Source organism: Gymnogyps californianus, unplaced genomic scaffold, assembly GCF_018139145.2.
Source record: "Gymnogyps californianus isolate 813 unplaced genomic scaffold, ASM1813914v2 HiC_scaffold_48, whole genome shotgun sequence".
Lineage (NCBI taxonomy): Eukaryota > Metazoa > Chordata > Aves > Accipitriformes > Cathartidae > Gymnogyps > Gymnogyps californianus.
Genome location: NW_026114378.1, coordinates 292,257 through 364,345, shown reverse-complemented (window position 1 = coordinate 364,345; position 72,089 = coordinate 292,257). Strand labels below are relative to the sequence as shown.

At 43.8% G+C, this 72,089-nt stretch overlaps 2 protein-coding genes across 2 annotated transcripts; one reads left to right on the top strand and one right to left on the bottom strand.

Annotated features, from left to right (window-relative positions):
• Positions 1 to 1,663: 1,663 nt before the first annotated feature.
• Positions 1,664 to 3,168, top strand: LOC127028905 (uncharacterized). Its single transcript, XM_050914554.1, is given in 2 exon segments — positions 1,664 to 2,399; positions 2,402 to 3,168. Coding segments are annotated over 2 exon segments (1,503 nt in total).
• Positions 3,169 to 18,362: 15,194 nt separating this feature from the next.
• On the bottom strand, positions 18,363 to 71,313 carry LOC127028904 (ran-binding protein 3-like). The gene is given in 10 exon segments (XM_050914553.1): positions 18,363 to 18,445; positions 22,588 to 22,774; positions 26,923 to 27,065; positions 28,283 to 28,403; positions 36,475 to 36,605; positions 37,726 to 37,854; positions 38,947 to 39,023; positions 69,630 to 69,733; positions 70,218 to 70,248; positions 71,309 to 71,313. Coding segments are annotated over 10 exon segments (1,011 nt in total).
• Positions 71,314 to 72,089: the final 776 nt, after the last annotated feature.

Below are 72,089 nucleotides of genomic sequence, written 5' to 3'. Positions count from 1 at the left end.
GTTGGCAGCACCTCTGTGATAACATATTTAAGAAAGCAGTGTGAGGAATGAGGGAAAAAAGTGTGAGAAACAATCCTGTGATCAAGAAGGTCAGAGAAGAAGGAGGGGGAGGAGGTGCTCCAGGTGCTGGAGCAGAGATTCCCCTGCAGCCTGCGGAAGAGACCACAGTGGAGCAGATATTCCCCTGCAGCCCGTGGAGAGGACCATGCTGGACCAGATATCCACACAGCAGCCCGTGGAGGACCACATACCAGAGCAGGTGGATATTTCTGGAAGGAACTGCGGCCTGTGGAGAGTCCACACTGGAGCAGATTCTCCTGACAGGAACTGCGGCCTCTGAAGAGGACCCATGCTGGAGTGGGGAAAAAGTGTGAGGAGGGAGGAGCAGCAGAGAGGAACTGTTATGAACTGACCACAACTCCCCATTTCCCATAACCCCCTGCACCACTTGGCAGGGTGGGGGAGGAGGTAGAGGATTTGGGAATGAAGGAGTGAAGAAGGGGGGGGAGGTGTTTTAGTTTTTGTCATTGTTTCTCACTGTCCAAATCTATTTTAATTGGCAATAAATTAAATTAATCTTCCCCAAGTGGAGTCTGTTTTACCCATGACGATAATTGCTAAGTGATCTCCCAGTCCTTATCTTGACCCATGAGCTTTTCTGTCTTATTTTCTCCCCCTGTCCTGTTGAGGAGGGGGAGTGAGAGAGCAGCTGGGTGGGGGTCTGGCAGTCAGCCAATGTCAACCCACCACAACTGTAAGATACACTAGGCAAGAAGGTCCTCATTGATCACAGGCCTGAACTTTCATAGCTGATTGTGAGGGACTGGAAGAGTTAATGTCTGTCAATGTCTCAAACATTGTAGCAACCAAGGTACGGTCTGCATAACAAAGAGGGAGGGCCATCAGCAAGAAGTTGGTTGGCATGGACACAGGGGCATGCCGAGGGTATGCAGTCCCATGTTCTGGCAGACCCAGCCTGGTAACCCACCATATATGGTCAGAGGTCACACAAAGTTTATCTGAGGAGGGGGCTTGTAGCTCCTTGGAAAGTCCCTAAGACCACCACCCCAATAAGCCGCACATGCTCAGTAGGTGAAGAACCCTCTGGAACACTACCATATATGTTGAGAACTGTCTAGAATGAACCCATATAAGTCTTCAAGAGGCGTGACTGTGGACGGAGATTTAGACTATAAAAGACACACCTGCAAAGAGCCACGTGGCACGCGCACCCATCACCGGAGGATTACCACGCTCGTCGTCGACGCCGCGGGATCCAAGGGTGGTGACTATCTCTTTTCTTTTCCCCCTCTTTCTTTCTGTCTTTTCTCTCTTCTTGTGAACGTTTTGCTGCAACCCACGCTGCCCACCGTTACGCCTTCCACAGTTTGGTTTGTTCAAATAAAGCGTTCAAAGTGATCGTTTGGTGTCCTTTTCACCTTAATTTAGCCCGGGGGGATCCCAGAACCTCTACGACCCTCTGGTCTGTCCGGTCTGGGTCGTAACAAATTTGGCGTAGTCGGCAGGATCCCCTCGTTGGTGCTAAAGCAATCACTGGGACTAGGCTTTTACCAAAGCCCCTCTCTGAGAGGAGTCATACACCAGGGGAGACAGTCCTCTGAGGACTAGTACGGGATCTGGTCCCTATAATTGTACACTCATAATGGCCTCCCTGGGAGGACCGATTGTAGATTGCACCCCTCTCCTGGAGAGGTTAGAGGGCTATAGCGCCCGACCTTCTCTCTCTGGTATGACTTGGGCCCACAGTAATTGGCACAATCCACAAGCGGTAGCCGACAGAATTTCCACCTTGGCTAAAGAACGAAAACTGAAACTAGGAAAGGGGAAGGCAGTAGTTTGTGCGGTTTTAGGAGCAGCTCTGGTGGCAGCACAACGGAATAAACACATGGCCCAACACGTGGAAGGGGAGACAATAAAATCCCTTCAAGATCTGGTGGGGGCTCTGCAGGAGCAATTAGGAAATGAGACAAGACATCTCTCTGATCAGCTTACCGCCGAGCGGGTGACTAACCAACGGCTACACACTGCTTTGACGGAAGCTTTGGAGCGGGAGCGAATATTGCGGGAACAATTAGATGAAATCCGCTCCCCAATTGTTGTAGAAAATTCGGATGCCAATTCTGACGAGGGGAAAAATCCAAAATCGTTATACCCTCTTAAAGACCTAGACCGTATAAAAGAAATATTTTCCCTCGGGGAGGGAGCTGTAATGCGACCTTTGATTAAAACTGAGACTGTGGATGGTGGTCAAGGAGGACCCCAACAAGTTACCACTCGTATCATTCCCTATTCTCCCACTGATTTGGGTAAAATTCAGGAGAAATATTCCTGGGGCCCCCGAGAAACTGAAACTGAGTATGTGTGGAGAGTGTCTCTTACCGGGGGGACCGTATCTTGCTGAGTGAGGACGAGGCGAGAGGATATTGGGGTCCGGGAGTTTTTCTAACCACAAATGACAATAGAGAACCCTGGTCCCTGACCCAAAGAGTGGCATACTGGGCGGGTGGATTGGATCCCATGGAAAGGGGAGACCCCTTCTCGATTGAAACGCCTACGGCGGGGCACGTTTTAGAGAGTGTACAGAAAACTGCGTGCCTCCAGTTGATGCATGACCGGTTATTGGTTCCGCAACAGCCCTCTCCCATGCAATATGTGGCAGACCCCGACAGGTTGCATCCCCTTATAAGAGGATTACCTGATGCTTTGAAATTATATGCGGTGCAACTACAAGATCGGTTGAGGGCGCCTCGACCCCAGAGAAGGGGAGCCCCCCCGGAGACGACATGGGGAGAGGTGGCACAAGAATTGATTAATTACGGGAGACGGATGGGATTTACCGGCCAGGGAGAGACAAAATCCAAGGCGGACCTTAGGAGGGTGGAAGGCAATGGGCGAATAAAAGCTGCACCCCCGAGGCCGACGCGGCCCCCTGATAGTAAAAGATATGTCTTATGGACAGAAGGCATCTCAAAGGGGATCCCCAGGGAGGTGATGGATGGGTTACCCACCCCCAATCTGGAAAGTTTGGTGAAAAGCTGGGACAAAATAAAGGAATCCCCATCTCCCTCAAACCCCAAGGATTTTGTCCTCCCATCCCGGGAACCTGAAACAATAATCCCATCCGCCCCCCCCAGGAGACTGCATTGATCGATCTGAGCGTCCCGGAGTCGGGAAACCCCCTCCGCCGTCCCCAGTCGGTGAGCCGGGGGATGGCCGGTGGATCTATTTAAGGAGGCTCACAGAAAACGACAAAGGGGACTTGTTAATTACCTTTCCCCTGGGTCCCTTTAAAACTCCAGTCACCTTTTTAGTAGATACCGGAGCCCAGATGTCGGCTCTCCGGGAGGACGTGGCTAACCGCTACGGGATAGTGGCGGATAAAAAGCGAATTTGGGTTACTGATGTGTTTGGAAATTCCAGACCTCAACCGACTGCTCGAGTAAAATGCTGGTTGCCTGGGGACGAATCCCCGATAGAGGTTTTGATGATATTGGGGAGGTTGCCGACGAACATCTTGGGACTTGATTTGCTCCGAGGGCGTGCTTGGGTGGACTCGAAGGGAAAAGAGTGGGTGTTTGGTTTACCGACAGTCACGGTGCGACTGCTACAATCCGCGCCGGAATTACCCCCCTCTAAGGTTGTGAATGTTAAACCCTATCCTCTCCCTCTAGGAGCTAGAGAAGGGATTGCTCCTGTGATTTCAGACCTGAAAGAAAAGGGAATAATTATCCCTGTACATTCCCCCTATAATTCTCCCGTTTGGCCTGTCCGCAAGCCAGACGGCAGATGGCGGCTAACAGTCGATTATCGGCACCTAAACGCCAATACAGGCCCCTTAACCGCCGCGGTGCCAAACATAGCAGAACTAATCGCAACCATCCAGGAACAAGCACACCCGATTTTGGCAACCATTGATGTAAAAGATATGTTCTTTATGGTTCCCCTGCAGGACTCAGACAGAGAGCGTTTTGCTTTCACATGGGAAGGTGTACAATACACATTCACTCGCCTTCCCCAGGGCTATTGTCATTCACCGACTATTGCCCATTATGCTTTAGCACAGGAACTTGCCCAAATTACCCCCAGGGAAGGAGTCAAAATATATCAGTATATTGATGATGTGCTAATCGGTGGCCCTGATGTTTCCGTGGTAGGACGGACTCAGGAAGACATAATTACCCATTTTGGAAAATTTAGGACTCCAGATTCCAACAGGGAAAATACAACTCCCGTCCCCTGAAGTGAAATTTCTAGGCATCTGGTGGAGGGGAGGAACAGTGTGCATTCCCTCAGAGACCTTAACTACCCTCCAGCAAGTGAAAGCGCCTGGTAACAAAAGGGAGCTTCAACACGCTTTAGGCCTACTGGTATTCTGGAGAAAACATATTCCGGACTTTTCTATTATAGCTCGACCTTTATATGACCTGACGAGGAAAAGGACCTCTTGGGAGTGGACCCCTGTCCATGAGGAAGCCTTAAAACTATTGATCTTTGAGGCTGGGGTATACCAGGCTTTAGGGCCAATACACCCGACTGATCCACTCCATATTGAGTGGGGCTTTGCCATCCACGGCCTATCAATACACATGTGGCAGCGTGGACCTGAAGGACCAACTCGCCCTGTCGGGTTCTACTCGAGAAGCTTCAAAGATGCTGAAAAACGATATTCAATTTGGGAGAAGGGTCTTTTTGTAGTTAATCTAGCCCTACAGGAGGCTGAAAAAATCATAAAGCAACAACCGATTATTTTGAGAGGGCCCTTTAAGGTCCTGAAGCCAGTGCTGGCTGGGACCCCACCCCGGCAGGGGTTGCACAGCGAGAAACAGTCAGGAAATGGTATGCGCAGTTAGATCACTATTGTCATGCACGAAGGGTAGAAGAAGGGGCACTTAAGGTACTCCAAATACAGGAGCCACCTGATGGCCAATCCAACCAGGATACCCCTCCTTCCCTTATAAAACCAGCTCCTCCATTTGAACCTCATTTGAAAAATGTGTGCTTTACTGATGCGTCCTCAAAAAGGGAGGGAAAGGTGTGGAAATATCAGGCAGTAGCCTTACATGTTGATTCGGGGGAGCGGATTATAACGGAAGGGGAGGGAAGTGCTCAGGTGGGAGAGTTGGTGGCAGTGTGGAGTGTGATTAAAAGAGAAGCTGAGAACAAAGAATTGTCTTTTATTTACATGGATTCATACGCTGTATTCAAAGGATGTACCGAGTGGCTCCCCTTCTGGGAACAAAATCAATGGGAGGTTAATCGCATACCCGTGTGGCAGAGGGAAAAGTGGGAGGAAATATTAGAGGTTGCTAAACAGGGGACTTTCTTGGTGGGATGGGTAGCTGCACACCAGAGGGGGGATCACCCAGCCCATATTTGGAACAATCAGGTAGATTCGCTGACACGTTTAGCTCCAATGGCAGTGGAAGCCGAAGAAGAAGAGTGGGAGCGCCTGCTGGAGTGGTTACACGTGAGACGCGGTCATTCAGGAGTTAAAGATCTTTTCAGGGAGGCTGGTAGCAGAGGCTGGCCAGTAACTCGGGAACTGTGTAACACGATCACTTCTGCTTGCAGTCAGTGCCACACCCGATTAGAGCGGCATCCCTTGCAAGGACCCCCTCTCCACTTACGGGACGGAAAGGGCCTCTGGGAAACTTGGCAAGTAGATTACATAGGTCCTTTCAAAAAATCAGAGGGAAAACAGTATATTTTGGTTGGGGTAGAAGTCGTCTCGGGTCTTGCTCAAGCCGAAGCAGTGGCACGAGCTACCGGGGAAAATACGGTAAAAGTGTTAAAGCGATGGTTCAGTTACCTACCCAAACCTAAATCTATCCAATCTGACAATGGCAGCCACTTTACTGCCGGGGTGGTCCAAGAATGGGCAAAGGATGAAGGAGTTCAATGGACATTCCATACCCCCTACTATCCCCAGGCTAACGGGATAGTAGAAAGAACGAATGGGCTATTAAAACATGCTCTCAAGCTGCACAGTGCTGGGTGGCCTGCACGGCTCCCGGACGCCGTAGCAAAGGTTAACAACAGGTGGGGAAAGAACGGATGGCCCAAACTCACTGCTTTCTGTCCGAAACCCCCCTCTTCGCTGCTGGGAAAAAGGGAAGACGAAGTCCCAGAAAAACCCCTCCATTGTCCGGGACAGCCAGTTTTGGTTGATCTGCCAACTGTAGGGGAAGTACCCCTCACTAAAAACCTCACTGAATCTTTACACATGGGTGGCTACTGACGCCCACGGGAAAGACCATCGCATTCACACTCGGTGGATAATCCCATCTTTCTAATCCTTGCATTTTCTGGTGTATATGTATTACAGGTTGACAGAAGCCCATCGTGGGACTTAGGGTTTCAGTTGTTCAGCGGGTCATTCTTTGCATTGTTTGCCTGATCCTGTTAGGCCCGTTGCTGTTCTTTATTAGGGAATAGATGGTGTGGGGAAAGTTTATATTCTTACTTTGTGAATGTATAATCTTGTCTCAATCAACGGGGAATCTGAATAACCAACCCAACCTGGCATGGGAATTGATTACTGGTTTCGTCCGAATCTGGAATCGAACAGACCAAGGGTTTTGCGTGGACCTCCCTACGTCCGCGACAGAGGGTCTCAAATTTGCCATTATTTGGTTAAATCTCTCACGAGTGTTAAATTCAAAATTAGAAATGTTAAACCAAAAGTGTATTCAGAATACTCTCTGGAAGGGACAATGTTTGTGGGGAATTGACTACACACCTCCTCCAGGGTGGGAAGCTGACTACATACACTCTCCAGTAGCCTATAGGTTTCCAGTTAACACGACCTGGAGGGATATGTGGAAGGCTACATGCTGGAAGCAACAGCTCTGTATGGGAACTATGAGTGCTACCCTTGCAGCCCGAGAGGGTTGGACAGCATGTCCCCAGGAAGTGCACCTCCCTTGCATGTCTGTACTGAATTCAAAGTGGTGTCCCCGGGAGGAGGGGATCCCTTGTAATCTGGTACGTTGGTGGGACCCTCCCCCTCACGGTGAACCCCTACAACATGAATATAATGTTCCGTTATCCCCAGGTTGGTGTATTCAAATTCCTCGCAGATGGGGTGGCTATGCCCACCAGAATCGTTCTCATTATGAATATGCTTGGTCCCTTAAGCATGCTTTACTTGATCCAGACAATATAATTGATGTGCGGGAAATAGATCCCCTACCCTATAAGAACACCCCCTTAATGACCTGTTCACGGACCATTGATTGTGAATCGTTAACATGGGACCCTATAGAAACATGGTATGTCTCAGTGTGGTGGGTTGACCCTGGCTAAATGCCAGGTGCCCACCAAAGCAGCTCTATCACTCCCCTCCTCAGCTGGACAGGGGAGAGAAAATAAAACGAAAGGCTCGTGGGTCGAGATAAGGACAGGGAGATCACTCACCAATTACCGTCACAGGCAAAACAGACTCGACTTGGGGAAAAATTAGTTTAATTTATTGTTAGTCAAATTAGAGCAGGATCATGAGAAATAAAACCAAATCTTAAAACACCTTCCCCCCACCCCTCCCTTCTTCCTGGGCTTGACTTTACTCCTTATTTTCTCTACCTCCTCCCCCCCCGAGCAGCGCAGGGGGAACGGGGAATGGGGGTTTGGGTCAGTTCATCACACGTTGTTTCTGCTGCTCCTTCCTCCTCAGGGGGAGGACTCCTCACACTCTTCCCCTGCTCCAGCGTGGGGTCCCTCCCACGGGAGACAGTCCTTCACGAACTTCTCCAATGTGAGTCCTTCCCACGGGCTACAGTTCTTCACGAACTGCTCCAGCATGGGTCCCATCCACAGGGTGCAGTCCTTCAGGAACAGACTGCTCCAGCATGGATCCCCCACAGGGTCACAAGTCCTGCCAGCAAACCTGCTTCAGCATGGGCTCCTCTCGCCACGGGTCCGCAGGTCCTGCCAGGAGCCTGCTCCAGCGTGGGCTTCCCACGGGGTCACAGCATCCTTCGGGCATCCACCTGCTCCAGCATGGGGTCCTCCACAGGCTGCAGGTGGATATCTGCTCCACCGTTCACCTCCACGGGCTGCAGGGTGACAGCCTGCCTCACCATGGTCTTCACCACGGGCTGCAGGGGAATCTCTCTCTGCTCTGGCGCCTGGAGCACCTCCTCCCCCTCCTTCTTCCCTGACCTTGGTGTCTGCAGAGTTGTTTCTCTCACATCTTCTCACTCTGCTCTCTCCGGCTGCAACTGCAACTCCCCTGTAACTTTTTTTCCCTTTCTTAAATATGTTATCCCAGAGGCACTACCACTGTTACTGATTGGCTTGGCCTTGGGCAGTGGCGGGTCCGTCTTGGAATCCGCTGGCATTAACTTTATTGGACATAGGGGAAGCTTCTAGCAGCTTCTCACAGAAGCCACCCCTGTAGTCCCCCGCTACCAAAACCTTGCCACGCAAACCCAATACACTCAGAATTGCAAACTTTCATTCGGGATATGTGTACTTGTTGGGATTTTCCGGTACCAGGATTTAAACCTAGAGACCCCAGGTGTAAAGGGCCCATTACCAGTCGAAAAACTGCATTAAAATGTGGAGTCACACTTACCCACGAAACCAAGTGGAACCTTGTGTGGAAAGGAGGAATCGGAGTAACTAAATCCTATGACCCATTAACGTGCTCCACTACTAGATATCCATCCCCTCAGGGCACCTTTTGGGCATGTTCGAATGGGAAAATGTACTCACACCTGCATGTACACGAAATGGCAGGTTTACGCTGTACCATCGGCGTTCCAACAATGTGCCCTTCTAAAGTGTTCAATTTCTCAGTGCCCCATCATAACAGAAGGCGCCGGGAAAGTGATGGACCCGAGACGCGACCTGAGTGGGCAGTGCATGGAGTTCAGGTGCCTGATTATTACACATGGGGCATGACAACATCTCTGATGTTGGAGAATATATTTACCCCATATGTGACCCTTAAAAGGCACCAATTCGTTTTAGAAAATCTGACCTGGCAAGTACACGTCCTAAGCAATTGGACCCGTTATGCTTTCGGGGAAACAAATTTACAGGTTCAACAAGTGTCTAAAATGGCTTTGCAAAACAGATTAGCTTTAGATATGTTATTGTTAAAGGAGCAAGGTGTATGTGGAATGTTAAATCTCACCGATGGAGAATGCTGTCTCACCATACACAATGCAACTACCACCATAGAAGAAGCGCGAGAGAAGATGAGAGAGGTAACAGAGAAAACCGGAGAACTTTTTCAAGCGATGCAGCCCAAGGATCAGTTTAACGGCTGGGATCCGAAAACTTGGCTCACCTCTCTTGCAGGCTCTCTGGGACTTACAGGTTGGGGAAAATGGCTTGTAAACATTGGTCTCATGATACTGTGTGGATTTTTATTTTTGATAATGGGCCTTGCAATAGGCAGATGTATGATCTCTCGCTTACTCGCCCCCATTACATCTATTCATCATGTACGGATCACAACGGTCGAAGAAGACCTTAGGGAAAGTAACTTTTGAATATTGTTATAACGTTAGGGCTGTGGGTTCCTGTTTCACCTATTCTTGTTACTCTTACTTTGTGTTTCCTCTTTTCTGCTGTCTGTGAAGTCGCCACCCTGGATGAGGATTGTATGGACAATGTTTGAGCCACGGGGTGGTGTGAAGGACTGGAAGCTGTCAATGTCTCAAACATTGTAGATAAGTAAAACCCTGAGTTTCAAACAGTGTCGGGAAGATAAGTAAATCGCTTGCAAGTGTTGAGACATTCTTTGGTTATCTAAAGAATGTGGGGGCCCGCTTGCAGATGTTGAGTATCTAAAGACATGTGGGGGTAGGGGCAGCCAGGACTTCGGCCTTCATCCCGGCAACCCCCAGGAGGCAGATTACAACCACCTAGCAACTGCCGGCGCAGGACCAGCCGACACGGAAGCAGGGACTAGAGACTGTATAAAAAAGGGAACCCTTCTCCATTTTGGCGCGCGCCCATCACTGGAGGATTGCCACGCTCGTCGCCGACATCGCGGGATCCAAGGGTGGTGACTATCTCTTTTCTTTCCCCCCCCCTCTTTCTTTTCTTTTTTCCTTATTCCTCTCTTTTCTCTCTTCTTGTGAACGTTTTGCTGCAACCCACGCTGCCCACCGTTATGCCTTCCGCAGTTTGGATTGTTTGAATAAAGCGTTCAAAGTGATCGTTTGGTGTCGTTTCACCTTAATTTAGCCCGGGGGAATCCCAGAACCTCTATGGCCCTCTGGTCTGTCCGGTCCGGGTCGTAACAGGGATCTCAACAGCTAACTGTATTGGAGGCTGAAATAAGCCTAACTGGGAATGAGTGGCAGAAACACCCCATTGTGACTGGCCCAGAGGCCCCATGCATCCTTGGCATAGATTATCTCAGGAGAGGGTATTTTAAAGACCCAAAGGGGTATCGGTGGGCCTTTGGTATAGCTGCCTTGGAGACAGAGGGAATTGAACAGTTGTCCACCTTGCCCGGTCTCTCTGAGGACCCTTTGGTTGTGGGGTTGCTGAGGGTTGAAGAACAACAGGTGCCGATCGCTACCACAAGGGTGCACCGGTGGCAATATCGCACCAACCGAGACTCCCTGATTCCCATCCATAAGCTGATTCATCGACTGGAGAGCCAAGGAGTGATCAGCAGGACTCGCTCACCCTTTAACAGCCCCATATGGCCAGTGCGAAAGTCTAATGGAGAATGGAGACTAACAGTGGACTATCGTGGCCTGAATGAAGTCACGCCGCTGCTGAGTGCTGCTGTGCCAGACATGCTAGAACTTCAATATGAACTGGAGTCAAAGGCAGCCAAGTGGTACGCCACAAGTGATATTGCTAATGCATTTTTCTCAATCCCTTTGGCAGCAGAGTGCCGGCCACAGTTTGCTTTCACTTGGAGGGGCGTCCAGTACACTTGGAATCGACTGCCCCAGGGGTGGAAACACAGCCCCACCATTTGCCATGGACTAATCCAAAATGCACTGGAAAAAGGTGGAGCTCCAGAACACCTGCAGTACATTGATGACATCATCGTATGGGGCAGCACAGCAGAAGAAGTTTTTGAGAAAGGGGAGAAAATAATCCAAATTCTTCTGAAAGCCGGTTTTGCCATAAAACAGAGTAAGGTGAAGGGACCTGCACAGGAGATTCAGTTTTTAGGAATAAAATGGCAAGACGGATGTCGTCATATCCCAATGGATGTGATCAACAAAATAGCAGCTATGTTTCCACCAACTAATAAAAAGGAAACGCAAGCTTTCTTAGGTGTTGTAGGTTTTTGGAGAATGCATATTCCAAATTATAGTATGATTGTAAGCCCTCTCTATCAAGTGACCTGGAAGAAGAACGATTTTAAATGGGGCCCTGAACAACAACAAGCCTTTGAACAGATCAAACGGGAGATAGTTCATGCAGTAGCCCTTGGGCCAGTCCGGGCAGGACCAGATGTTAAAAATGTGCTCTACACCGCAGCCGGGGAGAGTGGCCCTACCTGGAGTCTCTGGCAGAAATCACCACCAGGGGAGACCCGAGGTCGACCTCTAGGGTTTTGGAGTCGGGGATATCGAGGATCTGAGGCCCGCTATACTCCAACTGAAAAGGAGATATTAGCAGCATATGAAGGAGTTTGAGCTGCTTCAGAAGTGGTTGGTACTGAAACACAGCTCCTCTTAGCACCCCGACTGCCAGTGCTAGGCTGGATGTTCAAAGGGAAGGTCCCTTCTACACATCATGCAACTGATGCTACATGGAGTAAGTGGGTTGCACTGATCACACAACGAAGTCGAATAGGAAACCCCAGTCGCCCAGGAATTCTGGAAGTGATCACAGACTGGCCAGAAGGCAAAGATTTTGGAATATCACCAGAGGAGGAGGTAACGCGTGCTGAAGAGGCCCCACTGTATAATAAACTGCCAGAAAAGGAGAGGCAATATGCCCTGTTCACTGATGGGTCCTGTCGCATTGTGGGAAAGCATCGGAGGTGGAAGGCGGCTGTATGGAGTCCTGTACGACAAGTTGCAGAAACTGCAGAAGGAGAAGGTGAATCGAGTCAGTTTGCAGAGGTGAAAGCCATCCAGCTGGCTTTAGACATTGCTAAACGAGAAAAATGGCCAATACTTTATCTCTGTACTGACTCATGGATGGTGGCAAATGCTCTGTGGGGGTGGTTGCAGCAATGGAAGCAGAGTAACTGGCAACGCAGAGGTAAACCCATCTGGGCTGCTGCATTGTGGCAAGATATTGCTGCCCGGCTAGAGAACCTGGTTGTGAAAGTACGTCATGTAGATGCCCACGTACCCAAGAGCCGGGCCACTGAAGAACATCAAAACAATCAACAGGTAGACAAGGCTGCTAGGATTGAAGTAGCTCAGGTAGATCTGGATTGGCAACATAAGGGTGAATTATTTATGGCTCGGTGGGCCCATGACACCTCAGGTCATCAGGGAAGAGATGCAACATATAGATGGGCTCGTGATCGAGGGGTGGACTTGACCATGGACACTATCACACAGGTTATCCATGAATGTGAAACATGCGCTGCAATTAAGCAAGCCAAGCGGTTAAAGCCTCTTTGGTATGGGGGACGATGGCTGAAATATAAATATGGGGAGGCCTGGCAAATTGACTATATCACACTCCCACAGACCCGTCAAGGCAAGCGCCATGTGCTTACAATGGTGGAAGCAACCACCAGATGGCTGGAAACATATCCCGTGCCCCATGCCACTGCCCGGAACACTATCCTGGGCCTTGAGAAGCAAATCTTATGGCGACACGGTACTCCAGAAAGAATTGAGTCAGACAATGGGACTCATTTCTGGAACAATCTCATAGACACCTGGGCCAAAGAGCACGGCATTGAGTGGGTGTATCACATCCCCTATCATGCACCAGCCTCTGGGAAAATCGAGCGATATAATGGGTTGTTAAAGACTACATTGAAAGCAATGGGTGGTGGGACCTTTAAACATTGGGATACACATTTAGCAAAGGCCACCTGGTTAGTCAACACTAGAGGATCTGCCAATCGAGCTGGCCCTGCCCAATCAGAACTTTTACGTACTGTAGAAGGGGATAAGGTCCCTGTAGTGCACATAAAAAATATGCTAGGGAAAACAGTTTGGGTTACTCCTGCCTCAGGCAAAGGCAAACCCATTCGTGGGATTGCTTTTGCTCAAGGGCCTGGGTGCACTTGGTGGGTGATGCGGAAGGACGGGGAAGTCCGATGTGTGCCTCAAGGGGATTTGATTTTAGGTGAGAATAGCCAGTGAATTAAATTGTATTTTGTTAATTGCTATATAACCCTTCCACTGTATGTCATCATTACTATAGTTGTTATATGCTATATCAACAGTATTACAGTAAGAATTATCTAGATTAATAAAGAATGAACTTTGCTAAAACCAAGTGAAGTGCAGTAGTGATGGAACCAGGACTGACTGCAGCATGCAACAATCCAACACTACACACCATCCTCCTGCTGCGCCCAATGTCATCTGCCCGCTGCACTGCACCAAAGCCGGATCCTGCTCTGCTGACTGAGCGGACTTTGCACCATCCCTCCTGCCCAGACAGACTGTTATGACAGATGGAGCCCAAAGTCATGGACTGAATGAACTCAACGAACATTTTAAATGGACATTTTAAAGGCTTATAGATTAAGGGAATGATATCTGTGTGTATATGTATCAAAAGACAGGAAAAGTGGTGGTGATTAATTGAAAATGCATTGGAAAGTGTGGGACCTGGACATGATGTAGATGGTATAGAATAAGGGGTGGATACTGTCCTGGTTTCGGCTAGGACAGAGTTAATTTTCTTCCTAGTAGCTGGTATAGTGCTGTGTTTTGGATTTAGTAGGAAAAGAATGTTGATAACACACTGATGTTTTTAGTTGTTGCTAAGTAGTGTTTATACTAAGTCAAGGATTTTTCAGCTTCTCATGCCCAGCCAGCAAGAAGGCTGGAGGGGCACAAGAAGCTGGGAGGGGACACCGCCAGGACAGCTGACCCAAACTGGCCAAAGAGCTATTCCATGCCATATGACATCATGCCCAGTATATAAACTGGGGGAGCTGGCTGGGAGGGGCGGATCGCGGCTCGGGAAGTAACTGGGCATCGGTCGGTGAGTGGTGAGCAATTGCATTGTGCACCACTTGCTTTGTATAGTCTAATTCTTTTAGTATTACTATTGTCATATTATTATTATCATTATCATTGTTTTTCATTCCTTTCTGTCCTATTAAACTGTCTTTATCTCAACTCACGAGGTTTTTTTCCTGATTCTCTCCCCCATCCCAGGGGTGGGGGGCAGTGAGCGAGCGGCTGCGTGGTGCTTAGCTGCTGGCTGGGGTTAAACCACAACAAAATTACAAAGTTTAAGTCCTGTGTCTGCAAAAGTTCTGTTGCACCTGCTCTGGAACACTCCATTTGCCAAGGATTTTACAGCTGTAGTAGAATTTAGAGGTAGTAGGATTTAGAAGGATATCATGACACTCAGATGCTTAAATCCTATTTCATGGAAGGCTTTGATTATCAGGACAGACTTTGAAATCAAACTCTGCATTCAGTGCATAACCAGCTGAACTCCAGGGCAAAGTTATCACCATGACCTGTTACTAATTACATAAGGCTGTTGTGTTTTACAACTGCTGAAGTTTTTATAACATGGAGCTTTGTTCCTGAGTATGAGTTGCAGCAATGAAATATGAAGGTCAGTGATGCAAATATTGTTGTGGTCAGGAGTGAGGCTGATAGAAAAGGACACAATGTACAGCTAGTCGTGGAAAGAACATTTTTGTTATCAGCAGACTGAAAAGTCAAAGAGAATCCCAGTGCTTCACTATTTGAGACAGATGCTCTGTTGTGAAGCACTTCCCTTTTCCTAAAGGCAAAAATCCAGTCCCACTTAAGCTTACTGTCATCCAGATGCTAAATCAATATCAGACAAGTGCTAATTTTGTCAGGCTATTTAAGATTCAGCGTAATCCAGGTACTAGTTCAGCTTCATCTGGATGCTAATCTTGACGGGGTACTGAGAATTCAGGAAGAAGCTGGAATTCTTCCAACTTCATACATACGTTCAGATGGGAAGACTAAATTGTAATTTGACTCTTCAGGTGTGATGCAGCTTTTAAGGTTGAGAAATCATTACAACTATCTATCTTAATTAAAAGGACTTCAGATATTTCAGAACATTTTTTCAGCTCTGAGGATGACAAGAAAATAATATTTGGTAACCAACAATATACAAGGCAGCAGAGAGTTGCAGCAGAATGACTACAGACATATTTTCTTTATCTGTTGACAGAATGAATAGAAAGCACAGAGCATTAGTGTCTGTACTGTGCATAGGCTTGTGAAGGATCCAGTAAATCTTAATTCACAGATGGCATTAGAGAGAATTGATTTTTCTAATTCCTCATGAGAATGGTTAGGTAGTAGGCAGTAGTTTGTGGAATCACTTTTATAGAATGATTGGATCTTTGGCACTGTTTGGATTATTGCACATATTAGGATGTGTAACATTCATCTCATTACAAGGAATGATGCTGTTTAGGGATAGTTACAGCTAATAATAAAGCAGAAGTAATCTCAGATAATATCTGACACATTTTTATGCAGATATCCAGTTATACTATGTGTGCATTTATTTGTGTATATCAAATGGACAATTAACAGTGCAAGTGCTTGTTTTGTGCAAGTGAAAAGGTGTTCATGAGTGCAAGAAGATGCACTTTTAAATTTTAAAGCTCAGATGCCCCCTGGAACTTCTGGCTTACAGTTCTTCATGGTGAATTCTCCTGGTGCTCATGGGTATAAAAGCAGATCTTGGTTCTTTGCCCTTTAACAAAATTCTACAACCAGTCTACATCTCCACATATTTTCAAAACAAAAAAAGACTTGTTTAGTTATGAAGGATGGTTTCTATAGGCCTTGGTCATGCTAACCTGTCACTTACAATTCTGCTTGTATGTACTTACAAACAGGATGCTGAATGTTATCACGCAATTTTAAATAAATGTTTTCAGTGAAGCCCAATTTAAAGCTTTCCAAATGTATCTTTTAAATAACAGACAAAAAGTAACAAATATCTCTTCAGGTATATTATTCATTCATGGTTATGTGATTTTATCCATCAATATGATGAATAAACATTGATTCCCTATAAAATTCCTTACTTTAATAATGCATCTAAATATATTTAATTGTAAAATCTGAAGCCATGTAACACTTCTTGAATATTGAAAGCCATCATGTCATTCCCATGTCAGTGCAAAGCAGGCCGACTGGAATCCTAAAAAGTGCATCTCAAGTTCTTTCCCAATATATTAAACTTAAGCTGTTCCTAAAATTAATCTTTGCTTAAAAGTCATAAAGCAAAATGCATCTGATTTCCTCCCTCCAGGGACTGATGAACCAGCTTAGACATTTTGGGTAGATGAGTTCCCAGCCATGCTGTTGTAATCCCTGGTAGGTATCATGAGCAGACTACGGGCTGCCTGTGGTTCCATCTAGAATGATCTGAAACAGAATTTTAAAAAATCTTGTTCATTTGAGTGTATTCATGTTTTGAAAGAAACCAGCATTTCATAATACCAAAGCAGTAGGTTAAAGTCTGGATATGATCAGTTCCTGGTTTAGGTAAATATCTAACTAGATAACTGTGCTGGTTTTGGCTGGGATAGAGTTAATTTTCTTCACAATAGCTAGTATGAGGCTATGTTTTGGATTTGTGCTGGAAACAGTGTTGATAATATAGAGATGTTTTCATTATTGCTGAGCAGTGCTTACACAGAATCAAGGCCTTTTCTGCTTCTCACACCACCCCGCCAGCGAGGAGGCTAGGGGTGCACAAGAAGTTGGGAGGGGACACAGCCAGGACAGCTGACCCCAACTGACCAAAGGGACATTCCATACCATATGATGTCATGCTCAGCAATAAAAGCTGTGGGGAAGAAGGAGGAAGGGGGGGACGTTTGGAGTGATGGCGTTTTGTCTTCCCAAGTAACCGTTAAGCGTGATGGAGCCCTGCTTTCCTGGAGATGGCTGAACACCTGCCTGCCCATGGGAAGTGGTGAATGAATTCCTTGTTTTGCTTTGCTTGCGTGCACAGCTTTTGCTTTATCTATTAAACTATCTTTATCTCAACCCACGAGTTTTCTCACTTTTACCCTTCTGATTCTCTCCCCCATCCCACCGGGGGGAGTGAACGAGCAGCTGTGTGGTGCTTAGTTGCCGGCTGGGGTTAAACCACGACAATAACACAGGATTATTCACAAATATTTGAGTGTGTGAATAGTGAATGAAGCCTGTGACTCTCTATGTCAATAAAGACAAGCACATAAGCACTAAGGATTCAGATGTCTAGATCGGACAATGTGTCTGGGATGCAAATCATCTTGCTCTATAAGGGGAACACTGTCTTAAGTAATTTGATGTTTTTAACACTTCATAATAGATACTCAGTAAACTGTGAGAAATCCAACATATCTTCAAATAACTCATTGGTCATGATAAAGTACCCAGGGGTGTTTTTGGTGGGTAATTTCTATGACTAGGACTAAGCTGCAAAAAGTAGATATAGCAGACTAATGTCAGATACATAATATATCACTATCTCAGTATCTGCTTAAAAATTGCTGCTACCATCTGGCCACTGCTAAACACTTACTAAAAGTTTTAAACCTCTTACGGGTGAATTGAAAGGCCTTGCATTTGTCAGAATATTAAATCTGATTTCCACCCTTCTCTTTACTGACATGTCAGCTTTTAAAGCCAATCAGAGAGTCGTCTTTTCTACTCTGCTTTAGATGTTACTGATATCCGCTGCAAAGAATACAGAAACTTGGACTCCAACAAAGAAGTTAATTCTTAACTTTTTCTCAGTTTTAATCATTATCAAGTATATGTGTGTGTTAGATTTATGATTTGCAATCTTAACTTTAACACTTGGTAAGAATTTAACTTAAATTGACAAGAAGTGTCAAACAGATAGCAGTTTTTCAGGAGTTCCTATGGTGTTGCTGATCAGTAGTTCCTTTAAGAACTTTAAAAGTATTTTACATAAAAATAAAAAAAGCTTTCATAACATTTTAAATCTTGATAAACACTAGCAGATGACAGTCCTAATGAGGCCAACATGGGAGGTACATGTATAGTGGACTAGAAAACATCTCTAAAATAAAACAAAGGTTGCACTTCTGTGATATGATACTGTCCAGCTCTCAACACCAGTAATCTCCAAAATCCATGCAATTCTTGGTGGACCCACATGGGACACACTATGTCTCCACACACTATGGTTTTCTCTTAAGGTCTATGGCTATGTATGGAGAGACTTCTTGGGACTTACCTAGTCCCAGACTCCAGCATCTTTGAATTCACCCTAATAGCTTCTAAAAGAAAATTCCATGCCAGGAAAGAGAGGACACCTGAAAAGAGAGGATCCCTCAATCAGAATGAAGTTAGGAGAAGATTTAAGAGAGTTATTGGTGAGGTGCAATATAAGAAATAATGCATAAAGCATTTCTTTGCCTAGTGACACTGACATCCTTGTCCCTCACATACACTTTTCCAGCCTCTCTGTTCCCCCTCAGGGGTACAAATAAACAAATTCCTGCAAAATCAGAAAAGGGAAAAGGATGGAAATCATAGGAATCATCCTACCTATAGCCCCATGCTATACTAATACTACTACTGACATTTCATACTCCCCTGTGAAAGAAATGCCTTATGCCTCTCAAAGAATAACAGTTCTTTCTAAATACTAATGGGGTTACAACACTTTAAGGACCTTCTGCTATTTCTGATGACCATGATGGGAACATCACCTGTTTCTAAATGTAAACAAAACACATTCTTTTGGAGCAAGGACAGAATCTCCTTAATGGCTATGAAGAAAACATGGAAAAATCTCTTAGAAGTGTCAGAAGGCAAGGAGTAACATTTTCAGAGACATCTTAGCAAGCTTAGGTGTTGGGGCTCTAAATAACAGATCCATGTTCTGGCAGGATGATTTTTTGAGCCTGACATAGGTACCTTGTTTGTTTGTGCCGCCAGTGGAAAGAGGTAGGCACCCTGCAAGAGTTGCACAGTGTCTAAGTTAGAGAACTGTCTATCCAATAACTTTATGTGGAATTTATGCATATTAGCAGAGCAACTCAGTACTCCCATGTGCTGAATTTGTAACTGCCTGTAGTCAAGGTGCTTAAAAAACAGCCATCACAAGACTATGTCTGCACAGATACCTGACACAGGTATGCCAACATACAGGAAAATCCAAATAGATGGTTGAGATCTATTAGCAAAGGAGGAGGAGGTAATGGCAACAGTTTGCACATTATGTTACTCATTGCAGAACACACCCTGGACACAAGTGTATTGGGTGCTAGGTCCTCTTTATCTACAGGGGTCAGGTACAACTTGTTGCCTACCAGGAGACCATTCTCCCATACTAGGCTATTCTATATGCCTGGCTAAGGGGAATTCTCCATTCTGTCTGTTGAAGCAGATCCACCACACAGCAAAGAATGTAAGGTTTACAAGTCCAAGGAGAGGAAAAACAAAAGGGGAGAGTCACGCAACCATCTGAGGCCAGTGGCATTTCCCTCAGAAGGGAACACTCTAGTTCCAATCATTCACACATTGTCATATCAGCATTTTTCATTATTTTATTTGTTAAATTATTTAGTGAGAAAATTTTTCATATGTGTAATAAAGAATTCTGCTGATCTTTCCTCAGCTAGATATTACAAAGACAACTGGAGGCAAACATAGTTACAATACTTAGCAGAGAAATGAATTAGCAATGAAAGAAATGGAAGAAGAGATTTGCTTGATTTGGTCAGCCTAGAAGTTTGCTGTCTAGTCTAAATTCATCTCCTCAGCTCACTTTGTAGTCAGTGGGAAAAGATAAATACTTCCCAGAGAGTTATTGATCCCATCCACTCTCAAAATCTGTTTAAAGATGAATTTTTCTGTTTCTCTCCACTTAGATTTACAGAGCAATTTGTTGGTGAAAATATCCAAGCTGTAACTGGTGAAATATGATCTGATAAAAATATCAGATACAGTAACTTATTCTTTATGGACTTTATGAAATTAATATCTCTACTTGAAAGTAAAGAAATTCAATTAAGAATTTAAAAAATATTGGAATAGATGTCTATACTGAATCTGTAAAATGGTAGAAATACATCTACTACCTTATACAGTGTCCTTATACAGTGTTAACATCCTGTGGATGTTATAGTGAATAATTCTGTGTAAAAAATTCTTACAAAAATGTCTTGCAAACATATAGAATCACTTTAATGTTCATTAATGCTTCACTTATGTATATCATATTTGCTTTCTTCTTCAGTCTCTAGCACTAAAGACAATTCTGGTTTATTTTTTCATGTCTTTTACAGTGTCATGAAATATATAGCATAATCTAGGGAACTGTGTTAGTTCAGTTTAACAAGAAGGAAATTGCCTATATTAAGAAAAGGAAGAACTATCATTGCTTTTTCTGAGACAAAACAGGTAGAATGGAATGAAATAAAATGCAGGCATACTTTCTAATTGCATTTCTTGTAATGAAACAGTCACTGAGAACTTATGCTTCTTAACATTTATAGTAGTCTTAAGGAGAGGTAATCTCTGAAACTGAGTTACATCAATAAAAATAAAATGACTTATTCACACATACTTCAATGAAAATGAAAGCATGAAAATGAAAGATTTAAACAAATGCTCTTAAGTATGCAGGATCTGATCTCTTGCATCCAAATGGATGTGTCTATGCTGATATTTAAAACTGACCTCATCCTGTTCAAAACCCATGAGGTATTTTTTTCTTCCTGTTTTGAAAATGGGAGTTCCAGGGACAGGCACGTGTAAGATGTGAATGTCTGCATGTAAAGTGGGACTTGGATACCAGTAACTGAAATCTATGCAAAATTAAAACCTCATGGCTCTGAGAATAATAGAAGAGATTAAGATAAGCAGGAAATGCTAGAAGTCATCCAAAAAGCACTTGAAAGGGATTGTTAGAACTGCTGTCAGTAACTATTTGGACATAAATGAAAGACAGAAGCTTAAACTAAAAGGTCAAGAAAAAACAGCACCTGACACTCATATCTCAGAATCTGTTTACTGTCTGCCATCTGAATATTTGTATCAAAAGTCTCTGCAAATCAAAATAAATATTTAACTTGTAAATCTGTGCTCCTACACTGCTTTGACATTCCCTTTCCCCTCATTTTTTTCCCTAAAAGAACAAAGAGTTCTTATCATCAATAATTCTGGAAAGGAATCAAGCTCCATCCAGAGTTTTCAAGTTACCAGAAACTCTTTGTAAAGTCAATAGAGACTATTTAGGAATTACAGAGGGAATGTTTGATTATCTGGTAGCAATCCATGGAGTTCTCAGAGTTAACAATTTTCCCATTTCCTAAACAGAAAAAAGGTATTTGTGAGAAAATGTTATATAAGAGCATCATGCTTTGTTTAGAGCACTGAATGCTACTGAAATGTAGTTAAACAACAAATGATAATGGGAACAAGCACTGTAAACTTCAATCTATTTGCCAAGAGGAAAAAAGACTCGTTCCCTTATAAGCAAACAGTCACTCATAGCTGTTACTCGTACATGACTTGATTCTTGTTGAATAGTTGTTAAAAGGAAGAGTTTATAATATAAGGACAGTATGTTACTCAGTTGAAGAGGGAAACTAATGCTATGGGCAACAATTCAAACATGCCTGCTATAGTCCTTCTATTAGAAAATCGAATGTAATTGGCAGCTCCTGTACCCACTGTAGCAGTTTGGCACAAGCAAGTGAATTCGCCCCAGAAATGTGACTTGCCTTTTGCTAAGATAGAAGAGCTTTTAAGTCTGACAGCAGTTTCTGCCTTGCTTTCTGCAAATGTGACCCCAGCCTTGTTGTGGGCTGTACTAACAGCTTCTAGAGTAGGATTAAGTCAGCAGCTTGCCCCTTATGTTTTAGTTGCATTCTTCACTTTGAGGAGCTTACATTCTTGTTATTTTGAAGAAAGCTGCCAAAACTGGTGTGTAAATATTGACTTGCAAATTTTCTAGTGAGGTAGTTGTTAGAGCTGATCAAGAATCAGTGTTTTACATGAAGTTAACTACTGCATAATAAGTATCTTAGTAAACACATTAAGTCATTAGTAACTACCTAAGCGCTGATGTGAATGGACTCAACTTTCACTTATTCAAGTAACAACTAGTTTCTCAATACCTCTAGTCATTTCTACTGAAATATACTGAAGAAGCCTTTAGGCAAAGCTTGACAATATTAAAATGTCTTAATCTTCAGCCTTTTGTCAAAAGAGTATTCCACTGCTATAAAGATGTGTAGATACTTGATCTAGCAAAACCTTGCATTTTAACAGTAGTAAGCCAAAATACTAAAAGGAATTACCTTCTTCTACCTGAAAAAGGGTATCTATAACAGAAACTTTGATGAAAGTTATAGTCAGCATGAAAAAAAAAAGTATAATTTTCATTGCTTAAAAGAAAAAACCCTGAAAGAATTACAGCATTCCCAGGAAAATTTCTGCTTACCAGATCCACTGCTGCTCACTTGAGTTATTTTTTCATCATCATTGCTATCACAGTTTAATGGCTGAAAAGCTATTTCTGACTCTGTGTCTACTTGATTAGCATCTGGTTCTTGCTCAGCAAAGCTTCGCAATGCCACAAGGTGGTGATGTATTGCTGCATACAGGTATCCAGCATCTTTTGAGCTTGCCTGCAGAACATAAAATGCATACAGTCAAAACTAACCAAGAAAAATCTCTATTTTTCACAGACAAGCTGACTGAAAAATTCTCAAAAGTAATGAAAGAGCTGTATTTTGTCCTTTTTTATCAAAACAATCCATGTAAGATTCACACTTAATAATTAATTTCAGAAAATAAATTTAAATACAAATAATGTCCAGTTTCTTTAAGTGGTCTGAGTTTTATAATATGTTGCTGTTGATTATTTTCTCTATAGTTACAAGAAACACAAGCTTAAAAATTATTATTTCTCCTGAAGAATGGCTCAGTTTGTACTGAGTACTTGATATTCCAGACAATTCCTGAATATGGTTCTAGAAGTAATAAAGCATTGAAATGTTAATATACGTATTGCATTTTGGCTTACAGAATAAATAAGACTTGTAAAACTTAACTACAAAAAATTATTCATGATTATAAAATTTAAAGATACCATGAACTCTGCTGCTATTGTTGAACAGAAGTCGGGCATCATCAAGAAGGGTATTAAGAACTAGACAGGGCAGCATTTTGCCAGTACATAAAACCTTTGAGCAGCCATGTCCTGAGTACTGTGTTCCATTCTGGTCATCACATCTCAAGGATATAAGAGAATTAAAGAAGGTAAAGAGAAGGGCACCAAAAATTATCAGAGGTGTGGTGCAGCTCCTTATGAAGAACTGAGACACTTCAGACGGAAGAGAAGGAAGAAAGGGGGTATAACTAAGGTTTTCAAAATTATTAAAATGGTGAATAAACTGAATACGGTACGATTGTTCCATCAGACCACACAATAAATGCACTAAGGTACACTTAATGAAAGCAGCAGAGGATCAGCATAAAAGAAATTGCTTTTTCACAGAGTGAGTAATGAACTTCTAGAATTTGCTGCCTCAGGAGATAGTGGGGGCAGACAGTATAAACTAAAAACAACAGGCCAAAAATATAATAATAAAAGACTAAAAAAAGGAATTAGAAAAATTAGAATCATAGAATCATTCAGGTTGGAAAAGACCCTTAAGATCATTGAGTCCAACCATAAACCTAACACTGCCAAGTCCACCACTAAGCCATGTCCCTAAGCACCACATCTACACGTCTTTTAAATACCTCCAGGGATGGTGACTCCACCACTTCCCTGGGCAGCCTGTTCCAATGCTTGACAACCCTTTCGGTGAAGACATTTTTCCTAATATCCAATCTAAACCTCCTCTGGTGCAACTTGAGGCCGTTTCCTCTTGTCCTATCACTTGCTACTTGGGAGAAGAGACCGACACCCACCTCGCTACAACCTCCTTTCAGGTAGTTGTAGAGAGTGATAAGGTCTCCCCTCAGCCTCCTTTTCTCCAGACTAAACAACCCCAGTCCCCTCAGCCGCTCCTCATAAGACTTGTTCTCTAGACCCTTCACCAGCTTCGTTGCTCTTCTTGGGACACACTCCAGCACCTCAATGTCTTTCCTGTAGTGAGGGGCCCAAAACTGAACACAGTACTCGAGGTGCGGCCTCACCAGTGCCGAGTACAGGGGGACGAACACTTCCCTAGTCCTGCTGGCCACTCTATTTCTGATACAAGCCAGGATGCTATTGGCCTTCTTGGCCACCTGGGCACACTGCTGGCTTATATTCAGCTGGCTGTCGACCAACACCCCCAGGTACTTTTCCGCCACTCTTCCCCAAGCCTGTAGCGTTGTATGAGGTCGTTGTGACCCAAGCGCAGGACCCGGCACTTAGCCTTGTTGAATCTCATACAATTGGCCTCGGCCCATCGATCCAGCCTGTCCAGATCCCTCTGTAGAGCCTTTCTACCCTCAAGCAGATCAACACTCTTGCTCAACACTCAAATTCAGGAACAATTATTTCATAAATATATACCAAAGGAAACAAGTAGGGGTGCATGCTCTCACATCCCTAATACAACAATTATGGACGCTGGGGGTCGATGAGGTGAACAGACCATAGAAAGTGGCCATGCTTGCTTGCGCTCCCAAAAAACTGCATTTGTGCACTGTCAGAAGTACCAGTAAGGTATTTATGTTCAAGCAAATCATCTACCAGAGGCTAACTGAATGCATATGGTCTTCTGTAGCCCAATACTCCCCTTCTGTGCATCATGCGGCGTAATTTCTATCTGTATCACTTGGCAATAGGAAGAAATACGTCTGGTTTGGATTGGAATGACAAGTTTCAATGTGCACAGGTGGAAAAGCTATGCAAATTGGGAAGCAGCAGCAGATCAGGGTCTTCTGTGCTACCCGGACTTGCAGCAGCAAACAGTTCTCTCCCTACAGTCAGGCAAAGAAGAAAGCAATTCAGAGTTGTTCAGGTGTCTCAACTGCAAATGCCATTCTCAATGGACAAATCTGAGCTCTCAAGATAACACAGCTTTTCAGGAAATATAGGGTCATAAATATGAAAAAGGCAGGTATTCAGTCTGATCATTTCTAGTAGCTTTCAACTTATTAATTCAAAAGCCAGAGTTCCTCTGTCACTTTAGTCTAATATAAACTCCAGCTTCTGCCAAGAGGGGTGGACTCATCTCCATACACTGACTCCTCATTTCTACACTCTCCATTGTGCCAGTACCACCATTAGGGCGATCACAGGGTGAATAAAAATCAAGCTAAAAAACTAACTTAGCAAAAATGAACAAAAAACCCCAAATCGGTTCTCTGATCTGCCTCACTCATAGCTGTACAAATTCCAATGCCACCAGAAGTGAGGAGGAAGAAATAAGCATGAGGGGAGGGGGCAGGGTCAGCTCTCTGTGCAAACCTAGGTGAGTACCACAGGACCAACTTAATGGAGTCTTGTGGACTGCCTCCTTTGTAGTCGGCATCATATGACTCTTCTCCCTCACTCATGAGAAACCCTTTGGATAATATCCCTGAACCAAATGTATCAGTCATTCACGTGACATGGGAAAAACAAATTTAAATGACAGTTAAAAATATCTGCTGGTGCCTTGGAGGAGTGGGCTCCACTGACTACTAGACCAGCCTGATTTACGTGCCAAGGTTCTGGTGATGCCTGCTGGGTGTCTCACGCATTGACCACGTTGCCTTCCACACTCAAGGGTCTCAGTGTTAGTTTGGCTGGATACCAGCTATAGGGATGGATACCAGCTGCCTTAGTGATGACTGTAGAACCAGCTTCCTGCAACCTTTGCCACACTCATACAGCTGTTATATATCTTGGTTTCCTAATACATGTCTTTTTTTACTGTCCAGAAGTGCCAGGACAGAATTTAAGGAATGTTTACATCTCTATACGCTAGAAAAACTGTGCAGCACATCTGGAAATCTAGGACATTTCTAATTCTCACATGAAGACCAGCTGCATGGCACAGTGACAGTAAGTCAATCACTGTTTGGAAGTGATAGACTTACAGTGCTTGCATATACAGTGCATGGTGTTTTGCTTGTGTATGATGTGTGACACTTCCTGCAAGTGGTGATTTATTTTTCTTGCCCAGGAGGCTGAACCCTTCCCAGAAAGGATCTATTGGAGAAACTGGAGACATCCTTAAACTCATGTGGATGCTCTCACTTCCCAACCCAGGACCTCAATCCCATATGTGCTATTTATTTTCAAATAAGTCCACCATATTTCAATCCTCAACTTATCAGCCCTTGCTAGAGAAAACCAGGATTCCCAAGACTGTTGTCTTACATGAGGTGACATCGCAAAATCTGTGTTCTCTCTCAACTGAGAAACAGAGGTCCTACACTGAATGGATTATTGCAAGCACTGTGTCCAGAACCATGGCAGAAAGCTGATGCCTTGTACTGAAGTAACTTATGAATATGTAACTACCCGTGTAGAAATTCTTACAGTGTTGCTTCTGAAAGAAGCAGTAATTGCTGCATACGACTCTGGAATGATATTCATTCCATCAGTGGTATGTGAACCAGAGTCTGGAAATGTCTGTCCTAAGGCCATATCACATCTTCACACCTTTTTTTGAAATACCAAGGGATAGCACTTCTAACTCATTTCATAATAAAAGCCATTTAACAGCTAAGCTAAGCATAGCCTGACAGAGCATAAAAGGCCATTTGCTAAAACCAAAGCCTCAACATGTCTTCAGAATCCTAGATGACATGGGGATTTGGGTGGAGTTTTTTCTCTCTTGCTTACCTGAATTAGAAATACTTGAACAGAGTGGTCCTCTTGGTCTGTTGCAGTGAAGCACAGGCTCTTTTTGTTTGCTCTTTTTATCACCATTTGATCCCAGAGTCGGGTGTTGAGAATCAGTCTCAAGCTGCCTTGATTTCGCATAACTAAAATAAGGTTTACATGATAAGTCATTGGAACTATCTTCATTTTTACCGCAGCAGTTTTCTCCAACACTTGTATACAACTAATATTTTCATGAATTATCCTTTTTAATTTGGTCTAAAACCTGACATTGTGAGATATTAATTTTTTTAATTATTTTTTTAAAAAAAACCAAAATATATTAGTTTCTTTCAATACATCTGGCATACAAAGCAAATAATCTGCTGAAACTGTGCAATGCAGTACAAAAAAATGACAGCACAGTAAAAACAACATTCCAGAAGTGACTTGAAACAGTGCTCCTGGAAAAGCAGAATCAACAAAGAGCAAACTGTCAGACTGGTGACTGAGCTAAAGATACATTACAGTAGAAACACACAGAACCTAACAACATATGCAAGCGTGAGTGTACAAACTGAGTGAAAAATGCCCAGTGCCTCAGTCCGTAATGCAGCTAACTTTATCAGGTAACGTTAAAAAGACTCTCAGCAACTTGACTTAAATAAAACTAGCTACTCAGTTTTAAATGTTCTGAGATAAACTGATTTTGGCCAGCAATAGTACAAGTTATTTAGTGTTTTCTGTATGTTGTGGTTTAACCCCAGCTGGCAACTAAGCACACCACACAGCCGCTCGCTCACTCCCCCCTCCAGTGGGATGGGGGAGAGAATCAGAAGGGTAAAAGTGAGAAAACTCGTGGGTTGAGATAAAGACTGTTTAATAGGGAAAGCAAAAGCCATGCACACAAGCAAAGCAAAACAAGGAATTCATTCACCACTTCCCATCGGCAGGCAGGTGTTCAGCCATCTCCAGGAAAGCAGGGCTCCATCATGCTTAACGGTTACTTGGGAAGACAAAACGCCATCACTCCAAACGTCCCCCCCTTCCTCCTTCTTCCCCACAGCTTTTATTGCTGAGCATGACATCATATGGTATGGAATGTCCCTTTGGTCAGTTGGGGTCAGCTGTCCTGGCTGTGTCCCCTCCCAACTTCTTGTGCACCCCCAGCCTACTCGCTGGCGGGGTGGTGTGAGAAGCAGAAAAGGCCTTGACTCTGTGTAAGCACTGCTCAGCAATAACTAAAACATCCCTGTATTATCAACCCTGTTTCCAGCACAAATCCAAAACATAGCCCCATACTAGCTACTATGAAGAAAACTAACTCTATCCCAGCCAAAACCAGCACACTGTATGTATTACTTTGTTATTTAATTCTTACTTAGCCTCGATTGCAACATTCCACATTTATTGCTAGAAGTGTCATTAAGCCTCAGGGATCCTCTGCCTCTTTCAATTCAGGTCAAAGAAAGCTTATTAAATACAAAGAGCTTACAGTTGATCTGAAAGAGAAATACATAATGGAAATTGCCAGCCAATGTTAATTTTATTGGTTCTAAAACTTTGTTTATGTTTTAAAACCTTTTGATATAGCTTTAAATACATCTGTATGCACATATACAAAGATAGTTATATAGATATATCACCATTATTACTTGAAATGACTCCCAGATCTGTGCTAAACTTTCTGCTAGTCATAGAAAACATTCAGCATGAATCCCAGTTTACTTTTTCAATTATTTCATCTTCATTAACTCTTAATCTGTGATATCCACTAACACAGCTGAATTTGTTGCAAATGTTCTACAATCTTATTACCTCACTCATTAAAAACATTATGCAGCCCAGGATACCAGAATACCAGTACCACTATGTCCTGGTTTCGGCTGGGACAGAGTTAATTTTCTTCCTAGTAGCTGGTACAGTGCTGTGTTTTGGATTTAATGTGAGAATGATGTTGATAACACTCTGATGTTTTAGTTGTTGCTAAGTAGCGCTTATCTTAAGCCAAGGACTTTTCAGTTTCCCATGCTCTGCCAGCAAGCAGGTGTGCAAGAAGCTGGGAGGGAGCATGGCCAGGACAGCTGACCTGAACTAGCCAAAGGGGTATTCCATACCATGGAACGTCATGCCCAGTATATAAACAGGGGGGAGTTGGCCGGGCGGTGCGGATCGTGGCTGGGGAACTAACTGGGCATCGGTCAGCGAGTGGTGAGCAATTGCATTGTGCATCACTGGTGGTTTTTTTGTTTGTTTGTTTGTTTTTTTCCCTCCCTCCCCCTTCCTTTTTTTGTTATATTCCTTTTCATTACTATTATTATGATTATATTTCATTATTACTATTGTTAGTATTATATTTTACTTTAGTTATTAAACTGTTCTTATCTCAACCCACGAGTTTTACTTTTTTTTCCCCCCTCTTTCCTCCTCCTCACCCCACTGGGAGGGGGAAGGGGGAAGTGGCTGCGTGGTGCTTAGTTGCTGACTGGGGTTAAACCACGACAGCTTTTTGGCGCCCAACGTGGGGCGTAAAGGGTTGAGATAACAACAGATCTGACCAGAGCGTGTTAAAACGAATTTGTTATTTGTTGTATTGTATTAGTTTAGTGGTCGCCGGTCACAATGTTGGTTTATTGGCTCTTAGAGTTGTGGCGTTCGTTCTTAGAGTTGTGTTATGTATCACCTCACTTGCCGTATACAGTCCCTGTGCTGCTGCTTATCCCCCATAAGGTGAGGTGGATTAAGGTTTTCGCTTTGCTTTACTATGTAACACTGGTTTATGGTATGATAAAATTATTGGTCGTGGGACTAATCCGGTATTTGTACTCAGCATTGCCGTGATCTCTGTACTTCAGGAGCTATCTAGCGGAAACTGTTAATAATTACACCCTTTACCTTTTCTCCTCGGAGAGCCAATCTATGGGGGAGACACCTTCCTTCACCTTCCCCTCCTCCTCCAGGCTAATTACAGTAGTGTTTGAGAATTTTGAAAATTTTTAATATCCTTGGAATGTTGAAACTAACATGGTCCTATTGCTAGGAACTAGCTTGTTCCTGAATGTGGTTCAGGCGTTGTTTAGGGTTAAACAACTATTTAGGAGATCTGCCCCAAAGAGATCTGCCCCAAAGCTGCAGAGTTATGAGTGGCAGGGTGTGTGGGGTAGCATGGGTAAATGCCTAGGATGGTGGGCACCTCCAGTGTTTTGGAACTTCACCCTTGAACAAGTGCAGAATCCTGAAAAACTAGTAGAACATTTGGAAAAAGTATGCTGTCACCCCGACAATTCCAGGGAGACACAAATCACTGCAATGTGCTGGGGCCTGGCCCATGCCTACCGAGCCCTGTTTAACATTATTCAAGGGGAAGCGAAGGTCTCTGGATCTGACAACAAGATGACAGCCACTGCAGCCCCTCCAGCCCCGGCGACAGGCACTGCAGCCACTCCGACCCCAGCAACAGGCACTGCAGCCACTCCGACCCCCATGACAGACACTGCAGCCTCTCCGGCCCCGGCAACAGGTACTACGGTTACTGCAACGCCTGTGATGGGCACTGCAGCTGAACCGGAGAACCAACCTGTGCCAGTACCAGTCGCCCCTATACAGAAGAAGAAATATACAAAAAAATCAGTTCGTTTAGCGAAGGATGAAGATGAACCAGGGCCATCACGAGAACAGGAGGAAGAGGCAGAACCAGAAGTAATCACCCGATCTCTATCCCTGAGTGAGCTGCGGGATATGCGAAAAGATTTCAGCCGTCGTCCAGGTGAGCACATTATCACCTGGCTGCTCCAATGCTGGGACAATGGGGCTAGTAGCCTGGAATTAGAGGGTAGGGAAGCCAAGCAGCTGGGATCACTTGCTAGGGAAGGTGGCATTGATAAGGCGATTGGAAAAGGGACACAAGCCCTCAGCCTCTGGAGGCGACTCCTGTCAAGTGTGAAGGAAAGGTATCCCTTCAAGGAAGATGTTATATGTCAACCAGGCAAGTGGACCACCATGGAAAGAGGTATCCAGTACCTGAGGGAATTAGCTGTGCTAGAGATGATTTATTATGACCCGGACAGTTTACAATTACCCAGAGATCCAGATGAAGTTCAATGCACACGACCCATGTGGCGGAAGTTTGTACGGAGCGCACCATCATCGTATGCCAACCCATTGGCAGTACTAACTTGGAAAGACGAAGAGGCACCGACAGTGGATGAAATGGCTCGCCAACTCCGGCAATATGAAGAAAATCTCTCTTCATCCCTACAAGCCTGTGTCTCGGCTGTGGAAAAACTGTCCGAAAAGTCCGAAGAACTGATCGAACTGATCAAAAAGTCCTACTCCCCACCTGTACAGACCAATATCTCAGCTATTAGGAGTGAGCATTCCTCTGCTCAAGAGAGAGAATATAGAAGGTACACACCACGGGGTACCCTGTGGTTTTGCCTGCGTGACCGCGGAGAGGACATGAGGAAGTGGGATAGAAAACCTACCTCGGTCCTAGATGCACGGGTATGTGAATTGAAAGGAAAAACAACCACAAAAGGGGATTCTTCCAGGAAAAATGCCGCTCCGGTTTCCAGACAAAGTAGAAGGCCTTCTGACCCTCTTGAAGGGACCTCTAAGTCATTTTTACAAGAAGTGAGTAACAAATACTCTGACCAGGATTAGAGGGGCCCTGCCTCCAGCCAGGCGGAGGAGAGGGACAACCGGGATTATTGGACTGTGTGGATTCGATGGCCTGGCACATCACACCCACAGGAGTATAAGGCTCTAGTGGATACCGGTGCACAGTGTACTCTAATGCCATCAAGCTATAAAGGGGTAGAACCCATCTGTATCTCTGGTGTGACAGGGGGATCTCAACAGCTAACTGTATTGGAGGCTGAAATAAGCCTAACTGGGAATGAGTGGCAAAAACACCCCATTGTGACTGGCCCAGAGGCCTCATGCATTCTTGGCATAGATTATCTTAGGAGAGGGTATTTCAAGGACCCAAAGGGGTATCGATGGGCCTTTGGTATAGCTGCCTTGGAGACAGAGGGAATTGAACAGTTGTCCACCTTGCCCGGTCTCTCTGAGGACCCTTTGGTTGTGGGGTTGCTGAGGGTTGAAGAACAACAGGTGCCAATCGCTACCACAAGGGTGCACCGGTGGCAATATCGCACCAACCGAGACTCCCTGATTCCCATCCATAAGCTGATTTGTCGACTGGAGAGCCAAGGAGTGATCAGCAGGACTCGCTCACCCTTTAACAGCCCCATTTGGCCAGTGCGAAAGTCTAATTGAGAGTGGAGACTAACAGTAGACTATCGTGGCCTGAATGAAGTCACACTGCCACTACGTGCTGCTGTGCCAGACATGCTAGAACTTCAATATGAACTGGAGTCAAAAGCAGCCAAGTGGTACGCCACAAGTGATATTGCTAATGCATTTTTCTCAATCCCTTTGGCAGCAGAGTGCCGGCCACAGTTTGCTTTCACTTGGAGGGGCGTCCAGTACACCTGGAATCGACTGCCCCAGGGGTGGAAACACAGCCCCACCATTTGCCATGGACTAATCCAAAATGCACTGGAAAAAGGTGAAGCTCCAGAACACCTGCAGTACATTGATGACATCATCGTATGGGGCAGCACAGCAGAAGAAGTTTTTGAGAAAGGGAAGAAAATAATCCAAATTCTTCTGAAAGCCGGTTTTGCCATAAAACAGAGTAAGGTGAAGGGACCTACACAGGAGATTCAGTTTTTAGGAATAAAATGGCAAGATGGACATCGTCATATCCCAATGGATGTGATCAACAAAATAGCAGCTATGTCTCCACCAACTAGTAAACAGGAAACACAAGCTTTCTTAGGTGTTGTAGGTTTTTGGAGAATGCATATTCCAAATTATAGTATGATTGTAAGCCCTCTCTATCAAGTGACCCGGAAGAAGAACGATTTTAAATGGGGCCCTGAGCAACAACAAGCCTTTGAACAGATTAAATGGGAGATAGTTCATGCAGTAGCCCTTGGGCCAGTCCGGGCAGGACCAGATGTTAAAAATGTGCTCTACACCGCAGCCGGGGAGAATGGCCCTACCTGGAGTCTCTGGCAGAAAGCACCTGGGGAGACCCGAGGTCGACCCCTAGGGCTTTGGAGTCGGGGATATCGAGGATCTGAGGCCTGCTATACTCCAACTGAAAAGGAGATATTAGCAGCATATGAAGGAGTTCGAGCTGCTTCAGAAGTGGTTGGTACTGAAACACAGCTCCTGTTGGCACCCCGACTGCCAGTGCTAGGCTGGATGTTCAAAGGGAAGGTCCCTTCTACACATCATGCAACTGATGCTACATGGAGTAAGTGGGTTGCACTGATCACACAATGAAGTCGAATAGGAAACCCCAGTCGCCCAGGAATTCTGGAAGTGATCACGGACTGGCCAGAAGGCAAAGATTTTGGAATATCACCAGAGGAGGAGGTAACGCGTGCTGAAGAGGCCCCACTGTATAATAAACTGCCAGAAAAGGAGAGGCAATATGCCCTGTTCACTGATGGGTCCTGTCGCATTGTAGGAAAGCATCGGAGGTGGAAGGCGGCTGTATGGAGTCCTATACGACAAGTTGCAGAAACTGCAGAAGGAGAAGGTGAATCGAGTCAGTTTGCAGAGGTGAAAGCCATCCAGCTGGCTTTAGACATTGCTGAACGAGAAAAATGGCCAATACTTTATCTCTATACTGACTCATGGATGGTGGCCAATGCTCTGTGGGGGTGGTTGCAGCAATGGAAGCAGAGTAACTGGCAACGCAGAGGTAAACCCATCTGGGCTGCTGCATTGTGGCAAGATATTGCTGCCCGGCTAGAGAACCTGGTTGTGAAAGTACGTCATGTAGATGCCCACGTACCCAAGAGTCGGGCCACTGAAGAACATCAAAACAACCAACAGGTAGACAAGGCTGCTAGGATTGAAGTAGCTCAGGTAGATCTGGATTGGCAGCATAAGGGTGAATTATTCATGGCTTGGTGGGCCCAGGACACCTCAGGCCATCAGGGAAGAGATGCAACATATAGATGGGCTCGCGATCGAGGGGTGGACCTGACCATGGACACTATCGCACAGGTCATCCATGAATGTGAAACATGCGCTGCAATGAAGCAAGCCAAGCAGTTAAAGCCTCTTTGGTATGGAGGACGATGGCTGAAATACAAATATGGAGAGGCCTGGCAGATTGACTATATCACACTCCCACAAACCCGTCAAGGTAAGCGCCATGTGCTTCCAATGGTGGAAGCAACCACCGGATGGCTGGAAACATATCCCGTGCCCCATGCCACTGCCCGGAACACTCTCCTGGGCCTTGAAAAGCAAATCTTATGGCGACACGGTACCCCAGAAAGAATTGAGTCAGACAACGGGACTCATTTCCGGAACAATCTCATAGACACCTGGGCCAAAGAGCACGGCATTGAGTGGGTGTATCACATTCCCTATCACGCACCAGCCTCTGGGAAAATTGAGCGATACAATGGACTGTTAAAGACTACACTGAGCAATGGGTGGTGGGACCTTCAAACATTGGGATACACATTTAGCAAAGGCCACCTGGTTAGTCAACACTAGAGGATCTGCCAATCGAGCTGGCCCTGCCCAATCAGAACTTTTACATACTGTAGAAGGGGATAAAGTTCCTGTAGTGCACATAAAAAATATGCTAGGGAAAACAGTCCAGGTTACTCCCGCCTCAGGCAAAGGCAAACCCATTCGTGGGATTGCTTTTGCTCAAGGGCCTGGGTGCCCTTGGTGGGTGATGCGGAAGGATGGGGAAGTCCGATGTGTGCCTCAAGGGGATTTGATTTTAGGTGAGAACAGCCAATAGATTAAATTGTATGCTATTAATTGCTATATAATCCTGCCACTGTATGTCATCATTATTATAATTGTTATATGCTATATCAATGGTATTACAGTAAGAATTACTTAGATTAATGAAGAATGAACTTTGACAAAACCAAGTGAAGTGCAGTAGTGATGGAACCAGGACTGACTTCAGCATCCAACAATCCGACACCACACACCATCCTCCTGCTGCGCCCAATGTCACCTGCCTGCCACATCACACCGAAGCCCAATCCTGTTCTGCCGACTGAGCGGACTTTGCACCATCCCTCCTGCCCAGACAGACTGTTACAATAGATGGAGCTCAAAGTCATGGACTGAATGAACTCAACAGACATTTGATAGAGATGGCCCATAGACCGCGGGAATGATATCTATACGTATATATTAAAAGACAGGAAAGGTGATGGTGATTAATTGGAAATGTATTGGGAAGTGTGGGATCTGGGCATAACGTAAATGGTATAGAATAAGGGGTGGATATTGTCCTGGTTTCGGCTGGGACAGAGTTAACTTTCTTCTTAGTAGCTGGTACAGTGCTGTGTTTTGGATTTAGTGTGAGAATGATGTTGATAACACTCTGATGTTTTAGCTGTTGCTAAGTAGCGCTTATCTTAAGCCAAGGACTTTTCAGTTTCCCATGCTCTGCCAGCAAGCAGGTGGGCAAGGAGCTGGGAGGGAGCAGAGCCGGGGCAGCTGACCTGAACTAGCCAAAGGGGTATTCCATACCATGGAACGTCATGCCCAGTATATAAACAGGGGGGAGTTGGCCGGGCAGCACAGATCGCGGCTCGGGAACTAACTGGGCATCGGTCGGCGGGTGGTGAGCAATTGCATTGTGCATCACTGGTGGTTTTTTTTGTTTGTTTGGTTGGTTTTTTCCCTCCCCCCCCTTCCTTTTTTTGTTATATTCCTTTTCATTACTATTATTATTATTGTATTTCATTATTACTATTGTTAGTATTATATTTTACTTTAGTTATTAAACTGTTCTTATCTCAACCCATGAGTTTTACTTTTTTTTTCCCCTCTTTCCTCCTCCTCACCCCACTGGGAGGGGAAGGGGGAAGTGGCTGCGTGGTGCTTAGTTGCTGGCTGGGGTTAAACCACGACACACTACTAAGAGAGTACTACTCCAAAGAGAGTAAAACTTCCATGTTCTGACAAGACAGAAGATTTAATCAATGATAAAATTATGTAACTTTCAATTTTAAGATTTTTTTAAATCATGTACATCATTGCTATTTTCTGACAAAATAACAGTTTGGAGATGAAGAATAGCAAGATACAGCCTGCTGGGCCAGAAAACTAATTAGTATTTTAGATGAATTATAAAACTAATTACTTTGATAACAGATTGCTTTTTTCCCAAAAAAAGTTTTGTCATAAAAAAATCTTTACTCAAATCACTTCAGTTTTGAAGTTTTAGTTACTGCTGGTATACTGTGTAGATGCTTATAAAATACAACTGTAGAATTGAGTTTTGAAGCAGTCACTTACTAAAAGGTACTATTAAATGAACAAATATAATATGAAAAAGAAAATATCAGCCTACAGAAAAATGAGTTAGCAGAGGCATATCTTAAAAAAAGTGAGCATTTAAAATATAAACTGAAGCGATGTTCAGATTGCTGCAATCTGTAATAGATCTAGATGTTCTTTTCAACAACAAAACTGCTCATCATCAAGGCTTTATGAAATACACACCTGTAATACATTGTGTTCTGATTCTTCTCCAGTTATAACTTCAACTTTATCTAACAGAATTTTCTCCACTGGCTTGGAAATATAAGCAGCTGCTGATTCGATTAGTGTTGCATTCCTCAACAAAGCTGTTTCTGTAGGAAAAAAAAAATAAAGGAAATCCTTTCTGTACAGGGAATATTTTTAGGACAACAAAACTCGCACATAGGATGGCCTGTGACTTCAGTTATCCCTGTGGTGTCTGATATAATTTAGTGTTATTAATAAGTTTTTGGCCAAAGCAGTAAATAGAGGAGAAAAAAAGGCTGGAATACTGCAAAATGTCTCACCTGTTTAGGCTCATTTTGAATTGAACAGGGCGCTCTGCAGTTGCAGAAGTTTGCCCCAAGGGACAACTTGCAGGAACAAGTTCTAAATAATTAGAAGTTGATTTTCCAAATGAAACTGGTCTGTCATATTGCTGTGCAGATTAATAAATAATGAAAGACATATGTCTCAATATTCAGAATAGTAATACATATTACAATGATATAATTCATAATAAAATGAATATTTGACAGGAACATGAAAGGACAAGATTTGAAAGGAACATATGTTACAAAATTATGTATATTTGTGTAATCTATAGACATTTTCCATAGGCTTTGATTTTTTTTTTTTACTTGTAAGAATGTTCATACAAAGTAAGAGGATCCAATACATCCATTAGTAGAGAGGGGCGCAAAATTTGGCAAGAGGGCTCAAGATAGGGGCCTATTTGGGATTCCCTCACAGCCTAGGTTTACGTGGCTTGCCTAGTAGAAAAGCTCACACCAGAGTCACAAACAACCCCTGAAATCTGTCTGTATAGAAGTTTCAGTCCTACAATTAGGGTACAAATAAGGCAAAGTCATTTATAAGAGCAGTCACAAAACACAAACAGCAGACAGCTTAAAATTGTAGTTCAAAAATGCAATCTGAAAGATATTCAACAAGTTCACTGCACTTTTTCAAATAATAAACATATCTGTAAAACTCTATCCTTTCCTGAGTAACTTAGATCATTCATTCTGAAGTTAGTCTAGTTCAAACATCATAAACCAAATTGTAGCTGTTTTCTGAACACAGATTTTGACACATACTGCAAGTGTACTAGTGACCGGATAACTTGAGAATAGATGAAAATTATTGAGCACCACTCATTTGACATCCTCTAAGACATAGTGAAACATATAATAATAAAGGTAACTGTACTTGTTTGCTAAGTATGCTTACTTGTTTGTGGACTAACATGAAAAGATTCTATGTACATGGATGTTATTTCTCCTTTGCATGAATCAGCTTCATTATATGACTTGGGATGCTTTTCAGGGCTCTAGAAAAAAACAGGGGAAATAAGAAATCCTATTTAAATAAAATGGCTATGTTACTTCATATCAAACAGAACGTTGAATCATTTAATGCATGCTAGGGTGAAGATTAGGAATTGTAATATATTAAGAGTAAAAACTGACCCAGATGATAAAATTTCAGTCTCTGGTGGAAGTAATTTTATTATCATAAAATGAGTACATAATTCTTCCACCAAGAAGAATGGCCTGTTTGTAAGGATGCTGGACTAGGATTTAAATCCACTGAAGGACTTAGATGTTTAAGTACCAGTTGCTTAAACTGATTTCCAGTTTAAGCACTTAAGCCGCAGAAGAATAGTTTAAAACTCCCAGAGACCACAACCTCAGAGGAATTAAAAATGTCCATGACCTTCAGTTTTTGCAGATAAAGTTTCCTAGGCATGTCTAAATAAATGTTTCTGACTTCAGACAATGCTCAGTGGCTCAACTCCTACCTTATAACTAAATGCTGTTCACAAGCCATAATCCAGGCCTATGGTTGCCAAGCTTTTTCACTGGCATATATGCATACTGTTTTCATTCTACTTCTACTAGAAACTGAATTTCATTTCCATTTTAAGTGGTGCAGTCCTCAGCTTGGGAACCACCTTCTTGTCTAAGTTTCCTTCAGGACTTGATCTGTTAAGCTGTCTCACAGCATGCACAATATATTTTAACATGGACAGTATCTAGGATGAGTGTTCAATTTTCCCCTCATACTAATTTCTCCCATCTCTTAACAGCTATGATGGAAACTATTAGAGTGGTGAGGACCACATTCTTTTATCTCCTATTGTGGCTGTTCCACTTTACATGGAATATATAAACAACCCTTTTTCAGGTCAAAAAATGAGCAAAAGAGAAGAAATGCATACTGCTATGGGTTAGTAATTAGAGTACTTATCTAGGATGGGGAGGATAGGGATGCCTACCCCTCCTACAGCAAATATTTAGATATTTTCTCCTCAACAGTCATTGGAATCATATTTATTCACATCTTTAAAAGAACAGGAGGAACTAAAAAGAATCAATCTCTGAAGAAAATTATACTCATAAGTACATTCATCTTGATAAGTCTGCCAGCATTTACAGATTTTACCAAAACTCTCAACCATGTTTTCTCCAAACACAAAATCAGAATTGCTGCTGCTTTGTACACTTCTCTCTTCAAGCAACTGACTTCTGTGGGAACAAAATAACATAAGAAAGTGCTTTAGAACTATTTAGAACTTTGTAAAGAATATAAATAAATTAATGCATTTACTTTACCACACCTTACATTAAAGACAAACAAACAATGACCACTTAAGCAATCAGACAAAATCTTTAAGAGAATCTCAGAATATTTTCTACATAACATTTCACAAAAGGAATGGAGAATATTAAACTGTATTTCATTAATATTATCAAGGATGTTCCTTAAAAGCAAAGGACAACAAGCAAAACAACATGCCGCCGCCTCCTCCTCAGGGAAGTGTCTTACTCCAGAAACTTTAATGAGTTACATTTGTTTCCCTGTTTCCTTTTGCTCCACCAAAAGAGTACCAGCAATTAACAATTATCCCTTCATGTTGGTGCAGCTCTGGTACCCTTGTCCTGGTTTCGGCTAGGATAGAGTTAATTTTCTTCCTAGTAGCTGGTATAGTGCTGTGTTTTGGATTTAGTAGGAAAAGAATGTTGATAACACACTGATGTTTTTAGTTGTTGCTAAGTAGTGTTTATACTAAGTCAAGGATTTTTCAGCTTCTAGTGCCCAGCCAGCAAGAAGGCTGGAGGGGCACAAGAAGCTGGGAGGGGACACCGCCAGGACAGCTGACCCAAACTGGCCAAAGGGATATTCCATACCATATGACATCATGCCCAGTATATAAACTGGGGGAGCTGGCTGGGAGGGGCGGATCGCTGCTCGGGAACTAACTGGGCATCGGTCGGTGAGTGGTGAGCAATTGCATTGTGCATCACTTGCTTTGTATAGTCTAATTCTTTTAGTATTACTATTGTCATTATTATCATTATCATTATTTTTCCTTCCTTTCTGTCCTATTAAACTGTCTTTATCTCAACCCACGAGGTGTTTTTTTTTTTTTTTTTTTCGATTCTCTCTCCCATCCCAGCGGGTGGGAGGGGAGTGAGCAAGCGGCTGTGTGGTGCTTAGTTGCTGGCTGGGGTTAAACCACGACACCCTTCAGAATAACGTACTCCCCAATGCCTTACAGGCACTCCTTGGTCATCCACCTAACATCTTGGAAAGAAAGAGAGGCAGTGTATTCTAATGCACACACTTTCAATTCACATAATACTGCAAAAATGTAAAGGTATGATAGCAGATGGCTTATGGTGAGGTATAACTAAAACAGGAAAGAAAGATCTTCTTTACATTTTTCAATGACCTGTTCTATAGATATACTTAAAATGTGAAGAAAACAAAATACTTGCAATCCTTTGGTACTGGCCAACTATAGTTTGGGGATACAGATTTAGGAGAAAACTTGTCATTCTTCTCTTCTGTACCTTTTTCCTTCTTAGTGTCTCAGGTTTTCTGCGTAAAAAACATTAATTTTTTTTTGCATTGCCACCCTGAGTTTAGCTACTCTCAGTTAGCTTCTTACCTCTCAGGAGGTTTTAAGAGATGTTGGGGAATTTTTATGGTACCCCTCAAGGCAAATTAAACACACGCTTGTGCTTAAATATAAAAGAAAAATTTAATGAACAATGCATTGGGCAGAGTCCTACCGCAGTAAGAGGTTCTACAAGGAGTCTGCAGATGCATCACAAGCAGATTCTTTACATACACTTACATCAGCACCAATCCTGAGAGCAGTTGCATAGGGCACCTCAGCCCGGCCTGTGAGTCCATCCCCCAGCCCAGCTCTGCTGCCCAAAGGTGGCCCCGAGCTCTCGAATTCCAGGATGGCTACAGGACAATGCTGAGGCTGTTTCTTATCACCAAAGGAAACTTCACTCCCTTGCAATGAGTCCTTCTGTCTCTGGCATTCCTGCTTCCAGCCAATTTAACCCCTTCTTGCAGTTGGGCCTTCTTGCCCTCCGTGCCAGATCATTCCTTGGTCACAAATTACCACTGCTGAGCAGTTACAATTAGAATTTCCCCTTCATTCCCCCTTTTGTGAGTAATTATTACTCACACACATTCATCATTGCAAGTCTTTCAAATTCTTCCTTATGCTTCTTTCTACCAATTTCCACTTCCAAAAACATTTGCTTTGCCTCACCTAGGTTTATTCCCTTTGCTCTCCATTCGTTTACAGCTTAATTTCAGGCACATTCTGATAAGGAGGCTCTTGTTCTTAAAGAGTATGGTAGAAAGGCCACAGACTCCCTGCTCACGACTCCTGGGAGCCCAGGATCGATCACCGCGTGGGCCGTGATCCACCCATCATCCATTCTTGCCTCTAGATTTCATAATTATTTATAGTCATTAGTCCAAGTGTTGGAGATATGTGAGAAACAAAACCAAAGGATGCTACTTAGTTAACGAGGCACCACCTTGAGAAGAGAAACAAGATGACACCATAAGTCAGCTGGGTAAAGAAATACCAAGATAAGCACAAGGGCAACCAAAGAGCTACTTGAACTGTGAGGGAACTCTCCTAATTAACATACTAGAAAACCCGCCCTCGGGTAGGGAGAGCCCCCTACCAACAGAAGCCCCTTCCTCACAGAACATGCGCAGTAAAAATGGAGGACGCTGCAACTTTAAGTGGAGATGAGACTTGCAAGAACCAATAGGAACGAGGGTAACTCAGCGAAACTGTAAAAATACTGATAACTGTTGCTCGAAAGGTATAAAATGCTTTACCCTGTGTTAACCTGGTGTGCTAGCTTTGTGGAGTTACCACCTAGCACCCATCTCTGCGCAGACATGAAATAAACAAATATCTCGACTCTGTGTGTTAATCGGCTTTTTTGCACACTGGGTGAAAGAATCCTGATTTTTGGGACAACACAAGCACCTCTCCCTTTTCTTCCTTATCCTCTAACATATTCAGCATTATTGTTCTGGCCTCTGCTTGTGTTATGCCTTGTTCTATCCTTTTACATACCAACTGGCTACAACTTAAGATCAACTGAACTAATACATACATAATCACCAAAGTTAATAATCCCAACAAATTATATTTCAGTGTTGTTTTGAGCACTTTTTCTCTAACCATCCTTTCATGTCTTAGAGCCATTCACATCAGTCAAAAAGGTTTCTCTTCAGGTATTTCATGCAGTGTTTGAAGTTTACCTCAATTTTATGTACATCCATTTCTCTTTTCTGATCTTGGTCTGCATCTGTACAGCAAGTAGTGTATACATGTGTTGTGGTTTAACCCCAGTCAGCAACTAAGCACCACGCAGCCGCTTCCCCCTCCCCCCTCCCAGTGGGGTGGGGAGGAGGAAAAAAAAGTAAAACTCGTGGGTTGAGATAAGAACAGTTTAATAACTAAAGTAAAATAAAATACACTAACTAATAATAATAATAGAATAATAATAATTGTGATGAAAAGGAATATAACAACAACAAAAAAGAAATAACACCTGATACATGTAAATGTAAAATTTTCCACTTACTAGAATTGTTGTAACTAAACCAAATTGGATTTTTACTGTTTTGGGGAAGTCAGGAAGGCTCTAAGATAAGAGGCTCCTAAAGAATGTCACTAGGACAGTTCGACCTTAGAGAAAACAGTTGCGCGAAACCATAAAGATAAAGAAATTTTAAAACAAGCGCCTCAACCAAAACAGACTACCCTTGAAGGACATGATATACATGATCCCAGAACTGAGTATGCGCAAAAGCAGAGGTCAGCCAGCGGACACAGTGAGGAAGAGTATATCCTTCATCCAGAGACCCCTGACGACCACCCGGAGACATAAACAGACATGCGCAAGAGACATTTGCATATGATAATGAGTTCCCAGAAATCTGATGAATATGTATGTAGAGCTTGTATATAAGCTATGCAATTAACCTGACTGGACACACACAATAGGAGGAGATATCCCCCGTGTGTCCAGCGCTGCAATAAAGAATACCTGCTTAATAGTCCCTAGACTATTGAGTCTTTGATTTCAGCCTTTCACGGCAACAGTTCTGGCGACCCAGGTAGGACCTGCTCTGCTCGGCTGCAGGACCCGCTGAGAACAGGACTCCCTAGGGTACCCCCGGGATTTCCCGGAGGGACTCCTCGCCTCAATCAGATCACTGCGGGAGCAGACAAGGACCATCTAACATCTAAAGGAGTAAAGGTATTCTTTAAATCTTTTGGTTTTCTGTTTTGCATTTTGGGACCGGTCATTTGGAAGGTTCTCATAAGTCGTAGGAGATGTCCTACGCTGAGCGCCGTATACCAGGCTACTAGTGCCTGAGGGTATACATTTGGTATTTTGGTATGTTGGTACAGGCACGGGTTAAGCTTTGTACTTTTGCAATAACGTACTTTCGGTATTGGTACACTTATGTAACCCGCATAAGTTTTGTACTTTTGGCAATACGGATTTATTGGTACCGAACTCGGATATTGGCTTGTTGATATTGAATTTGAACATACCCGTCAGGCATTGTAAAATTGGCAATTGAGTATGAATGAGCTGAGCTGAGTTAACTCTGATGCGACTGGTGAGTGAATGAGTGACTGAGGTACGGTACGGTTGCAAAGTGAGTGTGAAAAACCTGGAGAACTGTGCATTTCACCATGAAAATGAATGTGGATTTTTTTCTTGTGAATTGTTTTATTTGTGATCAGAATTTGTGGGTAAAATTTGGACGGGATATTAATTGTGACATTTGCGGAACGTGGTCGGAGTGGGACGAAAAGGAGTGACAGGCTAAGGTTTTTAAAATAATCTGTGGGAGAATAACGGAAGTACAGAATCAGTAAGGTAGAATGGGGGACAGCAAAGTGGTGGTATTGTAAGGAAAAGCCCCCTAGGATGCATCCTAGCACATTGGAAAGATATAGGGGGACCACCAAGTGGGAGTGTGAATAAGAAAACATTGATCAAATATTGTAACCAGTGGTGGCCCCTGTATAAACTAGAAGATAATGAAAAATGGCCCTTCAACGGATCTTTGAATTATAATACTATATTATAGTTCATGTTGTTTTTACGGAGAGAAGGAAAATGGGATGAGGTTAGAAGATCGGAAAGGAATAGAAGAACCAATTAATAACTTTTTACAGCATGGACTATTAGTGCAATGTGAATCAGAATATAATAACCCCATATTACCGGTGAAAAAGCCGGACGGAACTTATCGGGTACAGGATTTAAGAGAAGTCAATAAAATTGTTAAGGACCTACACCCTGTGGTAGTCAATCCTTATACTTTACTTACTAAATTACGAGATAATCAAGTATGGTTTACGGTATTAGATTTGAAAGATGCATTCCTCTGTTTGCCTTTAGCCAAAGAAAGTCAAAATTTATTGGCATTTGAATGGGAAAGTCCTACCACTGGTAGGAAAACCCAGTTTACCTGGACAATGTTACCCCAAGGTTTTAAGAATAGTCCAACAATCTTTGGAAATCAATTAGCACGAGAACTTGAAACATGGGATCCTCCCTCTGGAGATGGAATCCTTTTACAGTATGTGGATGACTTATTAATAGCAACTGAAACAAAACCTGACTGTATACAGTGGACTATCAGCTTGTTGAACTTTTTGGGACTAAATGGGTATCGAGTCTCTCAACAGAAAGCTCAAATGGTGCGGCAACGGGTAACCTACCTTGCATACGAACTATCTGGAGGACAAAGAGAATTAGGAACAGAGCGAAAAGAGGCCATCTGCAGGACTCCCCTCCCTCAGACGGTAAAAGAACTCAGGACTTTTCTGGGAATGACAGGTTGGTGCCGGTTATGGATTTATAATTACGGAATAATAGTAAAACCTTTGTATGAGCTTTTGAAAAATAACCCCACTCGATTGATTTGGTCCAAAGAAGCTCAAAATGCATTTGAGACACTTAAGAAAGAACTAATGAAGGCCCCGGCCCTGGGTCTACCTGATGTTACTAAACCCTTCTGGCTGTTCTCCCATGAAAGACGAGGTATAGCTCTGGGAGTCCTAGCTCAACGACTAGGACCCTACAAAAGGGCTGTGGCCTATTTTTCTAAACAGCTCGACGAAGTAAGCAAAGGATGGCCAGGATGTCTGCGAGCTGTGGCGGCTGTGGTCTTGAATATTCAGGCAGCCCGAAAATTTACCTTGGGCCAAAAGATCACAGTGCTGGTTTCACACACAGTATCAGCTGTACTGGAACAGAAAGGGAATCACTGGCTTTCCCCGTCCCGATTTTCTGCAATACCAGGCTATTCTGATTGAACCAAATGAGGTTAATATTGAAGTAACTAATGTTATGAACCCAGCTTCTTTTCTCAGTGGGGAGACTTCTGAACCATTGACACATGATTGCTTAGAAACCATAGAGACTGTGTACTCCAGCAGACCAGATTTGAAAGAAGAACCCCTGGAAGATGCACAGGACTCCTGGTTCACGGATGGAAGCAGCTTCGTCCGACAAGGTATTCGAAAGGCCAGATATGCGGTGACAACAGTAAACAAAGTAATTGAATCTCAATCACTACCTGCTGGAACATCAGCTCAAAAGGCTGAAATTATTGCCCTGACTAGGGCCCTAGAGTTAGCAAAAGGGAAAAAGATAAATATATGGACAGATTCCAAATATACCTTTGGAGTTGTCCACGCTCATGGAATAATTTGGAAGGAACGAGGACTATTAACTGCACAAGGGAGACAGATTAAGTATGCTGAGGAAATCCTTCGCCTATTAGAAGCAGTCCGACTACCAGCCAAAGTTGCCATCATGCACTGCCGAGGACACCTGAAGGGTAACACTGACCAGGAAAAAGGTAATAGGTTGGCCGACTATGAGGCTAAACAGACAGCGGAGAGAATGCAAAAGATTTTAACCTTAATTCCAGATAATAGAAGTAGGAACCTAGATGACCAAGAAAATATTGAATGTTCTAAGGCTGATAAAGAACTGATAGAGGAAATAGGAGGGCAGGTTCCCTCCAGAGGATGGGCCCACTTGAGTGATGGCAGAATTATAATTCCTGCCAAACAAATATGGGGAGTAGTTAAAGAAGAACACAATAGGACACACTGGGGAGCGGACTCCCTGTATAAATTTTAAATCAGAAGTTAATAGGGAAAAATTTGTATACTACAGTCTGGCAGGTGAGCCAGCAATGTGAAATATGTTTAAAAAATAAACCCAATAGAGGTAAACGGGTACAATTAGGAAGTATTGGGAAAGGAAGTGTACCGGGAGACCATTGGCAAATTGATTTCTCTGAACTTCCAAGAAAAGGAGGGTACAGGTATTTATTGGTACTTACAGACACCTTTTCAGGATGGCCAGAAGCGTTTTCTTGTAGAACTAACAAAGCAAGAGAGGTAACTAAGGTATTATTAAATGAAATAATACCTTGATTTGGGGTACCAACAATCATTTCATCAGACAGGGGTACACATTTTTGTGCAGAAGTAGCGCAACAGGTCAGCAAACTATTAGGAATCGATTGGCAATTACATACACCCTACAGACCACAAGCCAGTGGGCAAGTAGAAAAAATGAACCACATGGTAAAACAACAGATAGCGAAAATATGTCAAGAAGCAATAATACTTGGCCTGAGTTTTGGAAAAGACCAGATGGGGGATACTGTGACTACGACAATTCAAGTTATGAGACTGGATCGAGATTTGACCTACAAATACTAGATAATCAGATAGAAGCAGATTTGAATACACTCTGGGACAAAACACAAGTATTCCATGAGATATCTTTGGATGATACTTCTTTGGGGTTTCGAGATTTATGGGATAAATTAACCTCTTGGCTTCCTAATTTAGGATGGTTGAAACAATTATTCATTGGATTGATTACTCTGATGGTTTTAGGAATATTTGTTTGTATATCTCTCAAATGTTTTCTTTGGTGTTGCTGGAATTCAGCTGAGACGTACAGTGATTGGAAAAGAAACAAGGTTAGACATCAAGTGGAAACAGGAAAATATTTCACTCGGACCCTTGAAAAGGATGAGCTATTATAAATCTAGTAAACATGAAATAATTAAGGATGCCTTCGCTAGGTGTCCTGGTTTCGGCTGGGACAGAGTTAACTCTCTTCTTAGTAGCTGGTACAGTGCTGTGTTTTGGATTTAGTGTGAGAATGATGTTGATAACACTCTGATGTTTTAGTTGTTGCTAAGTAGTGCTTATCTTAAGCCAAAGACTTTTCAGTTTCCCGTGCTCTGCCAGCAAGCAGGTGTGCAAGGAGCTGGGAGGGAGCAGAGCCGGGGCAGCTGACCTGAACTAGCCAAAGGGGTATTCCATACCATGGAACATCATGCCCAGTATATAAACAGGGGGGAGTTGGCTGAGCGGCGCGGATCGCGGCTCGGGAACTAACTGGACATCGGTCAGTGGGTGGTGAGCAACTGCATTGTGCATCACTGGTTTTTTCCTTCCCCCCCTTCCTTTTTTTGTTGCATTCCTTTTCATTATTATTATTATTATATTCCATTATTACTATTGTTAGTATTATATTTTACTTTAGTTATTAAACTGTTCTTATCTCAACCAACGAGTTTTACTTTTTTTTTCCTTTGCTTTCCTCCTCCTCACCCCACTGGGAGAGGGGAGGGGGAAACGGCTGCGTGGTGCTGAGTTGCTGACTGGGGTTAAACCACGACAGCTAGGTCTGAAGAAATTTGAGAGTAATACATGACAACTCAATACTATAACTAACTAATTATTGTAACCTGTTGCATGATACAATATATACCACTTTACAGGCATTTTACCGTGGTTTTACATGTAAGTGTAATGATCATTATTAAAACTTTGCTTAAGACATAACGACAAGATACTGTAGTGAGGATTCATAGCTTCCTAGCTACAAATCCTCAAAAGAAAAGGAGGGATTGATACCTGTAAATGTAAAATTTTCCACTTACTAGAATTGTTGTAACTAAACCAAATTGGATTTTTACTGTTTTGGGGAAGTCAGGAAGGCTCTAAGATAAGAGGCTCCTAAATAATGTCACTAGGACAGTTCGACCTTAGAGAAAACAGTTGCGCGAAACCATAAAGATAAAGAAATTTTAAAACAAGTGCCTCAACCAAAACAAACTACCCTTGAAGGACATGATATACATGATCCCAGAACTGAGTATGCACAAAAGCAGAGGTCAGCCAGCGGACACAGTGAGGAAGAGTATATCCTTCATCCAGAGACCCCTGACGACCACCCGGAGACATAAACAGACATGCGCAAGAGACATTTGCATATGATAATGAGTTCCCAGAAATCTGGTGAATATGTATAATGAGTTCCCAGAAATCTGATGAATATGTATGTAGAGCTTGTATATAAGCTATGCAATTAACCTGACCGGACACACACAATAGGAGGAGATATCCCCCGTGTGTCCAGCGCTGCAATAAAGAATACCTACTTAATAGTCCCTAGGCTATTGAGTCTTTGATTTCAGCCTTTCACAGCAACACACCCAAGAAAAGACAAGTGATGCACAATGCAATTGCTCACCACCTGCTGACCAATGCCCGAGCAGCAATCCGCCCCTCCTGGCCAACTCCCCCCACTTTATATACTGGGCATGATGTTCCATGGTATGGAATATCCCTTTGGCTAGTTCGGGTCAGCTGTCCTGGCTATGCTCCCTCCCAGCTTCTTGCACACCTGCTTGCTGGCAGAGCATGGGAAACTGAAAAGTCCTTGGCTTAAGATAAGCGCTACTTAGCAACAATTAAAACATCAGAGTGTTATCAACAGTATTCTCATACTAAATCCAAAACTATACCAGCACTATACCAGCTACTAAGAAGAAAACTCTATCCCAGCCGAAATCAGGACAACATGTACCTTTCTTGAGTGATGAGCACATAATTTAATGCCATTCTGTTTTGCGGGGCTACCAGAGATGCTTGTTTAACCTCTAACTGTAAGGCTGAAATAGTATTACCCATCTCTTTCATTATAGTAGATATATTTACGACAGCCCTTTATAATTCTGATACTGCTAGCCAGGGGAGGAATGTTTGTGCAAACTGGTGGAAGCCAGTTTGTCAAATATTTAAGAAGTGGATTTTGCACAGAGCATTTTATACTTTGTTTGGTACACTGGGGTAAGTTGTGCCTGTCATTCCAGAAGAGATCTGGATGTATTGAAATGTCAAGAAAAAACCAACCAACTCATCCTAATGTACAGATGTTAGTCCAATTAACAAGCAGTATCTTATAGGCCTTAGAGCCACATACCCCTCTGTCCTGGTTTCGGCTGGGACAGAGTTAACTTTCTTTTTAGTAGCTGGTACAGTGCTGTGTTTTGGATTTAGTGTGAGAATGATGTTGATAACACTCTGATGTTTTAGCTGTTGCTAAGTAGCGCTTATCTTAAGCCAAGGACTTTTCAGTTTCCCATGCTCTGCCAGCAAGCAGGTGTGCAAGGAGCTGGGAGGGAGCACAGCCGGGGCAGCTGACCCCAACTAGCCAAAGGGGTATTCCATACCATGGAACGTCATGCCCAGTATATAAACAGGGGGGAGCTGGCCGGGAGGCGCGGATCGCGGTTCGGGAACTAACTGAGCATCGGTCAGCGGGTGGTGAGCAATTGCATTGTGCATCACTGTTTTTTTTTTCTTTCCCCCCCCCTTCTTTTGTTGCATTCCTTTTCATTACTATTATTATTATATTTCATTATTACTATTGTTAGTATTATATTTTACTTTAGTTATTAAACTGTTCTTATCTCAACCCACGAGTTTTACTTTTTTTTCCTTTGCTTTCCTCCTCCTCACCCCACTGGGAGGGGGAGGGGGAAGCGGCTGCGTGGTGCTTAGTTGCTGGCTGGGGTTAAACCACGACAGCCTTTTTGGCGCCCAACGTGGGGCACGAAGGGTTGAGATAATGACGGATCTGATCAGAGTGTGTTAAAACAAACTTGTTATAAGTATTCATTGTATTGGTTTGATAGTTACTGGTTACAATGTGGGTTCGTTTGCTCTCAAAGTTGGTGTTGTGGTTCTTGAAATTGCGTTATGTAATGCCCTACTTGCAGTATATGCTCCCTGTTGTGCTGTTTATCATCTGTGGGAACCGGGCTAGAGTTATCACGTTGTTGTTGTTTGTAACACTGGTTTATGATATGATAGAAGTGCAAGCCGTGAAACTAATCGGGTGTTTGTACTCGGCATTGTTGTCACCTCTGTACTTCGGGAGCTGCCTATGGGAGACTATTAATAATTGTACCTTTCACCTTTTCTCCTCTGGGAACCAATCTGTGGAGGACAGATCTCCGTACTTCGGGTGCTATCTCCTAGAGAATATTAATAACTGCACGTTCTACCTTTTCTCCTCGGGGAGCCAACCTGATGGGGAGACATCTTCCCACATCTTCCTTTTCTTTACCAGGTTAATTGCAATAGCATTGAAGGAGTTTGTAAATTTTGAATATCCTTGGGATGTTGAACTTAGTATGGTCGTACTGCTAGGAATCAGCCTGTTCCTGAATGTGATTCAGATCTTGTTTAGGGTTAAACAACTATTTAAAAATACCACCCAGAGATCAGCTCCCATGACTGCAGCTACTTCAACTCTGGTGACAGGCACTACGGCTACTCAAACTCTGGCGACAGCTACTGCAGCTACTCTAATCCCTATGACAAGCGCTGTGGCTACTCAAACCCCAGCAACAGGCACTGTGGCTACTCAAACTCTGGCGACAGCTACTGCAGCTACTCTAATCCCTATGACAAGCACTGTGGCTATTCAAACCCCAGCAACAGGCACTGTGGCAACTCAAACCTTGGCGATGGATGATGCAGCTGAACTAGAGGATCAACCGGTGCCAATATCAATCGCCCCTATACAGAAGAGGAAATATACAAAAAAATCAGCTCGCTTAGCGAAGGATGAAGGTGAAGCAGGGCCATCACGAGAACAGGAGGAAGAGGCAGAACCAGAGATAATCACCCAGTCACTATCCCCGAGTGAGCTGCGAGATATGCGAAAAGACTTCAGCCATCATCCAGGCGAGCACATTATCACCTGGCTGCTCCAATGCTGGGATAATGGGGCAAGTAGCTTGGAATTAGAGGGTAAGGAAGCCAAGCAATTGGGATCCCTTTCTAGGGAAGGTGGCATTGACAAGGCGATTGGGAAAAAGCCACAAGCCCTCAGCCTCTGGAGGCGACTTCTATCGGGCGTGAGGGAAAGGTATCCCTTCAAGGAAGATGTTGTATGTCAGCCAGGCAAGTGGACCACCATGGAGAGAGGTATCCAGTACCTGAGGGAATTAGCCGTGCAGGAGATGGTTTATTATGACCCAGACGATGGGCAGTTACCCACAGATCCAGATGAAGTCCAATGTTCACGACCCATGTGGCGGAAGTTTGTACGAAGTACACCATCATCGTATGCCAGTGCATTGGCAGTAGTGGACTGGAAAGACGAGGAGGGACCAACAGTAGATGAATTGGCTCGCCGACTTCGGCAATACGAAGAAAGTCTCACTTCCTCCCTCGTCGCGGCTGTGGAGAAACTGCCAGACACGCTAGCCGAGAAATGGTCCCAAGAGTTCCAGCGATTTGAGGATAAGTTTGGCCGCCCACCTGTACGGACCAATACCTCAGCTATTAGGAGAAGGTATTCTTCTGGGCAAGAGAGAAGAGAGAGAAGGTATATACCACGGGGTACCCTGTGGTTTTACCTGCTTGACCACGGAGAGGATATGAGAAAGTGGGATGGAAAACCTACCTCAGTCCTAGATGCACGGGTACGTGAATTGCGAGGAAAAACAACTACAAATGAGGGTTCTTCCAGGAAAATTGCTGCTTCAGCCTCCAGTGAGCACTGCGAGCGGTGTGGCAGAAAGAGTGGAAGGGCTGATCTTACTCCTGACCCTATGAGAAGGAATTCTAATCTGTTTTTACAAAGAGTGAGTGGAGAATCCTATGACCAGGACTAGAGGGGCCCTGCCTCCAGCCAGGTGGAGGAGAGGGACAACCGGGTTTACTGGACTGTGTGGATTCGATGGCCTGGCACATCAGACCCACAGGAGTATAAAGCTCTAGTAGACACCAGTGCACAGTGTACCCTAATGCCATCAAGCTATAAAGGGGTAGAAGCTATTTGTATTTCTGGGGTGACAGGGGGATCTCAACAGCTAACTGTATTGGAGGCTGAAATAAGCCTAACTGGGAATGAGTGGCAAAAACACCCCATTGTGACTGGCCCAGAGGCTCCATGCATCCTTGGCATAGATTATCTCAGGAGAGGGTATTTCAAGGACCCGAAAGGGTACCGGTGGGCCTTTGGTATAGCTGCCTTGGAGACAGAGGGAATTGAACAGTTGTCCACCTTGCCCGGACTCTCTGAGGACCCTTCGGTTGTGGGGTTGCTGAGGGTCGAAGAGCAACAGGTGCCAATTGCTACCACAAGGGTCCACCGGCGGCAATATCGCACCAACCAAGACTCCCTGATTCCCATCCATAGGCTGATTCGTCGACTGGAGAGCCAAGGAGTAATCAGCAGGACTCGCTCACCCTTTAACAGCCCCATATGGCCAGTGCGAAAGTCTAATGGAGAATAGAGACTAACAGTAGACTATCGTGGCCTGAATGAAGTCACACCACCGCTGAGTGCTGCCGTGCCAGACATGCTAGAACTTCAATATGAACTGGAGTCAAAAGCAGCCAAGTGGTACGCCACAAGTGATATTGCCAATGCATTTTTCTCAATCCCTTTGGCAGCAGAGTGCCGGCCACAGTTTGCTTTCACTTGGAGGGGCGTCCAGTACACCTGGAATCGACTGCCCCAGGGGTGGAAACACAGCCCCACCATTTGCCATGGACTAATCCAAAATGCACTGGAAAAAGGTGGAGCTCCAGAACACCTGCAGTACATTGATGACATCATCGTATGGGGCAACACAGCAGAAGAAGTTTTTGAGAAAGGGGAGAAAATAATCCAAATTCTTCTGAAAGCCGGTTTTGCCATAAAACAGAATAAGGTGAAGGGACCCGCACAGGAGATTCAGTTTTTAGGAATAAAATGGCAAGATGGACGTCGTCACATCCCAATGGATGTGATCAACAAAATAGCAGCTATGTCTCCACCAACTAATAAAAAAGAAACGCAAGCTTTCTTAGGTGTTGTAGGTTTTTGGAGAATGCATATTCCAAATTATAGTATGATTGTAAGCCCTCTCTATCAAGTGACCCGGAAGAAGAATGATTTTAAATGGGGCCCTGAGCAACAACAAGCCTTTGAACAGATTAAATGGGAGATAGTTCATGCAGTAGCCCTTGGGCCGGTCCGGGCAGGACCAGATGTTAAAAATGTGCTCTACACTGCAGCCGGGGAGAATGGCCCTACCTGGAGTCTCTGGCAGAAAGCACCACCAGGGGAGACCCGAGGTCGACCTCTAGGGTTTTGGAGTCGGGGATATCGAGGATCTGAGGCCCGCTATACTCCAAATGAAAAGGAGATATTAGCAGCATATGAAGGAGTTTGAGCTGCTTCAGAAGTGGTTGGTACTGAAACACAGCTCCTATTAGCACCCCGACTGCCAGTGCTAGGCTGGATGTTCAAAGGGAAGGTCCCTTGTACACATCATGCAACTGATGCTACATGGAGTAAGTGGATTGCACTGATCACACAACGAAGTCGAGTAGGAAACCCCAGTCGCCCAGGAATTCTGGAAGTGATCACAGACTGGCCAGAAGGCAAAGATTTTGGAATATCACCAGAGGAGGAGGTAACGCGTGCTGAAGAGGCCCCACTGTATAATAAACTGCCAGAAAAGGAGAGGCAATATGCCCTGTTCACTGATGGGTCCTGTCGCATTGTAGGAAAGCATCGGAGGTGGAAGGCGGCTGTATGGAGTCCTATACGACAAGTTGCAGAAACTGCAGAAGGAAAAGGTGAATCAAGTCAGTTTGCAGAGGTGAAAGCCATCCAGCTGGCTTTAGACATTGCTGAACAAGAAAAATGGCCAATACTTTATCTCTATACTGACTCATGGATGGTGGCAAATGCTCTGTGGGGGTGGTTGCAGCAATGGAAGCAGAGTAACTGGCAACGCAGAGGTAAACCCATCTGGGCTGCTGCATTGTGGCAAGATATTGCTGCCCGGCTAGAGAACCTGGTTGTGAAAGTACGTCATGTAGATGCCCACGTACCTAAGAGCCGGGCCACTGAAGAACATCAAAACAATCAACAGGTAGACAAGGCTGCTAGGATTGAAGTAGCTCAGGTGGATCTGGATTGGCAACATAAGGGTGAATTATTTTTAGCTCGGTGGGCCCATGACACCTCAGGCCATCAGGGAAGAGATGCAACATATAGATGGGCTCGTGATCAAGGGGTGGACCTGACCATGGACACTATTGCACAGGTCATCCATGAACGTGAAACATGCGCTGCAATTAAGCAAGCCAAGCAGTTAAAGCCTCTTTGGTATGGAGGACGATGGCTGAAATACAAATATGGAGAGGCCTGGCAGATTGACTATATCACACTCCCACAAACCCGCCAAGGCAAGCGCCATGTGCTTACAATGGTGGAAGCAACCACCGGCTGGCTGGAATCATATCCCGTGCCCCATGCCACTGCCCGGAACACTCTCCTGGGCCTTGAGAAGCAAATCTTATGGCGACACGGTACCCCAGAAAGAATTGAGTCAGACAATGGGACTCATTTCCGGAACAATCTCATAGACACCTGGGCCAAAGAGCACGGCATTGAGTGGGTGTATCACATCCCCTATCATGCACCAGCCTCTGGGAAAATTGAGCGATACAATGGACTGTTAAAGACTACATTGAGAGCAATGGGTGGTGGAACTTTCAAACATTGGGATACACATCTAGCAAAGGCCACCTGGTTAGTCAACACTAGAGGATCTGCCAATCGAGCTGGCCCTGCCCAATCAGAACTTTTACGTACTGTAGAAGGGGATAAGGTCCCTGTAGTGCACATAAAAAATATGCTAGGGAAAACAGTCCGGGTTACTCCCGCCTCAGGCAAAGGCAAACCCATTCGTGGGATTGCTTTTGCTCAAGGGCCTGGGTGCACTTGGTGGGTGATGCGGAAGGATGGGGAAGTCCGATGTGTGCCTCAAGGGGATTTGATTTTAGGTGAGAACAGCCAATAGATTAAACTGTATGCTATTAATTGCTATATAATCCTGCCACTGTATGTCATCATCATTATAATTGTTATGTGCTATATTAATGGTATTACAGTAAGAATTACTTAGATTAATGAAGAATGAACTTTGACAAAACTGAGTGAAGTGCAGTAGTGATGGAACCAGGACTGACTGCAGCATGCAACAATCCGACACCACACACCATCCTCCTGCTGCGCCCAATGTCACCCGCCTGCCACATCACACCGAAGCCCAATCCTGTTCTGCCGCCTGAGCGGACTTTGCATCATCCCTCCTGCCCAGACAGACTGTTACGATAGATGGAGCTCAAAGTCATGGACTGAATGAACTCAACAGACATTTGATAGAGATGGCCCATAGATCACGGGAATGATATCTATACGTATATATTAAAAGACAGGAAAGGTGATGGTGATTAATTGGAAATGTATTGGAAAGTGTGGGATCTGGGCATAACGTAAATGGTATAGAATAAGGGGTGGATATTGTCCTGGTTTCGGCTGGGACAGAGTTAACTCTCTTTTTAGTAGCTGGTACAGTGCTGTGTTTTGGATTTAGTGTGAGAATGATGTTGATAACACTCTGATGTTTTAGCTGTTGCTAAGTAGCGCTTATCTTAAGCCAAGGACTTTTCAGTTTCCCGTGCTCTGCCAGCAAGCAGGTGGGCAAGGAGCTGGGAGGGAGCAGAGCCGGGGCAGCTGACCTGAACTAGCCAAAGAGGTATTCCATACCATGTGTATTGGGTCTAGCTGAGATGGAGTTAATTTTCCCCACAGCAGCCCTCATAGTGCTGTGCTCTGTATCGGTAGCTAGAACAGTGTTGATAACACACCAGTGTTTTGGCTACTGCTGAGCAGTGCTCCCACAGCATCAAGGCTGTCTCTCCAACATTGCCCCCCCCCCACCAGTAGGCTGGGGTGGGCAAGATCTTGGGAGGGGACATAGCCAGGACAGCTGACCCAAACTGACCAAAGGGATATTCCATACCATATGACGTCTGCTCAGTATAAAAGCTAGGGGGAGGAGGAGGAAGTGGTGGGCATTCGTTCGTTTACGTTTGTCTTCCGGAGCAACCACTACGCGTACTGAAGCCCTGCTTCCCAGGAAGTGGCCAAACATCGCCTGCTGATGGGAAGTAGAGAATAAAATCTTTTGTTTTCCTTTGCTTTCGCGCGCGACCTTTGCTTCTGCTTTATTAAACTGCCCTTATCTCGACCTACGAGCCTTTCGTTTTATTTTCTCCCCCTGTCCAGTTGAGGAGGGGGAGTGATAGAGCGGCTTTGGTGGGCACCTGGCATCTGGCCAGGGTCAACCCACTACACCATGGAACGTCATGCCCAGTATATAAACAGGGGGGAGCTGGCCGGGAGGCGCGGATCGCGGTTCGGGAACTAACTGAGCATCGGTCAGCGGGTGGTGAGCAATTGCATTGTGCATCACTGTTTTTTTTTTTCTTCCCCCCCCCCCTTCTTTTGTTGCATTCCTTTTCATTACTATTATTATTATATTTCATTATTACTATTGTTAGTATTATATTTTACTTTAGTTATTAAACTGTTCTTATCTCAACCACGAGTTTTACTTTTTTTTCCTTTGCTTTCCTCCTCCTCACCCCACTGGGAGGGGGAGGGGGAAGCGGCTGCGTGGTGCTTAGTTGCTGACTGGGGTTAAACCACGACACCCTCATAATCCTTCATTCCTTAAGGTTTTATCATATAACAATTCTTACAGGTTAGTATATGACCAGTGATAATATAAACCCAAATGCAAAATCCCAGAGCAAACAAAGCTACAATTTCTAAAAGCAATCGACAGGTTCAGATGATAATAATAGGGTCATCAAAGTCTATTTGCAGGGTTGTAGATTGTACTTCTGTTGACATTTGATCAAAGGAAGTTCATCCAGATCATCCAGCTCTGCTGTGACAGGTGATACACTCTGCCTTGTGTCTGAAGATGGTGTAACCCTAATCATGGATCTAGTTGAGCAGCCCTTGCACATTACTGTAGCATTAGTAATTACCAGTACCTGATAAGGTCCCTTCCAGTGCAGCTGAAGGGCATGTTTTCACTGGTATACCTTAATGTAGACCCAGTTTCCTGGTATCAAGGAGTGACAGACTTCAGTGGTGGGTTTTAGTAAAACTTCTTTCAGCTGTGTGTGGAAAATCCTTACACATTTCATTAATACCTGACAATATTTTAGAAAAGCATTATCTGTTAGTTTTAAGTTTGACTGCATGAGAATTAAGGGTGCTGTGTAAGACAGTCACATGGGTCTGCCCATTAAAATCTTGTGAGGTGACAGCCCGTATTTTGTATTCACAATGCTTCTCATATACATCAATGGGAGAGGTAACACATCCAGACATTTCAGGCTAGTTTCTGCACAAATTTTTGCTAATTTGGTTTTAAAATCAGAGTTTTTCCTCTCTACAGCCCCACTGGATTGGGGGTGATGGACAAAATGACACTTCGGTTCTATTTGTAGGGTTGCACAAATTCTCTGCATTACTTGTCCAGTAAAATGAGTCCCCTTATTGCTATCTAGTGTTAGGGGAATATTAAACCCAAGAATTAGTTCTCTCAGCATTTTTTTTTTTTTGCAACAGTTGTTTCATCTGCATGTTTACAAGGACAGGCCTCCATCCTGAGAACATATTTAAAATGATAAGGACATACTCAAAATTACAGTATTTAGGTATTTGAATAAAGTCAATTTGCAAATTTACAAATGGTTCCCATAGTTTAGGGTGTGCAGCTACACTTGTCTTCTTCTGTCTTATATTATTTTGTTGAAAAGGTGTCCTAACAATATGAAGATTCAAGAATTTGAACAGTACTTTGTTAGCAAGCTTCAGTCATTTACACTTTAATTTCTGACAAAATGAAAGCGCCTTCCTGATTGTTCAAGCTATAGAACTATGATTAAATAAAAATGTGTATGAATTATACAAATCTTAAATTTATGTGGACTATTTATAAGAAAATGAAATCATATTTAAAGTTCTTTAACTTTCCTTTTTTCAGTATTAGCTGTATTTTCAGATATACCAACATTTTAATGATGTATTTATTAGCTCAGTGACTTCACTAAAGCATTCTATTGCTCTCATTCCATTCCAAAAGAATGTTGAGAATAGACAAATAACTGAAAAATATGCGCACATGAAAAAATTGGGGCAAATCAATCAAAAATTTGGAGCAAACCAATCCTGTCATATAGCTGCAATCATCCCCCCCTTTGCTGGTGTGGGCCACTGAATGGGTCACACGAGCAAAGGCAGATATATCTGTGATTCTTCTTGCTGTACTCCCAAAGCCATTTTGCCTGCAGTTTGCAGGGAGCTCTAAATCACTCCAGCCAGGCTCATGGCAGGGTATTTCCTGCCTCTTTGGGCTGTTGTAGTACAATTAGTGTGAAGTGATCAAGTGAACTATAGCTTGAAACCGGGGTGGGAGAGAAGTTCTTTCAAGCAATAGGGGAGTTTCCCTATCTCTCCTTTACTATCTTCTCAGGAATATCTCCTAGGGAGAAATCCCTGGGCACATCACAGGAGTTTGAGCATCCCCACCTCCTTCATCCTTAAAAACCTAATCTCAGTCAGTGGTGGTTGAGTAGTTAGTTTAACTTGTATTCAGTATGAACTAAAACTTTTAAAGCAAAGTTTGTGCTGCTTTGGTATCCCTGGCTTTCCGACAGGGGGATCTAAACGTTATCTCAGTCCCTTCCCCCATGCTGACCCCCTTCATCGCCGAGTGCTGCTGCCACAGCATTCAAGGTGTGTGTGTGGGGGGGTCCTGCAGGACGGCGCTGAAACTGTCACCTGGCCCGTCCTTGTTGTCGTTTTTAAGGGCAGAATCTTTTAAGGATCCCTAGAAGGGTTCCAGCTCCTTAGGGGAGGAAAAGGTTAAAAAAAACCCCACAAAACCAATCATATATCTCCTTGGATCAGGGACTTATCTGAGCATCTTTGGAGACAAGGATCTCTTGTGCCACTGGCAATCGAACTGGCTGAACCTGGGTTGTCCTGTCCAGCCACCTCTAACAATATAAGCAGGATGGTATGCATTTGTCTAAGGAGATTTAAATTTCCACTAGGTACATTATTTGCAGAATTAAGTGATGTTTGTTCCCCTATAATTCACCAATTTCCCCTGTAATACTTGGTTCTACTACTTGGCTCTGTTAGATTGAAATCTCTGTAAAATGGGGCTATTCCTTTGCAACTGTGCATTTCCCTTTTCTACCCGATTCTTCACAAATTTGGAAATTCAGTTTGTAGAGAGCTCAGCCTTATCCTGATCCTCTCAATTTTCCTCTTGCTTTATAGCCAATATCATTATCGATTTCATAGGTGAAAGTGATTTGTTACTTACAGGAGGTCTTGTACATACTTTGTTAAGCCTCTCTTGTCATCTCCCAAACTACAAATCCCAGTCACTAGGCTTGCAGTTTGAGCCATTTACACCTCCTATTGACCTTCTAATGTTCTGAAAACGTCTTTTAAACCCAATTGTTCCAATTAATTCAAGAATTTACTAGCACAGGTCCCATTTGGGTGCCCGCATAAAGCTCAAAAAGGTTGATTACAAATTTAACACTGTAGGCACATTAGCAAAGGATCAGTCCCCTATCACATAAGAATTATATACATGTAATCTCGGGAGTACTCACAACTTGACCAAATCCTGCTGGCTACGAAACTGTGAAGGAATGTTAGAAGCACGGCTGCCTCCTCCAGCAGCCCCAGCCAGGACCCTCTTGCCCAGCCACTGGAGCCCGGCCCTGGGGACCGAGGTCTCTGCCCAGGTTGAGGGATGCGGCTGCTGCTTTCCCAGTTACAGGTTCAACCAGTAGTGAAACTGAGCACATATCCCAGAGGCACTGTCGTGGTTTAACCCCAACCGGCAGCTAAGCACCACGCAGCCACTCCCTCACTCCTCCCCCGCTCCCAGTGGGATGGGGAAGAGAATCGGGAAAAAAAAAGTAAAACTCGTGGGTTGAGATAAGAACAGTTTAATAATGGAAATAAAATAAAATATGATAATAATAGTGTCGTGGTTTAACCCCAGTCAGCAACCCAGCACCACGCAGCCGCTTCCCCCTCCCCTCCCAGTGGGGTGAGGAGGAGGAAAGCAAAGGAAAAAAAAAAGTAAAACTCGTGGGTTGAGACAAGAACAGTTTAATAACTAAAGTAAAATATAATACTAACAATAGTAATAATGAAATATAATAATAATAGTAATGAAAAGGAATGCAACAAAAGAAGGGGGGGGAAGGAAAAAAACCAGTGATGCACAATGCAATTGCTCACCACCCGCTGACCGATGCTCAGTTAGTTCCCGAACCGCGATCCGCGCCTTCCGGGCAGCTCCCCCCTGTTTATATACTGGGCATGACGTTCCATGGTATGGAATACCCCTTTGGCTAGTTGGGGTCAGCTGCCCCGGCTGTGCTCCCTCCCAGCTCCTTGCACACCTGCTTGCTGGCAGAGCATGGGAAACTGAAAAGTCCTTGGCTTAAGATAAGCGCTACTTAGCAACAACTAAAACATCAGAGTGTTATCAACACTATTCTCACACTAAATCCAAAACACAGCACTGTACCAGCTACTAAAAAGAAAGTTAACTCTGTCCCAGCCGAAACCAGGACAATATCCACCCCTTATTCTATACCATTTACGTTATGCCCAGATCCCACACTTCCCAATACATTTCCAATTAATCACCATCACCTTTCCTGTCTTTTAATATATACGTATAGATATCATTCCCGCAATCTATGGGCCATCTCTATCAAATGTGTGTTGAGTTCATTCAGTCCATGACTTTGAGCTCCATCTATTGTAACAGTCTGTGTGGGCAGGAGGGATGATGCAAAGTCCGCTCAGTCGGCAGAACAGGATTGGGCTTCGGTGTGATGCGGCAGGCAGGTGATGTTGGGCGCAGCAGGAGGATGGTGTGTGGTGCCGGATTGTTGCATGCTGCAGTCAGTCCTGGTTCCATCACTACTGCACTTCACTCAGTTTTGTCAAAGTTCATTCTTCATTAATCTAAGTAATTCTTACTATAATACCATTAATATAGCACATAATAATTACAATAATGATGACATACAGTGACAGGATTATATAGCAATTAATAGCATACAATTTAATCTATTGGCTGTTCTCACCTAAAATCAAATCCCCTTGAGGCACACATCGGACTTCCCCATCCTTCCGCATCACCCACCAAGTGCACCCAGGCCCTTGAGCAAAAGCAATCCCACGAATGGGTTTGCCTTTGCCTGAGGCAGGAGTAACCCAAACTGTTTTCCCTAGCATATTTTTTATGTGCACTACAGGGACTTTATCCCCTTCTACAGTATGTAAAAGTTCTGATTGGGCAGGGCCAGCTCGATTGGCAGATCCTCTAGTGTTGACTAACCAGGTGGCCTTTGCCAGATGTGTATCCCAGTGTTTGAAGGTCCCACCACCCATTGCTCTCAATGTAGTCTTTAACAATCCATTGTATCGCTCGATTTTCCCAGAGGCTGGTGCATGATAGGGGATGTGATATACCCACTCAATGCCGTGCTCTTTGGCCCAGGTGTCTATGAGACTGTTCCGGAAGTGAGTCCCGTTGTCTGACTCAATTCTTTCTGGGGTACCGTGTCGCCATAAGATTTGCTTCTCGAGGCCCAGGATAGTGTTCCGGGCGGTGGCATGGGGCACGGGATATGTTTCCAGCCATCTGGTGGTTGCTTCCACCATTGTAAGCACATAACGCTTGCCTTGACGGGTTCGTGGGAGTGTGATATAGTCAATCTGCCAGGCCTCTCCATATTTGTATTTCAGCCATCGTCCTCCATACCAAAGAGGCTTTAACCGCTTGGCTTGCTTAATTGCAGCGCATGTTTCACATTCATGGATGACCTGTGCAATAGTGTCCATGGTCAGGTCCACCCCTCGATCGCGAGCCCATCTATATGTTGCATCTCTTCCCTGATGGCCTGAGGTGTCGTGGGCCCACCGAGCCATAAATAATTCACCCTTATGCTGCCAATCCAGATCTACCTGAGCTACTTCAATCCTAGCAGCCTTGTCTACCTGTTGATTGTTTTGATGTTCCTCAGTGGCCCGGCTCTTAGGTACATGAGCATCTACATGACGTACTTTCACAACCAGATTCTCTAGCTGGGCAGCAATATCTTGCCACAATGCAGCAGCCCAGATGGGTTTACCTCTGCGTTGCCAGTTACTCTGCTTCCATTGCTGCAACCACCCCCACAGAGCATTTGCCACCATCCAGGAGTCAGTATAGAGATAAAGTATTGGCCATTTTTCTCGTTCAGCAATGTCTAAAGCCAGCTGGATGGCTTTCACCTCTGCAAACTGACTTGATTCACCTTTTCCTAATAGCTGAGGTATTGGTCCGTACAGGTGGAAGGCAGAACTTATCCTCAAACCGCTGGAACTCTTGGGACCATTTCTCGGCTAGCGTGTCTGGCAGTTTCTCCACAGCCGCGACGAGGGAGGAAGTGAGACTTTCTTCGTATTGCCGAAGTCGGCGAGCCAATTCATCTACTGTTGGTCCCTCCTCATCTTTCCAGTCCACTACTGCCAATGCACTGGCATACGATGATGGTGCACTTCGTACAAACTTCCGCCACATGGGTCGTGAACATTGGACTTCATCTGGATCTGTGGGTAACTGCCCATCGTCTGGGTCATAATAAACCATCTCCCGCACGGCTAATTCCCTCAGGTACTGGATACCTTTCTCCATGGTGGTCCACTTGCCTGGCTGACATACAACATCTTCCTTGAAGGGATACCTTTCCCTCACGCCCGATAGAAGTCGCCTCCAGAGGCTGAGGGCTTGTGGCTTTTTCCCAATCGCCTTGTCAATGCCACCTTCCCTAGAAAGGGATCCCAATTGCTTGGCTTCCTTACCCTCTAATTCCAAGCTACTTGCCCCATTATCCCAGCATCGGAGCAGCCAGGTGATAATGTGCTCGCCTGGATGACGGCTGAAGTCTTTTCGCATATCTCGCAGCTCACTCGGGGATAGTGACCGGGTGATTATCTCCGGTTCTGCCTCTTCCTCCTGTTCTCGTGATGGCCCTGCTTCACCTTCATCCTTCGCTAAGCGAGCTGATTTTTTTGTATATTTCCTCTTCTGTATAGGGGCGATTGATATTGGCACCGGTTGATCCTCTAGTTCAGCTGCATCATCCATCGCCAAGGTTTGAGTTGCCACAGTGCCTGTTGCTGGGGTTTGAATAGCCACAGTGCTTGTCATAGGGATTAGAGTAGCTGCAGTAGCTGTCGCCAGAGTTTGAGTAGCCACAGTGCCTGTTGCTGGGGTTTGAGTAGCCACAGCGCTTGTCATAGGGATTAGAGTAGCTGCAGTAGCTGTCGCCAGAGTTTGAGTAGCCACAGTGCCTGTTGCTGGGGTTTGAGTAGCCACAGCGCTTGTCATAGGGATTAGAGTAGCTGCAGTAGCTGTCGCCAGAGTTTGAGTAGCCGTAGTGCCTGTCACCAGAGTTGGAGTAGCTGCAGTCATGGGAGCTGATCTCTGGGTGGTATTTTTAAATAGTTGTTTAACCCTAAACAAGATCTGAATCACATTCAGGAACAGGCTGATTCCTAGCAGTACGACCATACTAAGTTCAACATCCCAAGGATATTCAAAATTTACAAACTCCTTCAATGCTATTGCAATTAACCTGGCAAAGAAAAGGAAGATGTGGGAAGATGTCTCCCCAATAGGTTGGCTCCCCGAGGAGAAAAGGTAGAACGTGCAGTTATTAATATTCTCTAGGAGATAGCACCCGAAGTACGGAGATCTCTCCTCCACAGATTGGTTCCCAGAGGAGAAAAGGTAAAAGGTACAATTATTAATAGTCTCCCATAGGCAGCTCCCGAAGTACAGAGGTGACAACAATGCCGAGTACAAACACCCGATTAGTTTCACGGCTTGCACTTCTATCATATCATAAACCAGTGCTACAAACAACAACAACGTGATAACTCTAGCCCGGTTCCGCAGATGATAAACAGCACAACAGGGAGCATATACTGCAAGTAGGGCATTACATAACGCAATTTCAAGAACCACAACACCAACTTTGAGAGCAAACGAACCCACATTGTAACCAGTAACTATCAAACCAATACAATGAATACTTATAACAAGTTTGTTTTAACACACTCTGATCAGATCTGTCGTTATCTCAACCCTTCGTGCCCCACGTTGGGCGCCAAAAAGGCTGTCGTGGTTTAACCCCAGTCAGCAACCCAGCACCACGCAGCCGCTTCCCCCTCCCCTCCCAGTGGGGTGAGGAGGAGGAAAGCAAAGGAAAAAAAAAAGTAAAACTCGTGGGTTGAGACAAGAACAGTTTAATAACTAAAGTAAAATATAATACTAACAATAGTAATAATGAAATATAATAATAATAGTAATGAAAAGGAATGCAACAAAAGAAGGGGGGGGAAGGAAAAAAAACCAGTGATGCACAATGTAATTGCTCACCACCCACTGACCGATGCTCAGTTAGTTCCCGAACCGCGATCCGCGCCTTCCGGGCAGCTCCCCCCTGTTTATATACTGGGCATGACGTTCCATGGTATGGAATACCCCTTTGGCTAGTTGGGGTCAGCTGCCCCGGCTGTGCTCCCTCCCAGCTCCTTGCACACCTGCTTGCTGGCAGAGCATGGGAAACTGAAAAGTCCTTGGCTTAAGATAAGCGCTACTTAGCAACAACTAAAACATCAGAGTGTTATCAACACTATTCTCACACTAAATCCAAAACACAGCACTGTACCAGCTACTAAAAAGAAAGTTAACTCTGTCCCAGCCGAAACCAGGACAATAGTAATAGTAATGAAAAGGAAGATAACAAAAAGAGAGAGAGAGAGAGATAAAACCCAAGAAAGACAAGTGATGCACAATGCAATTGCTCACCACCTGCTGACCAATGCCCGAGCAGCGATCCGCCCCTCCCAGCCAACTCCCCCCTGTTTATATACCGGGCATGACATTCCATGGTATGGAATACCCCTTTGGCTAGTTCAGGTCAGCTGCCCCGGCTATGCTCTCTCCCAGTTTCTTGTACACCTGCTTGCTGGCAGAGCATGGGAAACTGAAAAATCCTTGGCTTAAGATAAGCGCTACTTAGCAACAACTAAAACATCAGTGTGCTATTGTTACCGAAAATTGTAACCAAGAAAACTCTCCAAACCAAATGATAGTTTAGAAAGCCGACATTGGTTTATTACAGCACTGGGTGCATGGGGGATTCCTCCTCCTAACATGCACACCGAAGAACAAAAGCACACTCGCTATATACATGAAAGAAATGAATATTCATATAATCTCCGAGAAGTGTCTACCTACTTAATGCATATGCTAATACATTACAAAACTACCTTTATACAAGCGTCTCTGGTGGTCTCTGGTGGTCCTTTTGGAAATCGTAACTCAGTCTGTTTTATAACTCAGTCAGCAGAATCAGGGTGCACAACAATACTGATAGTGAGGAACATCTTGCCCTTTTGGCACATATTATTCTTTGGTATGCAGACTTGCTTGTCCTTGGTACGCAGGTTTGCTCATCTTTGGTATGCAGGCCTGCTTGTTCTATCTGTACAAATTTTACACAAAGGGGCTATTTTCATCAAATTGTCTAAGTCTTTTGGTAACACTATCAACATTATTCTCACACTAAATCCAAAACACAGCACTGTACCAGCTACTAGGAAGAAAATTAACTCTGTCCCAGCTGAAACCAGGACAGACACACACAGACATACACAGGACATTGACATGGCCAGTCACACAGACTGTAACAGACAAAGCATTGTTACCAACAGCACCAATGTATAAGATTCACATAAAACATAAACACAGCCAGCCAAGTCCCCTTTCTCCTCTTTGGCTGATTACCACTGCTGAGCAGTTACAATTAGAATTTCCCCTTCAGAGAAGAAGGTGAATGCATTTTTAAATAGTGACATAGTCACAACTTGTAAAAAGTATAGTACTTGTGGATTACATTCAAGAATATTCTAATATAAGTAGAGTTGTGATTTGACCTGCTAATTACATAGCCACTTTAAATTAACAAGATCCATTTTTTTATAAAATTCACTAGAAAAGTCCTTCTAAACATCTTTGTGTGGAAGTTGTTTCTGCTGCTGGGTTTTTTTTGTGGTTTTTTTTTTTTTTTGACAAAAGGCCTATAGGTTGTTCATGCTTTCTGTAGAGCTTAATCACTCTTGCTGGCAAAGGCAAAACCATCCAAGTTCTAGTCTCTTTCTGTTCCAGAAGCACGACTTGGCAGGAAGACAATCTGATGTTCACAAACTACATACCACTAAAACCATCCGCACCACTTATCTGCTCTTCCAGATCATTTATCACCCTTGGGAGGGCTTAACAGCGCTTATGTCATGCAGAGGATATTCCTGTTAATAAGCTGGGTTTGTTGCCAGAACTTTGATAATTGCCTCTAAAACTAAGTTTCTGTGTTCACAACTACAATGTGCTTGAAATTTCTTCACATAGGATGAAGGAATTCCCAAGTACAAGCTATCTCCATTTTACACTTAAGGAAAAAACTAATCCTTAACATTCCCATGTTTGATGTGTTGCTAAGACTAAAAGGAAATAAGAAACAAAAATCAGAAAATCTGTCTCTTTTCAGCCTTGATGCCTTCCATACATGTTTTGGGCCATGAACAGGGAATCTGAAGTGGGTTTAAACTAATGACTTTCTTATCCTTTAATAAAAAAAATAAAACTCCTCACTAAAATTCACTGAATTGTGATCAATTTCTATCCTGAAATTCCATCTGCTACTTCCAGGCTGCTCCAGTAGCAAATCAGTAAGGATACCATTCCAGAAGAGCTAAAAACCAGAAACTAGAGCCTTGTCTCAAACAAATAATGTGGGAAATGGATTTTGATTATTTTCAGAAATGTAAGGAAAAAGTAATCAGTGCAGGATCTTTCTTTTTCCAGACAGTTAAACTGGAAGTGCCAATCTTAAAGTCTTATTAAAACCTCAATACCCTTATGTTGCTGCAGAACAAAGTGTGCCAGGGATGAAATTGCCATGGAGATGCAAAACAGAGGCACTGAATTCAGGGAATGACCACTAACAAGGAAGAATGGGAGAAGGAGAAATGTGGATAAGATACTGGAAAGAGACTACAGAAAGGGAGTAGATCCAGGTACTAAGCTGGTCCTTCTCAGAGTGTCCAGAGGGGTCTGAGTAGCTGCCAGTTCCAGTGCTGGTCTTGAACCCTTGCAGGTTTCCAAGCAAGTCCTTATGCAAAGCTGAACACATGACCAGAAGCCTGTGTTTTCCCAGCATTATATTTCTGTCACTTAAGACACAATTTCCTTTCCAAGTTTTTAATCAGACTCAAGAAACTGCAAATTTCTCCTTTTTAGTTCATTACTGTAAACTATAGCCAGTTCAGGAAATGGAACTGTTGGTGGTTTCCTGGGACATGGACAGCTGCAGCAACTGCAGAGGGCTAACAAACTATTTTCATTCATCTCTCTACAGAACCGTATCACATAGAGAAGAAGAGGTGGAAGAGGAGGGAAAGTAAGAGGGACATTTGCAGGCAGCAGCAATCCCTGCTGTTGAGTCTCTCTGCATTTTTTTTTTTTGTACATAAGTGTCAATATTTACACCTTGATTGCTAATTAAAAACAAATATAAAAAAAATCTTTTCTTAGCAACGAGCAGGTCTGGCTGCAATGTTCACTATTTTTTAGCATGTATATGGAGTTTAATAAAGTTGTTTGTTTGAATACTTGTTGTCAAGTTATCTATGAGAAAACAGCTATGCCAAAAAGATTTTACTGAAGTATTTTAAAGCATCAGACACTTTATGCAGATCAGAAGAATGGCACTTACACCCCCCTGCAATCTTGGGAGAACAGTAAGCACCTAGTTGTATTTAAATTAGTATTCAACTTGTCAAATAAGTCAACATTTACCACAGTTGTGATATACAGAATTAATCAGGCACAGAATACCCCAAGCAAATTAGCAATTCCTCTTTAAAAAAAGAAAAGGAAAAGAAATACACTTTTAAGTCTTGTTACTTGTCAGCACTGAAACACTGCATAGCATTTCTCTATCCATCTACTTCACAAGAGAAAGCCACTCACCTATCTTTTCCTAGATATTCTGCAGGTGACAGAAGGTAAATGGATTTGGAATATTGATACCAACTGATTTTGAAGGCAGTACCATCATCTCTTTAGCTTTTCCAATGTATATTACCATCATTCTGAATCTGCTAAAAATCCAGCATGCTGTGTGGCTCCATGTTGTCCTCACAGGGCATCATCACAGCATTAATTGTGATAGAAAAGGACAGGCTGGCTCTTCCAAAATCACAGTGAGCATCTGCCCTCTAATGATGCTCTTCTTGTTTATAAGGATTAAGAATCCAAGTTGTCTGTGCATGTAAAATCCCTTACAGAACTCTGGCACTGTGCATCCCAAATTTTGTGTGCAGGAACCTTTATCTGTGGCCCATCAGGCCCTGAAGAAGACTGGAATAGACTCCTTTGCAGTTAAAATGTTCTCTGCCCTCTTTGGGTGGGAGGGGGAAAGGAGGCAACATCACAAATGTGTTATTTGTGGCCCTAGCAATTTTGGAATGTCATTCTCTCATTAATAACTGATCTCAGGTATATTTCTGATGCTCACAACTTCCAGGTAAATAAGTCTCATCAACTATCAGCAAGCAGTATTAATATCCACAAGATAACCTGCCGACACTAAGCTGGTTAGCCACAGACCTATAGCATTCTCATGAGCCAGTCTCCAGAGAGAGGTAACAGCCCACTTTTGCACCAGTATGAGCTTTTTCAGTCATATACAGAGGCAAGGGCATGGGGCAATGTCCTAGTCCAAAGAAGTCAGCTTCTTCATGCAGAAATTCTAAAGTCCATGCTGGTCAACCCATGTCTGCACAAAGATGCCACCCTATCACATTCATCACAGCTAGTCGTTCATGCCAGAAATTCTGGCATGTGCACAGAAGTAGAGCATCAGTTGCAGCATTCACCATGTCTTCCAAATCAGTCCTGTATGGTTTTTTTCATGCCTCCTGTGTCCAATATGCAGACATATTTTGGTAATTCCTGAGTTTCTCTGCATCTGTATGGGGCAGCTATGCAATCAGAAGAGAGTTCTCCAAAGGGACACAAAGATGACTGTAAACATTCAAAACTGGGACATATTTTGAACTGACAAAGCTGCATGAGATAGCAAATCAAAATAGTTTCTGGCTTGGGGGTTGCTAATGAGAAACAAACTGTCCCACAGAGATCAGTTCCTGGCAGGAGTCCATTCCTTATGGCGTACAGAGCTCATGTCAACACCCACAAATCCTGGCACTACACACAAATACCAGTGAGCACTGTGTGGATGTAGATAGCATAGGCTTAGTACCATGTTAGACATGTAGGACAAAAGGGCATGCCATAGGCCAAGTGACAAAATGGTGTAGAAATATAATAAACAAACTTACCATGTTGTTTTAGAGCTAGAAAGATTCATGGTAGTAGATGACCTCACTGCTGTTTTGGAACTTATTGAATTCTCAGCTGAGGAATAAGAGCTGTCTTCAGATAGCTAGGAATAATAAAACCAGGTTAATTAATTAGTCCAAGCTTATTTTCTGCTATAACAGGTCTGCCAGAAATCCAGAGTCACTGAGGTATATATATGTGGTAGTTGGCAGAGCTTCCTCCAACTGTGTACTAGGCCAGTGCCCTTAATCAATATGCCAAAATGTTACTTTCTAAATAAACAAAATCCAAAAGACCCCCAAACTTGATTTGCCCGCAGAACCCTGGTATCTGAAAGTTGAGACAGCCTGCAGAGAAGAGATGTTTTCAAACACAGTCAGTACTTCCCACCGTAGTCAGTGATCCATCAATTCCACTGAAACTGACATGGGAACTTCCTTGAAAATCATGCAGTGGAATAATTAACTGCTTTAAAACAGCATTGTTTTTTTAATTTGATTGAGTGCTGTGTGAGCCGACACAGGCAGGACGCAGGAACAACCACAAAACCACGGATGAAATGCAAAGAGTAAATTTATTTTTGTTACCTCGCGAACCGGGGGATCCCCGAAACAGCACCTGGGCAGAGGCACACAAGCGGGGATGCAGGCACCACAGAGCTCGGTCCTTGCTAGAGGATCACCGAACCTGTTGTTTTCTCCTGTTTTTCAGGAATTCGTGCAGGCGTAGTTTACCACTGTGCTTTGATCTTTCCCACAGCAGGGCAGGAATCTCAAGCATGTTCGATAGGGTGCCTCTGAGTCTATCACAGGCCTATGTTATTTAAACACAGATGTTCCACTTGTCAAAAACACAAGGATAGACAATAATTAGAATGATATATGTATTTTTCTACACCCCAGCTGCAAGTCACTTGAGCGTGTTTACAATCCTCCTCGCCATTCTTCCGTTATTTTCCCACATTCCACCCCCTCGCTCAAAAGACCACTTCCACTGGGGCTGGCAAAGCTGGAGGTGTCCATTTGGGCTTGTGGGGTGTAGGGCAGGGTAATTTACAGAGGCACGCAATAAACACATATAGAAAAAGGAATAAACATATCTCCACAATAATGTTTTGAATCAGGTGTCCCACTCATCCTGTCAGGGAATTAAATCACTCAGCCAGCCTGGCACCACCAGTAGATTGTTTCATTTGATGCATTAAGTCCTGGAGGTGTTGAATGTTGTCCTCTATGCTGGCTGATTCATCGGTTATGTTGAAGCAACACATGCCTTCAAAATCAGAGCAGCGTTTGTGGTGTCGAAGGAGGAAATAGTCCACCGCCAATCGATTTTGTAATGTTCATTGGTGTACAGCTGTTACCTACTTGGAAAAAATAGCAATGAGGAACACTAATATCAAAATCACTTAGCATAGTATAATTCTATAATACAGCTACTGGGGTTGGCATGCCAATGAAGCATGTTGTCAAAAGATCTGCAGCTGTTAATCTTCCCTTAACATAAAAGGCAGATGAGTTAGTTACAGTAGAGGCCAATCAAATCCAAATATTTACATGTTGATCTTGCGGAGATGTATCCAGGGCATGTGCTTGTAGTACAAGACTACAAAGCACGATGAGCCAACCTGTGATAAGGGAGGAAAACAGGAGTGTCATCTCCTTCCAGTAATACATACGCCATTGCCCCAGCTCCTTCAGCTAATATCACTGCAGGTTTGATAACCTGATGTGGGGTAATTACCCACACAGATCAGAGAGCTATGGCTTGTGCTTTTTCAGATTGAACTTCAATTCGATGTTGGGTTCGCAACACCAATAACACTGTTCCAATGCTATCTCTTCTAGATAAGGCACAGGTATTCGTCAAAGATACCTGAAATACAAGAACTCGAGAATCTGATATCAACAAAGGATGTAAAATAAGAGGAGAAGTTGGGGTACAGAACCATATGGCATTCTCAGGGGTTATTATATGAATCTTCACGTCTAGAGTAATAGGTTGCAGTCCCACCACGCAATCCATCGGTGTGAACAATTCCATTTCCCCTGTAGTTAATATTTTGGGAGAGATACCATCTGGAAGAATTTCAATCCTCACCATGTTTTGTACTGGAGGTAATCGTCCTTCATACCAAAGAGGCTTTAACCGCTTGGCTTGCTTAATTGCAGCGCATGTTTCACATTCATGGATAACCTGTGCGATAGTGTCCATGATCAGGTCCACCCCTCGATCACGAGCCCATCTATATGTTGCATCTCTTCCCTGATGGCCTGAGGTGTCATGGGCCTACCGAGCCATTAGTAACTCACCCTTATGCTGCCAATCCAGATCGACCTGAGCCACTTCAATCCTAGCAGCCTTGTCTACCTGTTGGTTGTTTTGATGTTCTTCAGTGGCCCGACTCTTAGGTACGTGGGCATCTACATGACATACTTTCACAACCAGGTTCTCTAGCC